Source organism: Sphaerodactylus townsendi, linkage group LG06 (assembly GCF_021028975.2).
Source record: "Sphaerodactylus townsendi isolate TG3544 linkage group LG06, MPM_Stown_v2.3, whole genome shotgun sequence".
Lineage (NCBI taxonomy): Eukaryota > Metazoa > Chordata > Lepidosauria > Squamata > Sphaerodactylidae > Sphaerodactylus > Sphaerodactylus townsendi.
In genome coordinates, this window is record NC_059430.1 from 102,783,897 (window position 1) to 102,855,276 (window position 71,380).

The following is a 71,380-nucleotide window of genomic DNA, read 5'->3' on the forward strand; positions in this document are numbered from 1 at the left end:
CCTCCCTTCACAACATTTGCAGTTACTGCTTCACTTTCTAGAGGTGGCAACAGTCCTGTGCCAACAATGTGCCAACAATGGTTTCTTCTTGCTGCCTCTGCCCGTGTCTGGGGTTGCTAAGCCACCTTCAAATCAGTGGCTAAGATCTCGCAATGTGCTATTTCAAGATCTGTTTCCTCCTTGGAGGTAAACATTTCTGTCACCTTTTTTTCATTTGCAGATTTTTGTGCAAGCTTGAAGGATGTCTTAGGTTTGTGGAAAAACCTCCCTTATTTGTACATGGCCCTAATCCGTGGATTTAATTATTCATATTTAGGGCTGTATTCAGAATGAAATGATATCAAGTGACATAAGTGTCCAGCATTCTAGCAATGTAATCCTATGCAGAGCAGCTCTAGACTATATCTGTTGAATTCAATGGTCTTAGACTGGAGTAAATTCACAGGATTGTACCATCTTTCTACTTGCTGATGGTTGCAGTAGAGAGGAATGACAGAGCAGTGCAAAAGGCTCCTAGCCAAGAAGTAACAGCAGCACTAAAGGTGTGAGCAGTGGCGTACGAGGTCCAAATGGCGCCAGGAGACAAAAAATCCTCCGGGTGCCCCCCCCCCCCCCCGAGTCTCCCACCTCTACTCACACAGGATGCTTTCCTCTCGATCAAAGCCTTACTCATTCTTCATTTCTTTCCTTTCCCCATAGGCTCTGAGGCTCGGCTTCAGGGAAGTTGCCTCTCGGGCAGCCTGTCTCCATGACTTTCTTAAAAGGGCAATGCTCCAAAGGTTGCTTAAGCCGAGCCTCAGAGCCTGTGGAAAAAGGAAAGGGTGGCGGTGGCGCAGCGGCAGGTGGGTGGGGGGATGGGCAGGAGCCTGCTGGGCGCCCCCACAGGCGTGCACCCGGCATCATGGATGGCCCCATGTCTCCATAGGTGGTACGCCACTGGGTGTGAGAAGGGTTATGGGAACACCGGTATGTCCTTGTTTCAATCAGTTAAGCAGTTAAGTGTAGACTGAATCTTTCCTCAACTGAATCTTGGAGAAAGCAGAGGCACCTGGCAGTACTTCCTTCATGGAGAAGAGGACTACGGTCGCAAGCAGGAACAGAATTGGATCAAGCCCCCTTGCGCCTCCAAAGCCAGCAAGGTGCCACAACCTTCAGAAGTTGCTCAGATCTTCATTCCCATTAATCTTTAGACCCTGCAGCAATGGGAACTCCACCAGGGCCCCATCCAGGAAGACAGCATCTTCTTGGAAACTGCAGCTGTGCACTCTTGCTGGCTGCTCGCCATGAAACCACAGGTTCTCATAGAGCTCTGGGCTGGGCGTCACGTCACCCAGAAGTGGCTGTGTGGAGTTGGAGCGCAAGTAGAGAGAGGACGGTGCCTCCTCCTGCCTGTGGTAGCTGTCCAAGAACACCCTGGCATACTGGACAGACTCTGAGCCATTCATGCGAGAAGCTGGCTTGGGGGTGCCAGATGGTAAAGCAGCATTGGCGTTAGAAGCATCCGACCACGGCCCATCTGACAGGGGCACGGGAGGGTCACTCTTCTCACTCTTCTCAGCGGAAAGGCATTTCTTCTTATCCTTTTCAAGCACTAAGATAGCAGGAATGATGATGGAACCAAGTTCCCCTAACCTGTTATCTAGGAGGGCCTCCTAGGGAGCAATTGGAAAGAAATGGAATGGTTAAAGCAAGCAGCCCAGAGCTTAACATGTAGCACAGAATTGCCTGCTAAGGTCACAGCATCTAAGCAGCATCTTGCCTGAGATCAGAGCTCAGGTTCCTTAGGCAGAGGTCCACGCCAGGTCTGATGGGGACTCCATCCCGTGTAAATAAGCCAAATTGTGCAGTGTTAGACTGCCTGGGAACGTGGAGGATTGGCACAACAGCTACTGGCAGACTTATATCCCATCTATTCAACTGGACGAGCACAGCAAGAATTTCACATTGCAGGCCCATTCTCATCTATCTTCCTTGTGGGTAGTTGTTGGACTTTTGTGTCTCACTGCAGAGTCTCACCTGTGAGCTGACTGGGGAGGGGAGTGGTTACAGGTAGGTAACATGACAGTGCACATCAGTGTGGGTTTTGCACACTTTCCCAGCAGAGGCACTGAACTGTAGGCAAGAAGAACACTGAAATGGCAGCCTATTGATTTGAAAGGGAGCAGTAGCAGGAGCTGCCATTTGTTGTGTGTATGTTTTGTTATCAAATCACAGTTGACTTATGGTGACCCCTGGTGGGGTTTTCAAGGCAAGGGCCATTGAGAGGTGGTTTGCCACTGCCTGCCTGGTATTTCTTGGAGGTCTCCATCCAACTACTCGCCAAGGTTGAGGCTGAGAGTGTGGGACTGGGCCAAAGTCAGCCAGCAAGTTTCAGTGGCAGATTGGGGATTCGAGCCAGGGTTTCCCAGATCCTACTCTGACACCTTAACCACAGAACCATGCTGGCTCTCAGGCCACCATCGTTACCTCTTGTAGAACTGCTGGAGCCCATTTGCCTAGACTGCTGTTGGCTGGATCAGGGACGCTGGGCCAGAACTGCATCTTCATCCTGTGGGTCACAGAGGAGAGAAACATGCTGAGACTTGGGAGGGGAGACGGGTATCTGGCCTCTCCACAAAGAGGGCAGCTAAAGCCAGCTCACACACTGACCTTGTGGGTTTGCCTCACCAGAAGCTCAAAAGCTCCTGGCTATCCCGATGTTCTGTGAAACTAAGGCAGCAGCCCTTCACATCCCACTCTCCTTGCACTTTATCCCTTCTCAACTGCTGGTCCTTCTCCTGCGCCCATCTGTATCTTCTGCCAGGTTATATCTTCCCACCTTGGTCCAAAGCATCTTCCTCTGGACCAGTTTTTGCAGCAAGCCAAAGCATGCTCATCCTGCTATTCTGTAGTCCTCCAAAAGTCTCACAGCATCCTGGTTGCCCAAAGATGATAACCACATGCATCCCATGAGGACCAGGACTAGCTCTGGGTGCTGTGGAAAACCCAGGCCTCTTTCTTTCCTCAGTGGCCTTCTTGCTGTTCCTGCTTGGTGGAATGTGCTGATGAATCCCAGCTGACTTATAGCAACCCTCATGGGTTTTTCAAGGCAAGAGACGAATAGACGTGGTTGGCCATTGCTTGCCTCTGCATAGCAACCCTAGATTTCCTTGGTGGACTCCTGTCTGAGTACTAACCAGGGCCACAACCTGCTTCGCTTCTGAAATTTGATGTAACCAAGTCAGCATCAACCAAGTCAGGGCTTTCCTGCCTAAGATGCACTATTTCAGCATTAACAAAAACTGAGTCCAGTAGCCAACTTTTCTTCTGCTGCACTGAAGTTCCTCCTGGCTCATCCAGAAGACTCATATTCTGGTCCTTGCCCCAGGTACTCTTGGCAGGCATCCTCTTTCTCTCTTAGCTCTATACAGCACAAAGCACTCAGATATTTAATCAAGTCTACCACCTAGCTCCTTCCCATTCTCACCTTTTGCTGTTCTCAAAACAGATAACCAGGACAATCAGCATGACCAAGAGCAGACCGATAAGCAGGTACGCAAATGAGAAGTCATCTGGAATGGAGAGCAGAGAATTAGCAGGCAGGAAGAGCTGGGCATTTTGAACTGAGCCAGCTAACACATGCATCCCTTCCATTTCTTGAATGTAGCATCAAATGGGACATGGGCAAATCAATTATCACAGGCAGAACTTTTATGTCTCCAGAAACTGAACCAATCAACTCAACCTTTTGAAGACTCCAAGATCCATCCATCCATCCATCCATCCATCCATCCATCCATCCATCCATCCATCCATCCATCCATCCATCCATCCATCCATCCATCCATCCATCCATCCATCCATCCATCCATCCATCCATCCATCCATCCATCCATCCATCCATCCATCCATCCATCCATCCATCCATCCATCCATCCTCTATCACCTACCTATCACCTACCTACCCACCTACCCACTTGACTTCCCCCGTATTTTATATTAGAACTGAATACTGCAGTGTTAACATTTTAAAAATTGAAATATACACACTCCCTCTCCTAAAGACTGGATTTATTTGCAGAGCACTGCTCTTCTTCTGCAAATCAGGCCTTTCTGTTTCAGACCTAAAAGTACTGGATGCCAGGAAAAACAAAAACAAACAAACAAACACTGGCAAGTTCTGGAAAGTCACGGATACTAAGGTCCAAGCTACATGCTGTGATTTTCAACATGGTGTATCAGAATTATCCAACCTAATTTTGAATGAGTCAGTCAGTCATGCATTAACTGAGAGTTCTCCACTGGGAACCCATTTCACAAGCACGTGGACCCCTGATTCGGATTTGGATTGTGGTGTGTGGGGAGGAAAGGGCTCCAGCCTTCCCTCCTGTGCTGATTTCCTGACCCAAAAATATCCCTGAGGGTGCTGTTTGTCTTGTTGAGGAGGGGGGTTGCAGAAGTAGCCCCTCAGTGCACATGCAGCACGTTTTCCTTGTGAACCATGGTTCTGATATGAATTGAGGCCCCACATACTTGGACAACGGGACTGGCTTATGACTGATTGAAAGCTAGCTAAGGAAGCCAGGCGCACTGCTCCAAAACACACAGCTTGAGCCTAGTTAATGGATCTCTCTCTTTTCGTGGCTTTCACCCCAAGCACCAGTTCCTCTTCCAGGGCTCTCCTTACCTGTTCCTTTGGTGTAGAGCATCAGGCTGGTTCCATTGGTGCTCCCAGCCACAGTGGAGGCCATGATGTGCACTTTGTACATAGTCATAGGCTTGAGATCTGTGATGGTGAATGAGTTCACAGAGGAGTTCACAACAGCACCTAGGAAGGAAGGCAGCCACTCTTAGCCAAGCCAGCATGGAAGGAAACAACAGGCCACAGGGGGAGCAAAGAAGGAGCTGGAGCCAGACTGCCAGTGGGAGGGGCTTGGCATCCAGCATCCAGTAGATGCATTGTTGAAGGCTTTCACAGCTGGCATCAATGGGGTGCTGTGTGGTTTCCGGGCTGTATGGCCGTGTTCTAGCAGCATTCTCTCCTGACGTTTCACCTGCATCTGTGGCTCATCAGATCCTCTGAAGATGCCAGCCACAGATGCTGGCGAAACGTCAGGAGAGAATGCTGCTAGAACACGGCCATACAGCCCGGAAACCACACAGCACCCCAATCCAGTAGAGGGTTTATTTCTCTCCTAAAGGTGGAGACAAACAAGGATTCAGGCGGCACTTGAACACACAACTTATGGACAGATGTCGGGAAAGAAAACATGGAACCTTCTGGAACCAGCAGAGAGGAGTAGCAGCAGAAGAGACTTGGCCAGGAAGAGCAGAGTGACCTGCTGGTGTTCATTTTGGAGGGCTTTTCTCAAAGCCACAGCTTTTAAAACAGTGTTATTTTAACAGGGGTTATCTCTTTTTCTCCTTGTAAGGCTGCTGAATCTGGAAGGTGGGGCTTAACAGGGGTTAACAGAGTTCATCTCTTGTTCCTCTTTGTCCTAAGAGGTGGGGTTTTTGTCCCTGAGGAGGTGGGGCTTTAATCTCCAGTCTCTAGGAACCAGCATGAGAGGAGCAGCAGCAGAAGAGACTTGGCACAGGAGAAGGAGCAGAGTGACCTAAGCTGGCGGTAACAAGCGCTGCTAATTTTAATTTCTAACTTTTTTTTTTCTAAATTAATAAGGACATATTTGACAGATAGTACGTGCAGATAGCTCCAGGGGCAGTGACTAAAAGCTTAATATCTAAATATCTAAACAAATCCAGATACATGAAGGCAGAAAGCCAGCAGGGGATGGGGGAGCTTTCCAGTGTTTTGCTCCTTGAGTGTCCCAAGGATGTATGATTATCTGCCACTAGGACAGAAGTCGTGGGTGTGCCCTCGCTGCAATGAGCTCTCCCTGGCACTCAAGGAACATTAATGCGTTCTCTTGAAGCCAAGAGTGGCAAAACCTGGAGAAGCTGAAAGAGGGAGGAGAGGGTGACAGACGAGGCTCAGGGGACCCTAGCAGCCGGGTCCCCACTCCCAAGGTGACATCTCTTCAGATGTCATGGAGAATGAAGACCTTGGGGATGGGAGGGGTGCCAGTCTGAGGTGGGGAAGATGCTCCCTTTAAGATGGGATCCCCTTCCTTAACTGGTTGATCAGCTATCCTCTAGCGACTGGAGGATAACTCCCCTTTGGGAGAAGTGGGGCTCCTTGTGGTGGGTGATTCGATCATTAGAAATGTAGAGAGTTGGGTTTGTGAGAGGCGTGATGACCGCATGGTGACTTGCCTGCCTGGTCGCGAAGGTTCACCCGGATGTCAACGCTTCGTCTAGATAGGCTTTTAGACAGTGCTGGGGTGGAGTCAGCAGTTGTAGGTCCACATTGGCACCAACGACATTGGGAAATGTACCCGGGAGGTTCTGTACGCTAAGAATTTAGGGCTGCTAGGGAAACAGGTTGAAGTCCAGGACCTCCAAGCGGTGGCATTCTCAGAAATGCTACCCGTTCCATGGCGCAAGAGGTGAGCTAGGCAATGCTGGAGATACAGGGTCTCAATGGAAGTGGATGAGAAGGTGGGTGTAAGGCAGAGGGTTTCTAGATTTGTCAGGAACTGGGGACCTTTTGGGACAAGGTAGGCCCTGTACAAATGGGATGGAGCTTCATCTTAACCAAAGAGGAACCAGGCTGCTGGCGCTTCCAACATGTAATTAAAAAAAGGTGGCAGAACTTAGCTTTTAAACTGGGATCACTGGGGGAAAGCCGACAGGAGCTGAGGTGACTTTGGTCTTCGGAATACAGTATCTATGGGGATGCAGACAGAGAGAGGAGGTTTTTCCTAAATCAACCACATACAAGTTTAGGGAACATAGCAATGTGCAGTATGTGACAAGGGATAAGATGTCTACAAAAAGACTTGAGGGTAAAAGCACATAGAAATCCCAGGTTAAGGAACCCAGGAGGACAGGGTATACAGGTGTCTCTATGCTAATAAGTAGAAGCATTCCTCGAACGTAAAATGGGGAGCTAGAGTACAGAGTTTTGAAGGAGGACTTTGATATAGTGGGCATTACATGAGACATGGTGGAATGAGGGAGAACCAGTGGGATGCTGTTCATACCAGGCTACAGGCTCTATAGGAAGGATGGGACAGGAAGCATTGGGAGTTGGAGTTGCCCTTTACATCCAAAGAGAAACGACATAGTATCACATAAAATAGACAATGCAAGGGGAGCTGGTTCCCCTACAGAATCACTATGGATATATCAATACCAGGTGTGAAGGACAGTTTAATATTAGGAATATATTATAAGTCCCCAGACCAAAGTGCACAAGAGGATTCTGAGATGGAAAAAAAAAAAAAAAAAAATTAGAGAGGCCAACAAAGAAACAAAATGCTATGTAGTGGTAATGGAGGTGATTTTAACTATCCCCATATAAACTGGAAAAATGCATGTTCAAGGTCATAGTATGGAGAGAGCATTCCTGGATATGCTAAATGACTGTGGCTTAGAAGCGGATGGATTTGTGGAACCAACCAGGGGAGAGGTGATCCTAGATCTAATTCTATATGGGACCCAGGACCTGGTGCAGGAGATCAGTGTTGTTGAGCCAATGGGGAACAAACCACAATGCTGTCAGATTCAGTATCTCAGCATGCAGTCTCAAGTGGCAACTACTAAGAAATGTAGTTACATTAAGCCTTCCAGAAAGGGAAATTTCTCAAAGATGATGGGGGGATAGTGCGCATGAGAGCTGAAAAGGAAAATCAAAGGAGAGTCAAAACTGTCCAGGATGCTTGGAGGTTATTTAAAAACACAGTAATAAAAGCTCAGCTGGAATGTGTTCCCTGGGTTAGAAAAGGCAGCACCCAGTCCAAAAGAAAGCCACCATATGGATTTAACAAGAGAGGTTGAGGAAATTATCAGAGAAAAGAAAATGTCTTTTAGAAAATGGAAGTCCAGTTTGGCTGATAGAAGAATATGAGAGGGGCACAAATGGTGTAAAGAGAAGCAAGTTAGCTGTAAGGGAGGCAAAAAAAGGATTATGAGGGCAGCATGGCTATGAACATCAAGACCAGCAACAAACAGTTCTTCAAGTACATCAATGGGAGGAAGCCAGCAAGAGAAGCGGTAGGCCCATTAGATGACAAAGGAGGAGACAAAGGGTGTGCTAAAAGATGTAGAGTGCAGAGAAGCTGAATGAATTCTTTGCATCTGTCTTCGCAAAGAGGGAGGTGAGGAACGATTCCTGCACCTGAACCAAGCTTCTTAGGAGGCGAATCAGAGGAACTAGCGAAGATAGTGGTAGACAAAGGGAAAGAAGTTCTGGCAGCCATTGATAAACTAAATGTTACCAAATCCCCTGGCCCAGATTGCATTCACCCAAGAGTTCTTAAAGAGCTCAAGCATGAAATTGCTGATCTTCTCAACTTTAATATGCAACTTATCCCTGAAATCAGGCTCCATCCCTGAGAGACTGGAAGATGGCCAATGTCACACCAATCTTTAAGAAAGGATCTAGGGGGGACCCGGGAAATTAGAGGCCAGTCAGTTTGACACATCTGTTCCCTGAGTAAATTAGTAGAATCTATCATTAAAAGATAACATTATATAAGACATGTAGAAAAGCAAGACCTGCTGAGAAAGAGTCAGCATGGCTTTTACAGAGAGCAAATCCTGTCTTACAAGAGCTTACTAGAGTTCTTTGAGGGTGTAAAACAGGCATGTGGACGAGGGTGAACCCGGTGGACATTGTCTACTTGGATTTCCAAAAGGCTTTTGACAAAGTTCCTCACCAGAGACTGTTGAGAAAACTCAGCAATGAAGGGAATAAGAGGGGAAGTCCTCCCTATGGATTAAAAACTGGTTGAGAAACAGGAAACAAAGGAGTGGAGTGTAAATGGGAAGTTCTGTGTGGAGATGCTCCGGGAGTGGTGTCCCCCAAGGATCCCGTTTGGGACCAGTGCTCTTTAACCTATTCATAAATGACCACAAAGGAGGGGTGCAGGTAGCAGTGGTGGCCAGAGTTTGCAGATGATACCAAATTATGTAGGGTGGGTGAGAGACTTCACAAAGGGATTGCTTGAGCTCCATGAGGATATGATAAATTAGGTGAGTGGGCTCAGAGAGGCCATGAAGTACAGTTCAATGTAGCAAAATGTAAAGTGATGCACATAGGGGCAAAAAATCCAAACTTCACATACACGCTACAGGGGTCAGTGCTATCAGTCACAGACCAGGAAAGGGATTTAGGAGTCTTAGTGGATAGTTCCATGGGAATGTCAACTCAATGCATGGCAGCTGTGAAAAAGGCAAACTCTATGCACAGGGATCATTAGAAAGAGGAATTGATAATAAAACTGCAAAGATTGTCATGCCCTTATATAAAGCAGTGGAGTGCGACCCCACTTACAGGTACTGTGTCCAGTTCTGGTCACTTGCATCTCAAAAAGGATATTGAGGGAGATAGAAAAAGGGCAGAGAGAAAGGGCAACAAGGATGATTAGGGGACTAGAGCACCTTCCATTATGAGGAGAGAACTGCAGCGTTTGGGACTCTTTAGTTTGGAGAGGATGCGGCTGAGGGGGGATATGATTGAAGTCTACAAAATTATGCATGGGGTAGAAAATGTTGACAGAGAGACATTTTTCTCTCTTTCTCACAATACTAGAACCAGGGGACATTCATTGAAAATGCTGGGGGGAAGAAGTGGGACTAATAAAAGGAAACACTTCTTCATAGCGTGTGATTGAATTGTTTGGAATATGCACTACACTTGGGGGGGGGTGGTGATGGCCACTAACCTGGATAGCTTTAAAAGGGGCTTGGACAGATTTATGGAGGAGAAGTTGATTTATGGCTACCAATCTTGATCCTCTTTGATCTGAGATTGCAAATGCCTTAACAGACCAAGGTGATAAAAGGGTGTGGCCATGAAGGCCATTGCGTTCACATCCTACATGTGAGCTCCCAAAGGCACCTGGTGGGCCACTGCGAGTAGCAGAGAGCTGGACTAGATGGACTTTGGTCTGATCCAGCTGGCTTGTTCTTATGTTCTTATGTTCTTATGGAACTTTGGTTTTATATACGAAAACAGCAGCAAGAATATTACATGCACAGAAATGGAAAACTCCAACTATTCCTACAATTGAAGAATAGTGGGTGAAGATAACTAAGTTAACTGCTATTAAAAGAAAATAACTTTAAGAGTTTGGATTTATACCCTGTTTTTCTCAGCTGTAAGGCGTGTCAAAGTGGCTTACAAGCTCCTTGCTTTCCTCTCCCCACACCTTGTGAGGTAGATGGGGCTGAGAGAGTTCCGAGAGAACTGAGACTAGCCAAAAGATCACCAGTAGGTGTCATGTGTAGGAACAGGGAAACAAATTCAGTTCACCAGATAAGAATCAGCCACTCATGTGGAGGAGTGGGAAGATCAAACCTGGTTCTCCAGATTAGAGTTCACTGCTCTAAACCACTACAACATGTTGACTTTGAAGGTTAAGGATTGTTAAATTAAAGACCCAACTGAGAAAAGTAAGACTGTTTATTAGTAATTATGCTAAAGATTTAATTTCATTGTGAAGCTTAATGGCCAAGTGGAGGATTTTAGGGTAAATATTACCTGCAGAAGAAACTGGAAGTTTCTGTGAACACTTTACAATTTGGTGATTTTCTGTCTTTGTGTATGCTTTTGACTTTAATTTTGAAGTAGAAATAATTTTTTTGGGGAAAAGAACATATAACACACAAGAAGCTGCCTTATACTGAGTGAGGCCATCATCAGCCATCAAGGTCAGCTGTGTCTACACAGACCAGGGGTGGTTCTCCAGGGTCTCAGGCCGAGGTCTTTTGCATCACCTACTGCCAGCTCCTTTAAACTAGAGATGCCAGGGATTGAACCGGGCACATTCAGCATGCAAAGCAAGGGCTCTTATAACTGAGTGACAGCCCTTCCCTTGTCCGGGCCACGGAGAGAAGCTATGGCAAGATCAGTACACGGGAAGGTCCAAGGGAAAGGAGAACCAGGAACTGGGAAGAAGAGAGAAAGGGGAAGCCTTAATGGACTAACTAACTGACTCCAGAACTGGAGCTCAGGTACTTGTTGACCTGTCCTGAGGCATTTATGCTATGGGGCCCTGAAGGGTTCCATCTTGCTCCCCAGACTGTTTAACTTCTATATGAAATTGCTGGAGGGATTTGGAGCGAGGTGGCATGAATATGGGGATGCAACCAGCTGGAGGACAGATTAAACTTCCTGTGTGCTGAAGTTCTGACCCAAATACATCCCTCAAAACCTGGAATTCGAGTTCCCATCATGGAACCTCAGGTGCATCTTTGGAGCAGCTGGATATCTTCCACAGGGACTCTGTTATGTGCAGATTGGCCCTTGGATTCCAGACCTTAGAGTCCAGACCTTGCTATGGATGAGGCTGAGTAATTTGGTAGAAAACAGAAGTAGCAACATGTTTGAGAGCTATGCAAAAACCAGTAGGGTGTAGTAGTTAGAACAGTGACCTTTGTTCTGGGAGACTTGGGTTTAAATCTCTACTCAGTTATGAATCCTGCTGGGTGACCTTGACTAGTCAACTTAACCTACTCCACAGTAGGATCAAACTACTTCTCCTGCTAGGAGGATCAAATGGAGAAGCATGCTGTTGTTATCTCCTGGGGGGAAGGGCAGGATGAACTGATACGGATCGACAGAGGGACTGAACTGTAGATGGGACTCACTGCTCATATCATCATTGGGGCTGATCCAGAAGATTGTGTAGCTGGTGATGAAGCCGTTGCGCAGTTCCAAAGGGATGGGATCCCAGAGAAGCTGAGCGGTTGTCTTGCTGATAGCCCCTGGGTGAAGTTGGGGACTCTCAGAAGGAGCTGTAGGAAGAGAGGATTGTTAATAGCAGACCACAGGACTGCGGGAAGTGCAGCTTCAGTGAGGCTTGGCAAGGCAAAGACTTACCTGCAGAACCTGTTCTTAGGTCCACAGCTTAGGAAATGTGGTGATGTCTGAGCATGTGCAGAGTGTTTGCTGGGTAACCACAAGTGGATGTGGCATCCAGGAAAGGTTATCCCCATATAAAAATTAGGCAGCGGGACTCAAAAGCAACATGAAGGAGAGTCTTTTCCCCCCTAAATATCTCTATTTCCAACTTCAGTGTCAGTAGGGTCATGGAGTGAATCTAATGGATCCATTTTGTTGACAGAGGTACTTCCTCTGGTTCAAGGAGCCTTCAGAAGATGCAGTAGGCTCAAGCAGATCTCTTTGCCCCAAGGGAGAGGGGTTACTGTTAGTGGATTTTTTTTTGCCATCAAACCACATCTAACTCATAGCAATCCTGGTGGGGGTTTTTAAGACAAGAGACATTCCGAGGTGGGTAGCCTTTGCCTGCCTGCCTCCGTGTCACAACCCTGGCATTCCAAGGAGGCCTCCCATCCAAATCCTTGCCAACCTCGACCCTGCTTAGCTTCTGAGATCTGACAAGGTCAGGCTAGCCTGGGCTATCCAGGTCAGGGTGTCAGTGGAATAAATCTATTGGATCTAATCGTGGACTTGTAAACAAATAGAAACAATGAACTCTCTCCAAGGCAAATGTCACCCTCCCAACAAAAAGCTTGTTTGAATGATAGTTGTATGCATCTATATCTCATCCATCTCCTGCGTGGCATGGCATCAGCATACCTTTCTGCCTGGTGTACGCTTCTGTACTCTGGGGCATTCCCACTCCATCCTCGTAGAGGGGGTAGATGGAAATAAGGTACCGCTGGTAAGGCTCAATGTTTTCTGGAAGAGACAAGGGAAAAGTTGTCTGGAGGATGTAGACCTGGAGTCAGAAGGGAAGGAAAAGCCCACAAGGAAGAGGTGGTCTTAAGAAGGCAGAGACACTACAGCAGAAAGGGGCCAGAAGTCTTTAAGTTAACCCATTTGGCCTCTAAGTCCAAGTCATATGTGAATTAACATGCTCTTTAGACGTGGTCTGGTTTATTGGACCGTGTTCAGCTTTGGGAAGTGGATAATCAGTCTTGTGAAAATAGCAGTTTCTGGTATTAACATTGGAATCCACAAAACTGCAGCTTAGGCAAGGTACCTCTCTTGCGTTTGGGTACAACAACAGCAGGATTCTGTTTTGTCAAATACTTATAAAAATCTGGTGGTTTATTAAAGGCAAGATCCCCCCCTCCCCCCCACATTGGTCTGTGTGAACATTTGAAAATGGACCAACTTCCCCTACATGTTCACATCCATCAAATTTAACAACTCACTTCATTCTTTGATTAGAGTCTGTCTAAGTGCATGTCTGCCATGTGGGGAAAAAGAAGTACAGTCAGAAGCGTCACATTTTCAGTGACCAAAATAGAAACACTTTAAAAAGAAACCAAGAGCCAAAGCCGACACATTCAGGGGCAAGAGCCACAGGTGCTCTCCGTGTGTCTGGGCCATTCAGGTAGATGGAATGTGGGTGCCAGTCTCCTTCTCACAACACGAAGTGGACTCAGGCCTGAGGTGTTGAACTCTCCTCTCTTTGCTTTCTGCTGCTCTTTCCCAGTAGGCCTTTTCCTTCCCACTTGGCTCTTATAGCACAACGAAGAAAACCACTTGAAGACATGGAGTGGAACTGGAATAGGAGGGCAAGGGGGAAGGAGAGCCAGCATGGTGTAGTGGTTAACAGCAGATGGATTCTAATCTGGAGAACCGGGTTTGATTCCCCACTCCTCCACCTGAGTGGCAGAGGCTTATCTGGTGAACCCAGATGTGTTTCCACACTCCTACATTCCTGCTAAGGTGGCGTTGGAGGCTGGAGGTTCATAGATTCATTCAAAACCCCTCTCAACCCCACCTACTCCACAAAGGTTGTTGTAGGGAGAGGAAGAGTAAGAAACTTATACGTCACAAAGTCTACTTACAGGAGAAGGTAGAGTGATATAAATCCAAAACTCTTCTTCTTTTCCCCCCAGCACCCCCATCCTGATGTACAAATCAATTCCCTGCATTAAACATGGCTGTCGTCATACTTCTGGACCTTAGAGAAGCTATTATGCTTATGGAAGTGGCAACTATTGTTTAGGGGGTAGCTTTGGCCATAAAATCAGCACTGTCTTTTCCCCAGATGCAGAGTTGCTCTTGGCCTCTGAAACAAGAAGAGCTGGTTTTTATACCCCGCTTTTATCTACTGAATGAAGTGGCTTACAATCATGTTCCCTTCTCCTCCTCATAATAAACATCTTGTGCGGGAGATGGGGCTGAGAGAGTTCTGAGAGAACTGTGACTAACCCAAGCTCATCCAGCAGGTTTAATGCAGAGGTGTGGGGAAACAAACCTGGTTTACCAGATTAGAGTCTGCTGCTCATGTGGAGGAGCAAAGAATCAAACCCAGATCTCCACATTAGAGTTCACCACTCTTAACCACTACACTGACTTTCAAACAGAGACACTCCCCACCCCCCACTCATGCCCTCACCCACCTTGGACCAGGACTTGTTTCTCCTCTCCATTTCGCAGTTTTGTCCAGCTAGTCTCAGAATCATCCAAGGAATTCACAGAGGTCAGCCTCTGCCACTCAATGATGTAGCTGGTGGTTGGTTCTCCTAGAGGATCCCAGCTCACACAGATGCTGTTTTCCCCAAGAGGAGAGGTTTGGATCCTGGGCACAGAAATACCTGAAATGATATTGGCAGACTATTAGATGGAAGCCCCAGGAGGCAGCAAAGCAGGCTTGCTTAGAAGAATTAGAAGCAGAAGAAGGAGAAGAAGGAGGAGGAGAAGAATAAGAGTTTAGATTTATATCCTCCCTCTCTCTCCTGTAAGGAGACTAAAATCTCCTTCCCCCCACCAACAAACATCCTGTGAGATGGGTGGGGCTGAGAGAGTTCCAAAGAACAGTCACCCAGCTGGCATGTGTTGGAGTGCACAAGCTAATCTAATTCACAAGAGAAGCCTCCACAGCTCAAGCGGCAGAGCAGGGAATCAAACCTGGTTCCCCAGGTTAGAGTGCACCTGCTCTTAACAACTATACCATGCTGGCTCCCAAGGGTGGAATCAAAGAACCTGGGAAGTCTGACTCCATAACAGCTATACCAGGACCAGCACTTCCTTGAAACAGCACTGTCCTCCACCCACTTAGTCTGTGGACTGGAAAATAATTTCATCATAAGTGTGTGAAATCCCAAACCTGGGACATGTTTTGTATGGATCCAGCTCCCATACTTTAAACTGGTGGGGTCTGCATGACCAGCTTTTACCGCATGGCCCAGTAAACATGCCTAATTTGTTTCCTGGACATGGCAAAGAATCCCACTGTTGCCACAAAGTAGCCAGGCCCAGGAATCTTGCTTGCCCAGCCCCTGACAGCTAATCGAGATGCCCTGGTAACGAACACGATTGCATTTTGAGACAGTGACCTCAGTGCAAGAGATGTTTAACTATCTCAAGGGGATTGCTAAGGTGCTGCCTCTAAACCGAGTTAAGGTGCTGCCTCTAAACCTACCTTTCTTCTGAAATGAGATCTTGGTAGGCGGGGATGTGCCTCTTGCATTGTAAGCCATGAGATAAATTCTCTGTGCTCCGATTGGCAAGGAGAAATTGCAGCGCAATTCTGTGGTGTTGCAGAGAGTGGACAGTTGACCACTGAGTTGCCTGGGGTCGAGGGTGGCCCAATAACCCAGGATTTTGCCCTTGGCCTCCTTTGGCTTCATAGGCTGTGCAAAGACATTGCAAGACAGACCAAAAAAGACTGTGTGAGAGAAGCGCTGTCCCTGAATGGTGAAAGTAGTTTACTGAGAGGACATTTGAGTCCCATTGAAAACACCATGAGCTGCTGATTTATTAGAAGTCAGTGACAATACCAGAAACGGGCCGGCTTGTGGATGGTCTATATTATATTAGAGACTCTAAGGCTCATTCTGCACATGCAAAATAATGCACTTTCAAACTGCTTTTAGTGCTCTTTGAAGCTGTGCGGAATAGCAAAATTCACTTGCAAACAGTCGTGAAAGTGGTTTGAAAACGTATTATTTTGCGTGTGCGGAAGGGGCCTAAGTTACAGTTAGCTGAATAGTCCAGACTGTATACATCGATTTATAGATCTGGTTCTTGGAATTTGATACCAGTCTAAGAGAATTGTTGATTTTGGAATTTGTATGATGCTCATACATTGAGTTCTACTATACATTTTGGCAGTTTAGTAGTGGTTTTGTAAAAGTGTGAACGTATTTAGTCAATTTCACTGCTAGCAGTGTTTGTACAATCGTGTTTACTGTTCCAGATTTAGTTGTACAATCCCCCCGCCCCCATGCTTTTTGTGTTTTGATAACCTACAGGTGGAGCCTGGAGATCTCTCCAAATAAATAGTTGCACTGGTGTGGTACTATACTGCACTGAAGTCCCTCCCTTCCCTGCTTTCTACAGACCCCAAATCTGCAGAAAATTCCCAACCCAGAGTTGGCAACCCTAGAAAAGAGTGTTAATTGGCTATGAATGATTAAAACATTGCCCCTGAAGAATCCAAAAGAATGGACTAGCAGCGCAGATCTACAACTGTACCACTTTCACTAAGTTCTACCAGTGCCGTGAGGGATGCTGGCCATTTGGCTAGGACAGGGGTAGGGAACCTGCGGCTCTCCAGATGTTCAGGAACTACAATTCCCATCAGCCTCTGTCAGCATGGCCAATTGGCCATGCTGGTAGGGGCTGATGGGAATTGTAGTTCCTGACCATCTGGAGAGCCGCAGGTTCCCTACCCCTGGGCTAGGAGGTTAGAGACTCCCAGATCTTTCCCATAAATGCCAGAATCCATGGTTCTCAGAGTTCCTTGGGTAAGGAAGTGAGACTGAATAATAGACAAATTTAAGTCTGCAGAGTCAGGGCTGGGAATTCCCTACATACTGTGTGTTGAAAAGAAAACGGGTTATACACCAGGTTATACTGTTATCTGATGAGGGGAGCTTCGACGGATGAAAGCTTACACCCTAGAAATCGTTTTGGTCTTTAAGGTACTACTGAACTTGAATCTTGCTCAGAGCACACAAGGGAAATCCAAATTCTACTCCCAGAAGGGGCGTGGTTTGCAACCGAAATAAATTATTCAAAAGTGCAAACACTGGTTTCATTTGCCTGATCTTCCCCTTTTGTTGTCAGTAGAAGGAGAAGTCTTGTTGCCTGCATCTTACTGAGAATACTATATTCCCACCCCTTTTTGTACACCATTTCCAATCTTCCCCAAAAGGCTACGAAGCTGCTTTGACAAAACTGCTTTTGTTTAAAAAGAAAAGCGCTGTCAAAATTGTGGAGCACAGCACGGCTGTTTATCCGGCCCTTGAACATGGACCATAAAAAATTGTGAGATAAATCCAAGGAATGGGGGTTTCCTTGCCATGGAGGCATTTGCAAAGTATGGAGCTGGAGGGTGGGGGGGGGCTTACCTTCCACAGCAGTTGCACCTGTGTTCCCTGTCCATCCTCCCCGGGCTTCATCTTCCACCAGACATCAAGTTCCCCTGAAGGCACTGGAGGAGAAAGGGGTTTTTGGTGACTGTCCTGGCCAGAATGGCAGGCTTCAGCCTCAAAAATGGTTCCAGTCATAGTTTCTTTAGGGAAAAGCTACCCCAACTTTGAAAAACAAGACTATGTTCTAGGATTGCCAGATGTCTCTTGGCCACCAGCATGGGAGGGGTGGGTGGGTTAGGGCAGTGGTGAGATTCAAATAATTTAACAACTGGTTGTTTAACAAGCACCATTTTAACAACCAGTTCTACCGAAGTGGTGCGAACCTGCTGAATCCCACCACTGGGTTAGGGTTGCTAGATCCAGATTGGCAAACTCCTGGAGATCTGTGGGTGGAGCCTGGGGAGGTCAGGGACCTCAGTGGGGTACAATGCCACAGAGTCCACCCTCCAAAGTACCCATTTTCTCCACAGGAACTGATCTCAGTAGTCTAGAAATGAATGGTAATTCCAGAGAATCCCTAGGTCCCATCTGGACGCTGGCATCCCTACTATGTTCTGATGTCTGAAACAATTGCCAGGGTGGGGTGGGGGATGGGAGTTCTACTGTTCCTTCCAGTGCTGGTTGCCCACATCTGTATAGCCTCAGGATAGCGTGATCTTGTCAGATGTCAGAAGCTAAGTGGGGTCGGCCTTGGCTAGTATTTGGATGGGAAATCTCCAAGAAACACCACGGGGGTAGGCAGTGGCAGACCACCTGTGAATGCCTTTTGCCTTGAAAACCCTATGGGGTCGCCATAAGTCATTGTGATTTGTTAGCACACAAAAAAGTGCTGGTCCGTGAAAATATAACCCACTGACAGGAGTAATTGCATATTTGGGTTTGTCCCATGTTCCCTTTGCTACTAGGCTTTAGAGCCATGCCTACCATGCCCACTGTCCTCATGAGTGGTAAAGGTCTTTGTAGGACTCCAGTTGCTCATATATCTGGCTCCAAGTTTCTGGCAGCGCATCTGGACTTGATAGGAGATGCCAAAGAGGAAGCCACAGTGCTGTACTTGCCTGGTGGAGCCACCAACATTCTGCACCTGGTGGCAGAACACAAAAAAACCAGTCCATCTGCAATATAGCTTGCCTATTGCCACTGCTTCCAAAGGCCCTTGGATAGTTTTTCCCAGGTTCTGATGTCACTGGAGGGGTACCCGGGAGCCTGGGCAACAGTGTGCTAATCCAGGATCACATTTGCTGGTCCACGTGAGCTCCAAACCAAGTTGGGGAATGGCAGCCATCCAGGACAAATTAACCTGGTTTATAGTTGTATGAGTCCAGACCTGGAAGGCCCAGGCTAGTCTGATCTCATCAGATCTCAGAAACTAAGCAGGGTCAGCCCTGGTTAGTGCTTGGATGGGAGACCACCAAGGAAGTCCAGGGTTGCTATGCAGGGGAAGGCCAGGGCAAAGCATCACTATTCGCCTATTGTCTTGAAAACCCTACGGGGTCACCATAAATCAGTGGCAACTTGACGACACTTTCTACCACCACCGTGTTATGATCATAGGCTAGTGGTGGGACTTGCTTTCACTGCGCCAGCAAGAAGCAGGAGCATAGACCAGCAATGAAAGTGTGCAGCTGAACGGATCCCAGCTTGCAAATTGCCAGGGAATGGTTTGGGAAGGAGGTTGGACAGTGCAAGTACTGGGGGAAGAGTGCATGGGTGGGAGTAGAGGGCAGTCCGGGCAACTGTGAAGATGACGGCACAGAAAAGCCTGCCCTATAGGGATGCAAAGAGGCACTTGAAATAAAATCCAGGCAAAACCAATGAGATTCTAAGATGCCACTCACCAGTGTCCATTCCTGGTCACCAGCCTTGCGGTAGCGCAGGTCACATGACTGCTTCATGTACTCCTGGTCTTTGGCTGCATCCCAGGCCACAGACACACAGTGCAACTCCTCAGCGACAGACTGGATGGACTGGACAGACTGGACAGTTGGTGGATCCAGCTTGACTGGAATGACAAGTGAACGGCAAAGTCTAAATGAAGCCTTTTCAGCCATGTTGTAGAGAAGATGAGCCCCCCCCCCAACCCCTGCAGAGCCTCATTGGGGGGCCTGAATCTCTCCTGGGCTTCAGCTAGTGCTCCATCCATGTTCTTCTGCTTCATGCAGTGATTATTGTAGGTATCAGCTGCCTTTTACTGCATTATCCTGTACCTTGTGATCCACTTTCTCCATTGTTTAGAGTATACCTTGCCTTTGAAAGTTGGTGGTTAGGTCCGTTTTCTATTCTGCGGTAGCCCTGACTAGGCTGAGCTTGTCAGAGCTTGGAGGTTAAGCCAAGTCAACCATGGTTAGCCCTTGGATGAGAGACCAACAAGGAAGACCAGGGTTGCTATGTAGAAGCAGGTAGTGGCAAACCACCTCTGCTCATCTCTTGCCTTGACAGCCCCATGGTCTTGAGGTTGCCATGAGTCAATTGTGACGTGACAACACGCCATTATTATTAGTCCTATGCCATTCTGTCTGATTACATTGTGTTCTATCCTGCAATCTGCCTTGTGTCTCAGTGAGAAAGGAGGACTATAAAACAAATAAATAAATGAACGAATAAAATGCAAAGTTGTCAGGTCCCAGTGCCATGTAGCCCAATACTCAGACTGGCAGCAGCTGAGTTCTCTCCTAGATGGCTGCTTAGGACAGAGTTCTCTCTGACTACACACAAAGTGTGTGTTCCTCCACAGAAATGTTACCACTTTTTCCGGAATCCAAGTTAATAATAGCAAATCGGACAAAGGCTGATAATTACTCAAGTCTAGTGTGTCCTCTGTACATTAGCCTGAATGGCCCAGGCTAGGCAGAACTCAGAAGCTAAGCAAGATTGGCCATGGTTAATACTTCAACGGGAGATCACCAATGAAGCAAAGAGTCACTATGCAGGCAACGGCAAACCATCTCTGTTCTTCTCTTGCTTTGGAAACCCTACGGTTTCCATGATGGCAGCAACTTGATGGCTCTTTCCATCACTAATGGGTCCAGGGATTTTTTTTCCAGAACAGACCTTACACTGTCTCTTTTAAGACCAAAGGCAGCAGATCCTTAAACAATGAGCCATTTTTTAAACCATCCAATGAGATATTCCATTCCAGATCTCTAACCAAGAGGGACAGGAATCCAATATGAGTCTCCCGGTATTCTGCCTCCATCCTCAGATGGCCTTAAATGAGGTTGGTGAATGGAAAAGCACCCATAACAGAAAATGAATGGAAACCTCCGAACATGTAGAATCCTGGTGGTTAAAACGGAGTCCAAATTGGAATGGACACAATCAACTCAGTCTGCAAAGCCTTTTGCAAACAAGTCATCATATTCCCCTGACACACCTGCTGTTAAATCCTGGGGATGCAGATGTAAGAAGCCTCCTTTGGCTAGAGCAGCATAGCTAGATGACACAGTATAAAAATGGCAGTGGTAAGCAAATTCATTTTTGGGGCCTCCATGCAGTAGTTTTTACTTAGTACAAACAGCTTATCTGGAGAGGCAGAATATAAATCTTTGAAATAAAAACAAAGAAATTGGATTTGGCTCAATTCCGCCCCCCTGCCCACCCACCCACACTGTTGCTCTCACTATTGTTCCCGATTCCCCCTGTCCCTCAGTTTCCCAGAGAACAAGGACACTGAGCATCTGTGTGTTTGGTTTGGGGTGCTAGGGACACTTGTGCCAATGACTCATAGATTCTTCCAGTTCCAAAGGCCAACCAATCCGTCGTTCGTTTCTAAGCCAAATCTGATGAAGGGAGCCTTGAATCTCAAAAGCCCAGACATTTTGTTGGTCTTTAAGGTGCTACTGGACTCAAACCTTGCCTACTGCAGACTGACAAGGCTACCCACCTGAAGCCAAATCCAACATAATTCCTAATTGGGAGTACTGTTAAAATGCTGAACCGAGAGAATCTGCATTCTATTTTTGTCATGGGGATATTAAGGTCTTTTAAAAGTCGCTTGGCATTTTCCCCTCTCCACAATTCATTTCCGCTCTCTTGCAAATTAAATTAAAATCCTGCGTTTCTTCTCATACGAACCCTATCTGGGTAAACCACTCCCACATACCTAAGTCCATTGGGTCTGCACAAAGGATCTCTGATTGTACAACTCCCAGGCCGTTGTGCATTGTCACCCAGAAAGCCATAGGTTGGTAAAGGTGGAGATTTTGGCGAGGAATGGTGCAAGAATTCTGGTTTGCCTCTGGGATGCAGTCTGGGATGGGATCCTGGAGGACAGCACATCCACTTTGACTCCTGCACAACCAAGAGAATAGGCAGTCAGTGGGGCCGGGCCATTATAGCCTCAGCCTTCTAGCATTTGTGAACCTCTGCTCTCCATACTAAGCAACACAGAAGATACTGCATTCCACAGAATTGTAGTATGTGCTGCTGACTGCTGGAGGAGCCTATTGTGTGAGTTTTCTCACTCTGTTGGCCCTCTCCAGGAAAGAAAGCGATGATTGGGTGGGAAAGAACCCTGTGCGATTCCATGATACTAACTGCAGAACCTCTGGGCCTATAACCTTTAAGAATGCAGAGTGTACATGGCATGCAAATTCCACTGTGCTGTATGCATTCTGCATTCTCACAGGTTATGAGCCCTGAATCACGCAGTGAATGTCATGACTAAATAAAGATTTAAATCTGGATCTCTCAAGTCACTATATAGCCAGTATCCCATGCTGAGTCTGGGATAGGAAAACAACACAGGAAGAGTTAGGCTTCCTAGCCTTGCTACCATATCAATGTGGTGATGATCTCCAGATACATAGAGATACAAATAGTTTGCCCTCAGTGTGGGGTAAAAGCAGGTTGTATGTGAAAGGGTGAAAAAAGTGAGGAGGAAAGGGTGAGAAAGGCCACCTACCTCATGCCACTTTGCTCCTTGAAGTACATTTAATGTATTTAAATAATGCACATACTGCCTTCCAACTGAAATGTTGTCAAAATGGTGTTGAGACACCAGTGGCCACATTCAGCAAAACGAAATAAAATAAATTTCACAGAACTACACATAACTTGACATTCCACCCTTTAAACTAACCATTACAGGAAATGAAAAGGAGGAAAACCTTCCACACCTGTGCCCCAGTGTATGCAAAGGGGTGGCAGACCTTCAAGTGGGATCCTTGCATGAACCCTGCATGCCCAGAAATGGCACCGCACTCTTGCTAGTGCCCAAGGACATTTTAATATTTATGTCTACCCTGCTGCACTGCCTGCATGTTAGTAACTATATGTTAAAAATTCTGGTTAGAGAAACCCAAATTGAACTTGCTTTCAATCATGCAGCAGGCAGTTACCTCCAGGGAAAGTAATGCTTAAAATTTCTATGAGCCTGAGTTGGCTCAGGATAATGACATGGGCGGAGGAGGCACACCTACCCCCCCCCACCCTTCAATGCTGTTTCCCAGAGAGAAAGCAGCTGCAGGAGGGAGTAATTTGCCCCACTTTGGAGCTGCATGCCCAATACTCAATGCATGCACTTGACTCACTGAAATTTGAAACAAATTAGGGAGAAAGGCTAAGCAGGTCTACTCAGAAGTCTGTCCCATATGGTTCAGTGGTGCTTACTCCTAGGAAAATTGCCTTGGGATCACAGCCTTAGTGTGCATACATGTGCAGCAACAGTTGAAGTGGGCCTGCAAAGTGAAAATGTATACCCACATAGATTTATTCAGAATAGATGCTGGGAAACGGTCCAAGCGTTTAGTTTTTACACAAGAGGTTCTGCAAAATAGCCCAGACTGTCCCACACATTTCATTTGGCAACTACCTTTCCCGCAATTCCCTCTCTTTACCTGGAGGCCTTCAGAGTAGTATGGACTTGGAGGAGGCTGTCTTCTCCAGGGTCCCACTGGCACTTCACATTCCTGGTGGTGTCATTCATGATACAGGTGAGGTTTTGGGGTTGCGATGGAGGATCTGAACAAAGATCACATGGGACAAAAGCAGAAAGTGAGGGGTAGAGCCTGAGTTCCTTCTCTAGACCTCTAACTGGTCCAAGTCAGGGCTATACCAGGGGATTTACTTTGAAGACCAAGCTTAGAAACCCACAATGGGTGACACGTAAAGGGAAACAATACCTTTGGATATGAGCACAGTGCATCTCTTACAGAGACAAAGAGAGATAGAAATCAGTGTGGTGTAGTGTAGTGGCTTCAGTGTCAGATTAGCATCTGAGAGGTCAATTCCCCACTTCAAAAATGAAAGTAGATACAAACCAGTTTGGTAAGATTCGGGACCTTTTGAACATGGTCTCATGGTCCCCACTGCAGCTTCAGCCCCCTTGTTCCCAGAAACGCAGCAGCCATGCAGGAGTCCCCACTGTTGGCAGATCAAACGCGCGATCTGCTCCGGGGCTATCCTGATTGGCTGCTGTGTTGTGCTGGGGCGGGAATTTTTTTACTTTCAAACTGACAGATCCACGTCTGCACAAGAATGCACAGAACGACTCTACGCGGAGACGAAGAAACAGGCGATTAAAACAAAGCCCTGTTTCTGCGCACCTCCATGTCCTTGGATCCACGTGGATACGACGTGTAGCACTGCTTTGTACTGCCTTCTACTCAGTCAATCAGTCAAAACCGGCCCCATGTTGCTTTGTATCCACGAGGATCTCTGGTCCACGAAATAAAAAAAGGGGCTGATTGGATGGGAGGCTCCACGTCACTTGCAAGGGCGGGTAGCTTGAATCTGGATTCACCCCCCCCCCCTTCCCCACCGCTCCAGATTGCCCACGAGTTTTTCGAAAAGGTCTACTTCCTTCCAGGTTCTAAAATAGCCTGTGCTGGGGGCGCACGGGGGAGCGCCAGAAACGGGATGAATGCGCTTTCGGCACTGATGAAGTGGGGAGTTCTGCAGGAAACCTGGATATTTGGAGTGACGAGCACGCATCTAATTGTGAGTGGGGAATCGACCAGTGACTCAGGTTCGAGTCTCTACGCTGCCATGGAATTTTGCTGGGTGACCTTGGGCCAGTCATACACTATCAGCCTAGCCAGGATAAAATGAATAATGTTAGTCAATTTGAGACCCCATAGGGGAGAAAAACAGAGTATCCATAAAAGTGATTAAGTATTAACTTTCTAAGCCACAGCTTGGCTTAACTGCAGGAATTCTCTGCTTCTGCCCACCCTCAACATAACAAAGACCATGGTGACTAGCTGGGTATATCTAATGCCCACTGGTTTTATTCTCAGGTGGTGCGGACATGAGTAAAATAGAGCATGGAATGTAGGTGGGGAAACTTGTGAAAGAAACAGAAAACAATAAAAGCAGGAGTTGGGGTTTAGAAATCATTAAATGCATATCAGGAGATTTAAATTTCTTGATCATCTTGATTACTTGAGGAACCCAAGAAGCTCATGGTGTTCACAGCCAAACTGGAGGCACCTGTTGCGAATCCTGCCCAGGTTCCGTTCAGCTCTTTCAGGACAGAATGCTCCCTAGAGCAATGGGATCAATGTCCCTGCTTTCTCTGTTCCTCTGGGAAGAGCAGCTTGGCTCATTTGCTAAAGACATCTGACACTGTTTGCTCGGTGGGTGCCTTTTTGAGGCTACTCTCCAATCTCCTTTATGCTTGCTCCCTTAAAGCAATGAAAATTCCCAAGTCCTAGCACAAGAGCAGACCAATGCTTACATCCAGCGTGGATCTGTTTCAGGTTCAAAAGGTGCGGTTTCTCATCCTTCAACACGCAGCAGCCCAGGCTGACCGTAGTCCTGTTGAGAGGGCCGATGGTGATGTTTGAAAATTCCATCGCACCACCAGGGCTGTACTGGACACCTTGGAGAAGCTCGCCATCCAGTTTCCACATCATCTGGATTTCTCCATCCTTGCGAAAGGGGCAGTGGTTCCTCCAGATGGTGCAAGAAGCCGTAACCGTTGATCCCCAGAGAACAATGGGTGAGTCCACTGCCAGGTTGCTACATCCGAGGGCTCCTGCTGTGGAAGCCAAGAAGATCACAAGTCACATCTCGAGGCTGGGAGAGCAGATCTACATTCAGAGATCCACTCTTGGGCTTGTTGACTTAGCCTGAATGCCTCCCCCGCCCCACCATGCCCCTGGTCCTCCCCAAATCTTAGGGCACACAAATCCACATTGCGTGGTGGACATGCAGTTGAAGCCCTTGGCAGCTTCTCTTTCAGATGCTAGTATCACCCTAAAGACCAACAATCTGCCCGGAGCCTGGCTTCTGCCAGGAAAGGTGCATAATATAAATCAAACAAAATAATACAAAAGATTTCCAGGATATGAGCTTTGACTCTTGAAAGTTACCCTGGAAATCTTGTTGGTCTTTAAGGTCCTACTGGACTTGAATCTGGTTGTTCTACTTCAGACCAACACAGCTACCCACCCGAAACAATCTTTTAGGTCCCACAGAGTGTGTGGGTAACGACAAAATAGCTTCTGCTGCAGACAGTCCTGCAGTGGTGCCCCAAATCTGTCATTAGAGGTAATCTTACAGCCCATCTGGGCCCAACTTGAGTAGGCACAGCAGACTACGTACCTCCAGGAATCAGAAGGAAGATGATGCAATATTCCAGATGTCTCCTTGGGAATTTATTTCTTGTTGCCATGATTTTATTTGGGACGTCTTGAGTTACTTGGTATTTACACAGAGGCACCATGACATTTTCCTTTCCTGCAATTCACACAATGACATTTTCTGAATCAACTGGTGACAGAGAAGAGCCGTTCTGTTGTGGCAATGAATCCATCCAGTACTAAACCCAGCTCTGAAGACAAAAATAGAGTTGACCTAATAATGTTCGCAAATTGCCTAATCCTTTTTTATTGAATACAGCATCCATTAGGAAGATGTAAAGAAGAGTAATTAATATTCCTCGACAGGATGGGGCAAAATTGAAAGGAGGCACCTCAGGATAATGGTGAATCATCTCCAAGGCTAGCAAACTCCGTTTGTCAACATCAGGCGATAACTAATCTAGACAAACCAGTTAGGCCAGACATGGCCATTTTTTCTGGAGGCACCACGACAGAAGCCCTCTGCAGGCCTGGTACCTTCAGGCAGGATAAAAATGCCTGCTTGCATGCATTCTCTGTAAGATGGCTGGGGCAGTTAGCTATGCTCAGGGGGTAGGAGAGGCAGCCTAAGAGCCAGAGGCACAACTTGCCATGTTCTATTCCTTCTCACTTTGTCCGTGGCAAAGACACACAGACAGGTGAAACGAGAGAAGGATCAGGTCTCTCTTCTCTAAAAGTAATTCTGATTATGGTGGGTTTTCTGGGCTGTGTGGCCATGATCTGGTAGATCTTGTTCCTAACGTTTCGCCTGCATCATCTAGACACAGTGTGACTTCTCTCTGTGATACACCTCTGAAGATGCCAGCCACAGATGCACGCGAAACGTTAGGAACAATATCTACCAAACCATGGCCACACAGCCCGGAAAACCCACCACAACCAGTTAATTCTGATTAGTCAGGCATGCCGTGCTATGGTGGGATTTGGAGAATGCTTTTTACACAAATGAGCAAGGAGGTGAAGTCTGCATTTTCCTGTCCCTTCTCTCCCTGTGTGATGTGTTTAAATCCCCCCCCGCCCCCCACAAATAAGCTCGCCTGCTCCTCAATAAGAACTGGTAGGCAGGGCTGGGAAGCCAAAAGCTTAAATGAAAAAGGTGCAAGGGCTTAACTCTCGTATCGTCTGTCCAATTAATCTATTCCTGCCAACAAGTATTGAACAGCATACAATTACGGTTATGGTCTTTCCACTTTCCTCATTGGTGATAAATGCCCAGGCATTGTCATAGATGAGAGAGTCCCGGAGACTTCTGGGGTCTTTCTCATATTTGTTTTTTGCAAACTATGCTAGCAGAGTGCATTAGAAGCAAATTAAGCCTCTTGGATCAGACAGCAAGATTATGGACCAGAGTCCAAAAGGGCCACTATTTTTGGTCTTCAGTTTCAGCTCATGCCAACCAATTTAATTTCTCTCTCTCTCAGTGTGGTTAGGCTTAAGGATTTGACCAATAAAGTCATACTATTAAAGGAAAAGAAAGCTCTCTCTTTCTCTCTCTGCCTTTCCCCAAATTCAGACCACAAATGTTTTTTCCAAGCATCTTCACTAATGAAAGATCAAGAATGGTCTTTTCTGGCAAGGAGCTCTTTTGGGTTTGACCTAAAAAGTTTTTTTTTTAATCTTAAAAAATTAGCTATAGAATCCAACTCAGACGGAGGACTAAAATGATAGGTAACATTGACAAATATCAGTTCTGCCCCCATCCTGTTATCCTGGTAGATGTCCCTCCCTTGAGCTGTTGTTCGCCCCAGAAAGGGGGAGGGCAATAATATAAGCGCTTGTTTTCCTTACATAATAGCAGCCCAGCAAGGTATGTGTACATGTGGATTTGTCTCTTGAAAATGGTGCAGAAGGCAGGGCTGAAACAATTTGCCCCCCCTACACCCTCAGTGGCTGTTTCGGTGGTTGAAAAATGAGCAAGTTGTCGTTTGAACCTTTCGTGAAACCCATATTCAACAATCAAGATGGTTCAAATTGATGACATGTCTGGGATAGAGAGATGAAAACATTAGACCCACACTTCCTATTTGAGAGTGAAGTAACAATCCATTTGCCTCAGAATTGCCAACAATTCTAGGGCCTCATTCAACACCAAAAGACTTGGAGAGTACAAAAATATGTGCACAGTTTAGCAGCTTGCCTGCCTGGACATCAGCTCAGAGACGCATGAGCTTGTGTCCCACTCTACAATCACAAAACAAAATCAGGAGGTCTAGGATCTTCCTCCCCACAACTCACCTCAACTCAGTATCGGCTGATGCCATGAGAACCTCCACACAGACAACTAGAGGCAAATCCATGTGCTCCCCAGTTCTGCTCCCCCTGATTTGTTCCTCAAAATGAAAAGCAAAGGTCACCCACGCAGAAGGAGCCGTTGGTTTCTCCGTTGCATGCTCTCTCTCTTTCTCCCTCTGTTACTGAGAACAAGGTGATTGCAAAAGCCTTCTCCAGAGGCGTTTATCGGACCAACTGTGCTTCGCAGGAAGCTCTGTGGCTGGCACACTTGCCTTGCAGCACTGTGCAAGATAGATGCCCATTGCCTCAACTTCCCTAACCCACACTGTTTTATAAGGGCCTTACCCACTCCCGGCAGTGGGGCAATCCTCACCTTTGCTGTTACACGCTGGGATTCTGAGAAGAGAAAGAGCTAAACAGATGATCTTTAGAGGAGAGGGAGGAACGAAGGGCTAGGCTGAACCATGGAGCAAATCATACCGAGATTTAGAAGTGAAAAGAAATTATTAAATTTTTCAGCAAGCTTACAATTATCACAAGCAAATTAACAAAAACAAAATCTGAGAGAAAAAAAGAAAAAAACCATCAGTAAAAAAAAGGAAAAAAAGAAAGGAAAAAAACACAATTTCCTACATACTTATCTTAAAATGAGAATGACTTCCTTCAAGAGTTATAATTTACTTAAATAAATATTATAGTTTGGTTACATATAATTACAGATCCTAAAGATTATTAATCTTAAATGTTAGTCCACTTGCTTGAATATTAATATACTTGTATAATTATTTAACCACTAATGCTTTAATTTAGACATTTTTCTTTTCATATTCTCTAGTGACTTCATTAGAATATTCCAGTTTCAAATATTCAGTATTGCAAACCGAACATAAAATATTAATATTCTTGTTATCTTTTCAAATAAACAATTAATGGGTCCCAAATGTTTACAATTTTTTAAAATTATGATTCTTAATTACTGTTGATAATGGCCCTTTCCCCACTTACCTTAAGCCCCGCGCTACTCTCCTCAAGTAGCGCGGGGTCCCGGGGCACTCCCCACTACAGGGGCGGTGACAGCGCAGCCGCCCCGATGCTGCCACTCACGCGCCCCCTCAGTGCGCGGCATCCCTGGCGCTCTTCAAAACGGCGCCTTTTGATGACCCCACACAGAGCGCAGGGTCGTGGGGACGCCCAGGCGCGCTCCAGAGATGCCGCGCGCTGGGAGCAGCACGCAGCAAAGGGCCCACAACGGTAAGTGGGGAAAGGGCCAATTTGTCCATTGCTCAGAGTTTTAGAACTTCTTGCTGGGGATCTGGAACAGTTGTCACATGGCTGACATATTTAAACATTGATTATGGAAAATCTCGACAAAGACACTCCATTTAATGGAGCCCCCTAGACAAGCAGTTGAAATGTCTGTGGGCTTTGCCTCACATTTCCTCAATCATTGTTGCTATGATGTCCTTGAATGTTCACAAACATCTCAGCTGCTCAGGAGAGAGTTGGCTATAGAATGCTGAGCAGCAATTCAGCTTCTACTACGGAAGTGCAAAGTTTGGGAATACCTGGGGGGGGGCGGGAGGGGAGGGAGAGTGAGAGAGTGAGAGAGAGAGAGAGAGAGAGAGACCAGGAGGTATTTATCATCATTAAACCATAAAACCCAATATATTACTCATTTTAAAATCTAGGCATAATTGCTGAAAAGATTTAAAAGCAGTTGATGATTTCTGCTGAAGCTTCAGGGTTAGCAATTTAACATTTGTGATTATTTTAAATTAAGTATAATTTAAAGAGCGGGGTGTTTACTTCACTGAAACGGGTGCTGTTGTGAAAGCATGCATATTGCACAATACCACACGCCCGTTCTGACACTTGGAATGGCATCACATCCTGAACAACAGGGTTGTTTACTATGGGTTTAGGTTTTATGGAGCGCTTACTGAAAGCCAGGAAAGTCGCTATGAGGCCTGGACTATAAAGATAGGCTACTTGTCTTCATTGCCTTCTTCTCCAAACCTGCCAGCCGTCTCACAGGGGATATTATTTTATCTAGGTGTAACTAATGTCATTTTCACTTTTTAAATTTCTATTTAAAGATTTAGAATTTAGGGTCTATGGAACAAATAGTCATAGATAAGGTTGCCAGGTCTGGTTTGGGAAATAACTGATGATTTGGGGGGTGACACCTGGGGGAGGTGGAGTTTGGGGAGGAGAGGGACCTTAGCAGAATATAATGGCATAGAGTCCACCTTCCATACCAGCCATATTCCCAGGGGAACCAATCTTGGTCATTTGGAGACCAACTGTAACAGCCGGAGATCTCCATAAGTCACCTAGAGGTTCACAATCCTTGTCACAGAGCATGGGCAGTTAGTAGAGTTGCTCACAGCTGCGAGAGCCCCCTCAGTCAGTCTGGCATGCTTCAGGAGCGAGAAGGGCTAAAATGCTAATTCATTTTCAGGCCCAAGCCAGAGAGGAAGAAAGCATTTGAAACAGCAGCAGAAAGAGCCATAAGAAGCAGATCTGTACTTCTATAAGTTAACATTTTGGATTTTAGCTTTTCCTGGCATTACTGAACTCCGTTTTCTAGTTTTTGCTTTTGTTCTAAAGAGCCGCTCTCTACAAATGTTGCTATGACCATAGCCAGTTTTACCTCTAGTTGTATTGTTGGGTTTATGATAAATGTTTGCTATTTTGAAACTCATAACACCTTTAATGTTTTTTTTAAAGCAACTTCATAGTTGTTTGCCAAGCCACAAGGGTGCTATCATTTACTGATTTGAACCCCTCCCTCTTTCTAGATAAGGTAATTAAAGTCTTCCACAACAAAACCCCGATCTATTTCAGACCTATCTCCTCAAATCTATCTATATCCCAGGACTGTGTGAATTTTCTGTGTGTTTGTGCAACCCATGCCATTTTAGTATTTTTTTGGTTTTGTTGGATCTTAGGGCCCAGGGGATAAAAGCTCATTGAGCATGTGCAGTTGGTAAGCTTGCTTGCTTATTACCAACCTGGCTACAAGGAGCCCCACCCTCCCCTCAGCAGTGAGTCCTTGAGGTCACAGCAGGAGAAGGAAGGCCTACAGCTTAATTGAGGGAATGACTTATTTTTTTTACAGGCCCAAATTGAGGGAAGACCTGCAGCAGCTACATCAGATGCAGAAGGCCAGATGGGAGAAAGAAGACCTGCTTTATGAATAGTTTGGACTTTATTGCTATTCTTTCATTACTGGACACGGTTAGTGGTGATATTTATTCTAAAGGTGCTTTTTTTCTTAAAAACAGCACTAAGAGATTTCAATACAATTAGGTTATTACTGTGTATATATACTCACTATATATTCACTATTATTTATTTTTAAATGATAGAAAGTTGTGTTAAGATTAAAAGTTTGTTAATTTGTTCAAACAATTTCATATTGGTTTGTTAAGCCACAGGGTGCTGTCATATATTATTTCCTAAGTCTCCAATGGAGATTGATGTGGCCAAGGATAAGTAGGTTACATTTGCATTTACCATTTGTGTGCCTTTACATTTATTATTTTCACTTTTCCAAATAAAATAGTTAAACTTTTACTTCTGACTCCTGTGGATTTCTAAAAAGAAAAATCTATCGTAAACAAAGGTGGTAAAGATCTCGTCATTGCTCCCTCTTACAAAGCAAAGTCTGTCACGCTAATTGCTCACTCTAAAAGGTACAGACCCTTCCATTTCGGGTAACATTGAGGAGAAGGCCCAGACTCAATAGTATTTGCTCTGGAAGATAAGCTTATAGCTTTGCTTTTTAAAATTTTAAATTATAAGGTTTGGTCTCTTCCACCTGGGGGCAATTCCACGATTCCCTGTTGTTACAAAGACATTTGCAGTAGCAACAGAGCCCCCTCCTCTGATGGAGAAGAAAGGTTTGATTGGTACACAAGACAAGTACCAAAAGGTCAGTAGCTGATGACCTCTAAGGAAGGGCTGGCCAATAGCAGGTGGTTAGTCTGGCAGAACTGCATCCTCTAGCCCTTCCCTGGGTGGAACTAGCATTGGCACACAGACAAGCAGCAGCCAGGACCGCAGCTTTAATGACAACAACTCACACCCACCTCTCAAGGGGTTTTCAAGGCAAGAAATGAGCAGAGGTGGTTTGCTTTTCTTTGCATAGCAAAGCTAGTCTTTATTGGCAGTCTCACATCCAAGTACTAAATATGGTTGACACTGCATAGTTTGGAAGCTCTCACAAGCTCAGGCTAGGCTACTGCTAAGCTGAATTTCCCAGGACTCTTACTTTTTCCACAGGGATTTATGTTCCTCCTGTGTCAGTCAACGTACAAGGTTCCAGATCATAAGTCCTTCCATGCCTTCAGGTGAAATATGCTCAGAGGAGCATGTAATTCTATTGGGCAAGTAACTAACACATGCAGTCAACATGGAATGGTGATTAAAGCGAGACTGGGGAGACATGGGATCTAATCTTCATGAAGGTTTACATAAATATTGCTAAACCTAAGCTGCAGAATAGCTCATACCTAAGGAACTTACAAGCAGGTATTTACGATACTGGTAGCATGCTGAATTGTTCCTGGAAGCTCTGTCAGCAGAAGGAAAGAACATGGCCTTTGGGATGGAGTCATCATACAGGACTACCTTCTTCTATACAGTCCAACCTATTTCAGCTCAAAATTTATTCTCTGTTCCCCCGCTTGCAGAGCTGAGTTGAGTGGGGACTAAGACAGGCCTTTTTCAGTGGTGGCACCTCACTCTTGAATCTAGGCTTGCTAACCTCCAGGTAGGGCCTGGAGATCTTCAGGAATTATAACTCGTCTCCAATTCTCCACAGATCAGTTCCCTGGGAGAAAATTGCTCAATGGTATATCTTGCTGAGGTCTTCTCCTTCCCAAAGCCCATTGTCCCCAAGCTCATGCCCAAATGTTCAAGAATTTTCCATGCTGGAGTTGTCAACCCATCTGGTGCTTACTTTTGTTTCCATCTTAAGTCAAAATATTCCTTTGTACCCATGCTTCAATTCCACCTTTTTAGTGATGGTTTCAATGGGCTATGTCCCACTGGAGTCCTGTTTTATGACTACTATTTTGTACTGGAATTGTTTGACTGATGTTCTTAATGCAGAGATAGTATCTTTCATTCTATTTTTATACTGTTTTATGTTGATTTTACGTCCTTAGTCAATATATTTCTAGTTTTCATGCCAGTTTTTAGTATTTGATAGATTCTTGTTTTATGCAGTTGTCATGATTTTTTAACATTGTTTTTATTTTGTTAGCTGCCTGGAGCAGATCTCTGCACGATTTGGAAGCATTTCAGCCAAAACTACAGGCAGTGCAGTGCAGGAGACACAACAGCATCTGTGCGAATTCAAGGAAGGCGGGATAGCCAGGGTCCAATCCAGGAGTGTCCAAAGCTCTTAAGGGGGAACAATTCCTGAACAGAAGCCCTCAGGAACCTGTCCTACTTTCTGGCATCAAAAGGATCCTTTAAAAAGACATGCCTGTTTTGATGGCCCAGTGTTTAGAAGTGGGAGGCAGTGCTTATCAGATTATATCTGCCTATAAGCATTTCCTGACAACATCCAGGCCAAAGCTCCAAACATGCAACATAGGCCAGCGTGAGGTAAGTTCCCTCCAGTTCTGTTTAGGAAGAGCATGTCCCTTTAAATGCATTCAGGGGCTACAAGCACACCCCCACTCAGGCCATAGAAGGGCCAGATTCATACAACCAAGGATCTGGATTTCTGTTTCAGGACAGAGCCTCTCTCCTTCACTCTTGCTGGCAATAGACCCTCTGTGGGCATTAGGATCCACTTGGCCACTACATCATAAATAACATTTCATCCCCTCTCTGCTGTGGGATTCCCTGGGTGACCTTGAGCCAGTCACAGTCAGCTTAACCTACCTTACAGGGTTGTTGCGAGGATAACATGGAGGTCAAGAAAATGAAGTAATCCACTTTGGGTCTCCATAAATGAAGTAAACAAACAAACACTTCAGAAGAGATGCCTGCTTCAGACTGGCCAGGTGGAATTTGGAATGGACCTGTATATGATTAGTTCAGGGCATTCTAAATATTGGCATGGATCAGGGAACAGCACTGTCAAAAGCCTATGGGTCGAATCTCCACTGGCGATTAATCCTGTGATCCAGGTTTCAGGACGAACTTCCCACAGCAACACCATTCATGCTGGTTCTGGTGCTCTCTCGCCCACTTATCACGTGTTTTCCTAGGACCTGCATGATTGAGCACCTTTCCAGAAAACACCTGTCCAATCCAGATTGGTGGGGAAGATCGGGGATTGGATCCAGATTTGTATTTTGCGCCGTAGGGAGTGACGTGGGGAATTCCAGCCAATGAGAGCGCGGTGGGTGGTGCATGAAGCGCGCACAGCCTTTTTTTTCATGCTGCCGGGGGACGCGAAAACAGCAGCATGACAACACAGGCACGTTAAAACATGGGCACGCGGGTTCAAAATGTCTGTGCCAATGTGCCAATGCGTTCACGAAACTGTTCCATAAAGCAAGACGGCGGCATGATAGCCTATCAGGAAAAAGCTGCTTGGCCAAGATTATTGAGTGTGCGTGCTAATGTACCAAGTATTCTCGCACAAAACTTTTTTTAAAAAAAAGGTCCCGCCCCAACACTGCCCGAAAGCCAATCAGATGGACCCGCCGAGCCGATTGGGTATCCATGGGGATTGCTGCATTGTTTGAATCCGTGATGGGCACAGATGTCTTCACTAGCAACATGCTGCAGTGGGGATGGTGAAACCTTGATGAAAAGGTGCTGATTCTTTTGAAACCTGGATGTATCCAGATTAATTTCTCAGTGGGGATTTGGCCTATGTCTCCACACTCCCACCCAGTTTCCCCATAAAGGTTCTTTGCTGTGTTGACAGAGCCGATTCTTTTATGAGCTGAGGAGCTTTTATTGCATTTTACAGCCCATGTTGAAGCCCAATTATTATTAAATAATGTTTTATTATGGAGTCCTTAACATTATTCTTATAAACACTAATAAAGTTTCAATAAAAACGTCACAGTGAAGTATTGATTTACAACCCACTAAAAAAGCACAAACCAGCTTGCAAAAACGAGCTTTCAGAGGCGCTAAACAGGCACAGAAACTGATCTAGCAACCTTAGGCAGATGAAGATCACAGGAAAAGGGAAATGGAGCTGAACAAACTGCAGATTTCCGAGCGCACATTTCAAAATGGTACCGAGGGAGAGTGGCCCTTGTGTAGGATGTCCTTGCTTGCATTAGTGGTGCTCGGCAGGTGGTTGCTCCTCGTTGCAGGGAGTGCTGTCCCTGAATCTGCCCAACATGGACATCTATGCTTGACGGGGCAGCTTCTAGAGCCAGAGGCCCCTTCCGCACATGTAGAATAATGCACTTTCAGTCCACTTTCACAATTGCTTGGAAGTGGATTTTGCTATTCCGCACAGGTGCAAAGTGGATTGAAAGTGCATTATTCTGCACATGCAGAAGGGGCTAGAGCTACGGGGTGAGCAGAGGCTTAGCAAATGGGAGAAACTGCTCTGCTGCCCAGCCAAGGGCAAAATGCCAGGCCTTGTACTGCCTGCCAGTCTCAGGGGATGAGGCTACCAGTTCCCTTCAGTTCAGTGGCTGAAGAAACTGCAGCAGGACAGAGAAAAGCATCATCTTTAATGTTCCCAAATAGGGTTGCCAATGTCTATGTCAGGTCTGAACAGCTCCCAGAATTACAACTGATCTCCAGAACAAAGCGATCAGTTTTCCTGGAGCAAAGGGCTGTTTTGGAAGGTGCACCCCAGCATCTTGCTGAAGTCTTTCCTCTCCCCAAACTCCATCTTCCCTAGGCTCCACCCCCAAAATCTCCCAACCTGGAGCTGGCAACCCTATTCCCAGTTCAAACCTCTGCCCAACTCACACATTATAATCACCTTGTCTTCGTTGGGGGACAACATGAGTCCTCGCATCAGCCGCTGAATGGGAGTTTTGTGCCTCCCAGACTTGCATATGCCCTTTATTTTTCACAACCATAAGATGTAATTATGTTTCTCACATGCTGTCTAAACTTTTCAGTGGAACCAGTAATAGTGCCATGGGGCAGACTGAGAAAGCAAAAACAGTGCAGTGAGGAGACATGCCATGAAGAGAATAAAAGTAAAGTTTCCCCTTCAGTCATGTTCAACCCCGGGGTACCACTGCAAGCAGTGATTTCATAGGCAAGCCGTTTTTGTGGGGTAGATTGCTTTCCCCGGCTATTCTTTACCCCCTAGTTATGAGCTAGGTACTTATTTACTGACCAAGGAATGGATGGATGGCTGAGTTGACCATGAGCCAGCTGCCAGGATATCTGAGCCACCGGGGGCTCGAACTCCTGACCATGTGAGTGGCAGAGCAAGCACTTAACCACCACGCCACACGGCTCCTATGAAGAGAATAGCACACTGGAATTCCCCATTCCAGTTCATATGACCATCCTTCTGTCATTTGTGAACAAACGAAGACTTCATCGTGTGCAGCATGGCCCAGGTGAAACTTTGATGCTGTGCAGGAGACACAGGAACAGCATCCTAAATTTCTTCCTTGTGGAAAACAAGCCAGGGAAGGCTGCCAGTTCCAGCAAAGGGAAGGGAAGGGTGTTCTTTTCTCCCCTCTCCAGATGCTGGTTTGCTCAAAATCACTTTTCTCAAGATGCTTTTTTTGTTTCCTCAGCAGGGCAAAAAGAAATGGAAAACAAATGTGAACTCTTTGCCTTTTATGCACACACAACTTACCCCCCCAGCTGTTTGCATGGGGATTTGCCTCCTGAGAAGTGTTCCTAGCTGAGCAGCCATTTTGCCTGCCCGTCACTGTCTCCTCCGCCCCGTCCCCCCATCCCTGTCACTTGTCTTCGGTGTAGTATTAGCCTGCTAGATCTTGTCAATTTCACTCTCTCTGTCGCTCCTGCAATAGACCTTCAACTGAAAATTTAAAAATGAAAGAAAGCCCTTTGGGGATAGGCGGCCTATAAGTTTAATTAAATAAATAAATAAATAAATAAATAAATAAATAAATAAATTTTGATCCGTCTGAAATGGTGGCCCGAAGAGTGGGTGGAACTGATGTTGTGTGGGAGGGGAAGGTGGCCAGGACCACGAAAACCCAAAGGAAGTTGAACACATGCTGATCTCCTATATACATGGCCACCTCATGCAGACAGGAAAATCCCAGGGACCAGGTAGGAAGGCTGCTTGAATATATAATTAATGCGGATCATCCTCAGCTCAGTCAAAACATTTGAGCTGGCATAGGCTAAGGAGGACAAGCTAAGCAGGGTACCAGACATTATGGGAATGGCTGCAAAATGTGGGAGAAGAATAAAACCACAGAATAATCTTGCAGACTAGAGGAAAAGACCACAAATCAGTAATATGTGAAACTCTGCTTATTATTTGTTACGAGCTTTAATGAAGCAATGCCTCTTAATTGTAGCATCAAATATGATTAGAACATGCCAAGCTGTGTTCTACTATATATCCAAACCAGAATGTGCCCTCCACCTCCCATCCCTAGTTAAGAAATGACTCATATATACAATATGTTATGAAGTGATAGGAAGCAAGTATGTTTGGGAAGGGCTGGCAAATGAATAAGATTGATCAAAGAGTGCAAAAGAGAGAACCAAGCAGAAGTCAAGATATGGTTTCATAGTTTAGGCCCCTTCGGCACGTGCAGAATAATGCATTTTCAATCCACTTTGCCGCTGTATTTTGCTGTGTGAAATAGCAAAATCCACTTCCAAGCAATTGTGAAAGTGGACTGAAAGTGCATTATTCTGCATGTGCGGAAGGGGCCTTAGAATGGAAGTCATCCACAACTTGAGCTCAGAAAATACAGAGAATGACTTATAAAAAGTCCATAAATTTGAGAAGACTGGACCCATAGCAAAGCTGTGTCAGACTGTGTTGACATGATCTGTGATGGTGTTCAGTTGTGTTTTATTTTGGCCTGACCAGCAAAGCTGTAGAATTCTATAAGACTTATTAGTAGGCTTGATTGCTACTTAAGAATTGGTAGTTGAAGGACAGGCACTGGTGGAAAGCGCTGTCAACTGACTTAAGGCAACCCCGTTGGGGTTTTGAGGCAAGAGACGTTTTGAGGCAAGATATATTCAGAGGTGGTTTGCCTCTACATAGCAACCCTGAACTTCCTTGATGGTCTCCCACCCAAATACTAAACAGGGTTCACCTGTTAGCAAGATCTGAAGAGAATGGGCTAACCTGCACCATCCAGATCAGGGCAGGGAGCTAGATTTATTGTTGGAATATCTGCTTTGACATATGTGTGCATCACAAACTATAGAGAGTGCCGATGTTCTGACTGAGGTGTGCTCCACCACTGGCAAGACATCCCCAGTGATGAAGGTGAGCATCAGAAGCATATTGAATGGGAAGCTGGGTAGGAGAATGCTTGCCCTGAAAGACAACTCTTGAAGGTGAAGTTTGGCCAGGGCAGTCAAGAGGCTTCAGGCAAATGCCTCTTGAGACGCCTTGTGCTCTCTGGAAGATGGTGTAAACATTCTCAGAAAGACAGGATGATTCATTTCCCATCACAGTATCACTTTGCAAGGCATGGGGGTTAAAGGCACGTCCAAGAGGTAGGAGCGTTTGCTGATGTAAAGTTCTCCACTTTGAGAAAGCACATTTTAGTAATAAGGTGTAAACCAAGCACATCCTTCACTGAACTTTGTAACTATGCAAGCTTTATATTAAAACCCATCAGACTTTAGGATGCTTTAAGCAACTTATCTTTCCACAATGTTACAGCAAAGTTACTGCCCAATCCCTTAACCCAGTGGTTCTCAACCTTCCTAATGCCACGACCCTTTAATACAGTTCCTCATGTTGTGGTGACCCCCAACCCTAACATTTATCCATTTTACAGATGGAGAACACTGATGGAGAGTCTTAGGCGACCCCTGTGAAAGGGTCGTTGGACCCCCAAAGGGGTCCCGACACCCTGGTTGAAAACCACTGCTTAACCAGAAGAGACAGGAATGGAACGTGGGACCTTCTGTGTTCCAAGCAAATGCTCTACCACTGAGCCACATCTCCCACCAAGGATGACTGTGTGACCTTTCCCCTCTTACACCAACCTTGCTAAAGACTTTTCTTTACCTTCTGTGCATCTTGACTCACTAGGGCCATACTATGTTACCTTATATAATTGCCTAACATTGTGACAAAGAATTCTCAGCCAATGGGCATACAGGAGACTCTTTTGTGCATACATTGGCTGAGGGTGTGCGGTCGTGCCAGGACGTCCTCCTGCTGGGTCTCCCACCCACCTCCCCATTCCCCCAGCCATCCTCCCCCTACCCCACACACAAACCTTGGCCTGGTGGAGAAGCAACGCCAGGGTGCCTTCCTACTAGGCCTCCTGCCTGCCTCCCATTCCCCCATCCCAAGCAACACCTTCCAACTCTCCCTCATCCCAAGCCTCACATTTCAACCCTCCCCAACCTCAAGCCGCACCTTTCCAATGTTTCCCACCGCAAGCCTCATCTTTCCACCCTCCCCCACCCCAATACTCACTTCCAACCCTCTCCCCACCATGGCCCTCACCTTTCTCCCCTCCTCTACCCCAAGCCACCCTGTCTGAACTCCTCCAATCTTCACCTTCCTGCCTCTCCCACCCACAAGCCACAGGCTCAGGATTCAGAACCAGGTAGGTGGGAAGAGTCACACCAGAAGGGGGGGGGGGAGCTGCTACTGCCCCAGTAAAGCCCACTGCAGGGGAAAATGCTTCCTCCCCCACCCTTTACTAGGGCCCATTGCATCTCCTTGCAATGGGCTTTGATGCTAGTGTGATATATTTGGCCACGGTTCAAGTGACACAACGGGGCACAAAACAGCAACCCCCCCCCCGCCATTTCAGCTTGAAAAAACATCTTAGTGGTGGGGGGGGGGGGAAGGCTGCACTGACATGGTCCAAACTGGGCTATGCAGTGCTTGAGAAGTAAATTCCCTGAAGCCGCTTTTGTGACTGTGGGGAAAGTGAGCCAGGTTGATGAAATCCTGACGCAACTCATGGCCGAACATAATGTACAGTTTGGCCCTAATTCCATCTCTTGCCTTGGATTCTGGAGGAGATTATAGGAGTAAACTACCTATAACAGTTTCGTTCCCCCTTTCCCCCCTTCTTGAACCTGTACTTCTAGGACAGTGGCATCTCAAACACCTTCATGCCAGGTTTGGGGACCATTACAGAAACAAAACCCAGAGCCCTGGCATTTTGTGTTCATGTACTGACATTTACACACATGTGCCCTGGGCTGCTCTTTCTCTCAGAAACAGAGTGTTTGGAAATCCAGGAATATTGGAGAGTGGGGGTAGGTGGGCAGGGAGCATGAAAAGCAAAGGATAGGAGGGGCAGAGCTTACTAACTGCTTTTAAAAATGTCATCCCACAAGTAAGGACATGGGCTCTTGTTATCAGGAACTTGTATCAGAAAGTTAGGATTGTCCTTGGTGAAGTGGAAGTATCGGAGCATACGTGATTATATCTGAAAAGCAACAGGACCAGGTATCTTAAAAAATGACATGCAATGGTTGGAATAAATCAGTAGGTGCCAGTAAATCAAAATTTGGATAGAAAACGTCCACCTTCAAAAGATGATATTGGATGGTAACGTATTGATTTCACTCAAAAATATGGGAAACTGCCTGCCCCTCTGCACTGTCCAGGAGTCATTTCCACAGCTAGAGCAAGACTATTGAAAGGCTCCTCGGAAATTACAGTTTCAGGCCACCTCTGGTCTAAATCAAGTGGGGCTTGCCTAAGAAAATCCCTCTCATCTCCTCCACTAGTCCTTATCTATCCATTTTTGAATTCCCGACTCTGGCTTGATAAATCACTATCATCGTTTTCAGTCCATACGGAAGTTCTGTTAGGGTGTCTTTTGTCAGAACTGGGGTTGTCCTTTCCAGGCTGGGAAGTTCCTGCAGAATTTTTTTTTTGAGGGGGCTGGACAGGGGAAGGCAGAGTCTGGAGAGAGGATAGACCAGGGGTCTGCAACCTGCAGCTCTCCAGATGTTCATGGACTGCAATTCCCATCAGCCCCTGCCAATGCTGGCAAGGGCTGATGGGAATTGCAGTCCATGAACATCTGGAGAGCAGCAGGTTGCAGACCCCTGGGATAGACCTTATCAAGGTATGTTGTAGGGTTGCCAGCTCCAGGTTGGAAAATGCCAGGAGATTTTGGGGATGGAGCCTGAGGAGGGTGGGTTTGGGGAGGGACTTCACTGGGGGTGTAATGCCACAGAGTCCACTTTCCAAAGCAACTATTTTCTCCAGGTGAACTGATTTCTGTTGCCTGGAAAGCAATTGTAATAGCGGGATATCTCCAGTCCCCACCTGGAGGTTGGCAACCCCAGTATAACACCATAGATTCAATTCCCCCCCCCCCACACACATACCCAAAGCAGCCATTTTCTTGCTGCGAACTGATCTCTATATTCTGGAGAGCCCTTCTGAGTGTGCCCGTGTGGGTGCATTTGCTCTTCAGCGCACCAAAGCACCAGCCAGCTTAGGCACATAAATTTTGAAAATTTAATAATATAATTGCGGGGAAATAATGTTTTATTGATATATCTTTAACCAAATGGGAGGGGGGAATCCATTTTTGGCTGTGGAGGAGCCAGTTGAGAAGAGCATGCCCTCCCCCCGCCCCCGGGCACACTTGTACGCAACCTGGGAGGTGGGGGGCTTGTACAGTGAATTGCAATAGGAATAGGACAGCGATAGACCTGTCCCGATTTTCTTTTGTGACACTTTGTGTATTTGTACCTCAGCCTCCAGGATCTTTCTCTGCTAATATCAAACAATATGCCAGTGACTGGGCAGAGATGAGTCAGCGCTGTAATTACCCGCCTGGGCTTAGAAAGGTGATGCAATTTCTCACAGCTTCTTTGTTACAGGAAATAGAGGGGTGGGCTCCCCCCCCCTTTGTAACTATAGTGATTGAGGGTTGGATTTTTTTTCTGTGGGTAGAAGCTTCACTGCAGCAGCCAGAAGCCAGTGGTGGCCTCTCCTTCTTCTTTGGTTTCACTCTCAAAGAGGCAGGCAAACTCAGTGGTATTTGGACAACTAGGATGGGTCTTCCTGAAGGATGATGTTTTCCGTTATGGGGCAGACTTCTCAGCCTTGGCCCTGCTTCCTCATCTACAGTAAACCAGGGGTGTCCAGCTCTGGAGCCAAGTATTTTCATGGACTACAATTCCCATCAGTCCCTGCCAGCATGGGACTGATGGAAATTGTAGTCCATGAGCATCTGAGGCGCCAGCGTTGGACACCCCTGATCTAAACCATTCTGCTCTGTAGCATCTCTTGAACACAGAGCCATTGGGGACACATCTGCCCGTAGAAAACATCCTGGGGCAGATATATATTTTGTGGGATGGGTTGATCCTTGTTTTAAATAAAGCTGAAAATAGTTATTGCGGTCTATTTGAATTTCTTAAAACTAAACAATGCAAAAACAGTACAGCACAAGCTATTTCACAATTTAAAGCATCACTGCACGTACAGTTCCTACCGTAATAACTTAAACCAACCACCCGCCCTCAATGCAAATCCAGTGTGAGGCAACAATTGGAGTAAGTTACAGAACATGAAAGCAGAAGCAGGATAAACAGAACAGCCACATGGTAAAAGTTTGGGTTGAAAACGACAACCCTGAACGATTAAAGTCCGGTCAAATCAAACTATATTGATCTGGTGCTTGAAAGATAATGAAAGATAATATATGTAAAGATGAGGCAAAGAACAGAACCATAACTGGGGAACAGTAATGAAAGTTAACAGGGCTAAATTAGTGCAGTTCTCCACTTCCCTTGGAGAAAATGCAGGGTAGCCAACTCCAGTGGGTTTTCAAGGCAGGAGATGTTCAGAGGTGGTTTCCATTGCCTTCCTCTGCATAGCAACCCTGGACCTCCTTGGTGGTCTCCCGTCCAAGGATAACTGGCCATGTGTAAATGTGGGGGGAGGTGTGGTGTGAGGAGGGCATGTCTAATCTGTGGTTTCTAAGGAAACATTTTGTCCACATGAATTTGCTGCCAGAACTCACATGGACTGTTTATTCCGCAATGACGGGAAAACCTTACTTCCCTTTTCTTATCTTCCTGCTCACACTGACAATAAACACGGTTGCCACACACATAGAAGTAGCTGCAGAGCATCACCACTCCTGGCTTCTCTTCTGTCAGTCAGTGCCTTTTATTAGCATAAAGCAACAACATAGTGTAAAATTATCTTCTGCTTTTTTGCCAGCTTCTGGCTCACTGTCCCATCTTTGTTCAGCAAGAGGAGAGCCCTGCCTGCTGGCAAGCTGAGAACTGTTGCATATCCTTTGTTGCTCAGCAAAGGACAAGAGAGACCCCCACACTTCTGCAAGAGTCTATTGCATACCCTGCAGCTGTGGAAAGGTCTACATAGGAACCACAAAACGCAGCATTCAGACTCGTATTAAGGAGCACGAAAGACACTGTAGGCTTAACCATCCTGAAAAATCTGCAGTCGTAGAACATGCTCTAAACAAAACTGGACATAACATTTTATTTGAAAACACTGAAATTCTGGACAACTCGAAAGGTTATTATGTTACTATGTCAGACTACACAGGGAGGCCATTGAAATCCACAAACACCAAGAAAAGTTCAACAAGAAGGAAGAGATGCTGAGAATTAACAAAACTTGGCTATCAGTACTTACAAACATCAGAATCAAAGGCCAAGGGCATGCCGGATTCATGGACAATGGACTCCACCCAGACACAGGGTTTGCATTCACTAAGACTGTTGCGGCTGCTGCAGGGAATACAAATGTGAATCACTCCCCGGACTGAAAAACCCGACCCGCATTACAATGCAGTCAACCACACCTTTGTATAGCAAGTTCCACCCCAACACTTACTGATTGGTTCCCCACCCTGGGACATGGACAATATATATATACCCCACTAAACATTCCCTTCTCATTGGACACAGTGTGTAACAGCCTTCCCTCTGTGACACACCTCTGAAAATGCCAGCCACAGATGCAGGTGAAACATTAGGAACAAGATCTACCAGACCACGGCCACAAAGCCTGGAAAACCCACAACAACCTGTTGCATATCCTTTTAATTCTTAGAAACTGGGGATGTAGAATTGGGGGCTGTGGAGGGCAGGGGTGGTCCTCATAGTTGTCTTCCAGACCCTAAATTTTCAACTTGAATTAAAAAGAATTTGGCCTTTTTACTTACAGCAATGCAAGGGGAAATATACTGGCAGAATTTTACCAAGGCATTTAGTAAGAAGCAGATGCCCTGCCTTCTAGTATTTTGGCCAATTAATGCAAGGGCATTGGGATGATTGGCAAGAACCTGGCGCTTATTTTTAAATTGTATTTGCATTCATTACTCTCTAACTTGGATGGTCCTGGCTAGTCTGCTCTTGTCACAATTTGGCTGATAAGCAGGGTTGGCCATGGTTAGTTCTTGGATGGGAGACTACAAGGAAGTCCAGGGTTGCTAGGCAGAAGCGGGCAAAGGCAAACCACCTCTGTTTATCTCTTTCCTTTAAAACCTTTTGGGGTTGCCACAGGCTGGCTGCAACTTGCTGGTTCTTTCCACCACCAGCAGCATTATTTTAAAAATTAATTAGGGTTGCCAACTCAGGTTTGGAAATTCCTAGAGATTTTGGCAGTGGAGCCTCAAGAGGGCATAGTTCAAAGAGCAGAGCAAATTCAGCAGGGATGTGATGCCACAGAGTCCATCCTCCAAAGCAGCCATTTTCTTCAGGAAAACTGGAAGTTAGTTGCAATCCCAGGAGATTGCCAGATCCTACCTGAGGGCTGGCAACCCTCCCACCAGCTGACCTAGCTTCTGGTCAGCTGACCCAGGGAACAAAGGCTGCTCCCCTTCCACATCTGCAAAGCTTCTGCCCTGATTGGTCTAAGCCACAGGTGTCAAACTCACGGCCCTTCAGATGTTATGGACTACAGTTCCCATCATTCCCTGCCAGATGCTGGCAGGGGATGATGGAAACTATAGTCCATAACATCTGGAGGGCTGCGAGTTTGATACCTATGGTCTAAGCAGTTCATCTTCTGCCAAGTATGCCTGGCCATAGGCAGTGCCAGCCAGCCAGCCAGCCCCTCCCTCCCTCCCTCCCTCCCTCCCTCCATTCCCAGTAATTACTATTTTGGCACCCTCATCCTTTGCCTAACTGAATGATATTCACTGCCTCTGTCTTCCTGCCTATTAGCTGCTCCTTTGACAACTTTATTTCTCTTGGGTGGGCTTCTGGCTCCCAACTGGCTAGCGACTCCCTCCCTCCTGACAGCAAGACCCAGTCCAGATACTACTTACAAAGCAGGGCCCAAGTGAGCCCAGACAGTGAGTGTTGATCAGATAGATTACTCAACAACAATTATTTTCTTTTTAAAAAACTTCTGAAAGTTATTATTCGTGCAGATATATTCTGTGAGAGTCTCTTATCTGCTCATTGTGCAATTATTCCAAATAAATCTTCCTAATCCAGTCTTTCCGTAGAGACAAAATGTGTTGGGGAGAGTGTTCTTGGAACAGAATTAACTACTGTTCCTCTAAAGGCATCACCAAATAATATCCCATAGAAATATAATGCTGTTCTAGGACACACTGCATGCAAAAGACTATCGGGCCAATCTCTGGAAAGCATCTTCAGTTTAAAAAATCTCAGGTCACAGATGCTGGGGAAGATCTTCCCCGACTGAAGACCCTAGAGAAATGGCTGCTAGCCGGATGCAGCAATGATATGCCTTCAGGTGCGGCAGCGCCATCTGTTCAGGGTCTTTGCAGAATCCAGCCCAAGGCATGAGGCTTGGAGCCAGCCAGAAAACAAGATATAGAAAATCAGGTCAGAATACAAAGGAAAGCAAGCTCCCGAAGCCCTGTCTGCGTGTTACAGTGCACGCACGAGCCATCTGTGAAAACTGTACACTTGACTTTTCTTTGTACATCTGTTCGGTAATCCTCATGTTACATTCAACACATGTACACTTGAAATGGTGATACAAACCCCACATTTACTCAGTTTTTGGTCCCTGGTTTAATTTGTAAAATGAACACATGATGGATTGTTGGGGTGTGGGGGAGGGGTTTGCACACAAAAGATGTATGCACACTCAGGCAGGATGTATGTGCATCATTGTCATATTGTGGAAGAAACTTTCTCATAGCCTAAGTTCAGGCATGTTAAGTGTGCACTGCTGGGTCTCCTGGGCTGGATGAAGATGTTGTGGAGGAGGATTGGTTTTTATGGCCTTTTCTCTACCTCTGTGGAGTCTCTACCTAAGTGGCTCTACCTGTGGAGTTCTCTACCTAAGTGGCTAACAATAATGTTCCCTTCTCCTCCGCACAACAGGTACTTTGTGAGGTAGGTGAAGCTGAGTTTGGGAAGAACAGTGATCAGCCCAAGGTCGCCCAGCAAGCCTCATGGGGAGGAGTGGGGAATCCAACCTGGTTCTCCAGATTAAAGTCTGCTGTTCTTAACCACTGCCCCCTGCTGGCTGTCAAGGAATGTGCTATGTTGAAGGGGTAACCCAGTGGGGAGTATACTAGAAAGAAATGTTTCTTTCATGGCTCTGTTTCCTTCACGGCTCTGACCCATGCCTGGTGGAATGCTCTCCCTCCAGCTGTCCGGGCCCTGCAGGACCTTGGTGAGTTCCGCAGGGCCTGTAAGACGGAGCTGTTCCACCGGGCCTTTGGTGGGGCTGGCAGCGGTTCTACCACCCCCCACTGAGGCTCCAGATCTCCATTTTAGCTGGGCCTGTTTCCATCTTGGGCCCAGCCTTTTCCCCTCCCTTCCTGGCCTTTAGATCGGGTGCCTGTTTTAACAACTCTTGTTGTTCATAATTTGTATTCATTTTTAAAGTAACTGCTGCTATTGAAATTGTTTTAGTGGGGTTAAGTTATATTTGTATATTTATGTGCTGTTATTGAGGACAGCTGTATTGTGAGCCGCCTCGAGCCCTTTGGGGGTGAGGTGGCCTATAAATCTAACAAACAAACAAATAAATAAATATAACTATAAATAGCATGTAAGCTGATTATTGAGAATGTTAGCAGAGAGTTTGGCCAGAATGGAAAATGTTACATTTCGGTTTGAGTTGTGCATGCCCATCTCTCTGTGTATAAAATGTTGTTAAGTTACAACCAGCATCGCAACCCCAGCATGGGCTTGAACCTGGTTAGTGCTTGGATGGCAAACCACCAAGAAAATCCAGGGTTGCTAAGTAGAGGCAGGCAATGGCAAACCACACCTGTTCATCTCTTGCCTTGAAAACCCTACCAGCTTGTCATAAATCTGCTGCTGCTTGATGGCACTTAACACACACAGATTGAGTAGTCTAGAAAAAGCCACTGGCGTGGGGCGAGGTGCTTGCCCCATACTGGGCCACTACATGTACTGAATGTGGCACATGGAACCCCAGCGCATACAAACAGCTTCCCCTTCATGGCAACTATTTCAGCTCAAGATTAGAGCAGAATCACATTAATGTGACCTTGAGGTCAACCCCTATGTGGAGTGTATGCTCCAAATCACTTTTCATAATAATGCAGCCCACAAACTTTTGCAGCCTGATCCCCTTCCAAAGAACAAAGAAAGAGCATCTCAACCTTTTTCTAAAAAACAACAACAAAACTTGTTTTAGTCTGAGCAGGGCAACCGTGAAATGGATTCTCCAGAGGTTCAGTGTTATGTTGTGTTTTTCCCATCTAGCTCCATGAGGCATACCAGTTGGCCTGCTTTGGGTGCCTCATAACAAGTTTCCCAGGCTGCTCCTGAAAATAAAACGTCTGTAGCCCAGGGCGGGCCTCTGAGAACATATTCTTCAGAGGTTCGGTGAACAGCAGATTAATCCCATCGAATCCTATATGGAGCATACCTGGGACCCAGCTTTGCAAAGCTGCTCTGGAATAAATAGCTGACAGGTTTCTTTAAATGTTTGCTGCAGCAGTGCACCCTTTCCATCTTGCCACATGAGTGACTGTCAATCAGGCCATTTGGAGTTCTAAAGAATTGGGCATTTCAGGCTGTTCTTGCGGTTAAAACCAGCTGTGATAGAGAGGGGCAAACTGAAGCACACCAAGCTCAGCACTCTCCTTTCCAAACTACAACCTCATGAATTTGTGAGGTGAGAGAAACATGTCTCATGACCAGGCCAAATGGAATGCTTTGGCTTCTAGGATCTGCAATGCCTACAGAAGAGTCGGGAACAGAGAAAAGGATCTTTAATCTTTTGAGCCTGCAGGCACATTTGGAATTTAGGCACAGTGTGGTGGGCAGACCCACAAATTACTGTCATAAAATGCTATAAAATCACAGCCACAGGTTACCTTTAAGCACACGAGGATCCTTACACTGCTGTCAAAGTAGCTTTAAAAAAAATCTGGGTCAGGGCTTCCCAATTGCTGACGACAGGAGTATACCGGCACTGCCATTACTTGGGCAACTTTTGGGGCTGATGCCTCATCGATTAAAATCTGCATGAATTTTGCATATTAATAAAAGAATAGTTCTGAAGCAAAAAATTCTCAGGAAAGGAAAGGAAAAGATTCTTTCTCTTTTTAGACAATGGACCTGTGTTTCAGGAATGGCTACTGGCTTGGGGTCAGACATCCACCTGCAATGATTCAGTACATGCCAATTCAGCTAACTATCAGCCCCATCCAGAGTCCTCGTGGTATAGTGGCTAAGAGCAGGTGGATTCTAATCTGGAGATCCGGGTTTGATTCCTCACTCCTCCACCTGAGTGGCAGAGGCTTATCTGGTGAACCAGATGTGTTTCCGCACTCCTACATTCCTGCTGGGTGACCTTGGGCTAGTCACAGTTCTTGGGAACTCTCTCGGCCCCACCTACCTCAGAGAGGAGAGGAAAGGAACTTGTAAGCCACCTTGAGTCTTCTTACAGAAGACAAAGGTGGGGTATAAATCCAAACTCATCTCTCTTCTTCATCCAGAGGCCCTGCTTCCTCCAAAGGGCTTTCCCATGACAAGGGAAGCCCAAAAAAGTAAAAGAAAAAAACACCTGAGAATCCCTGATAGGGGAGAATGGAAATCCGCCACCAAAAACGTTTCATATCTCAATTCCCATCTCCACCAGTGCATGGGGGCTGGGCAGGCAGTGCAGGCTGACTTCGGTTGGCTCGACCCCTGGCCTGCCAGCAGAACAACCCTGGCCACGCCAGCACAGCATTTTGTGCTGGAGGAACCTGGGATGAACAGTGGCTTCCAGGTTGGGTGCCATGGAGGTGCGTGGCACTTGGCTGCCTGGATAACTCCCGTCGGTGCATTTGCCCCTTGCACCACTAGGGTGGGCACCCCGGCCGGCAAAGGGCTGTGGTAGCTCCAGAGGGGAATTCCCCCCTTGTGCTGCAGTTCGCTGGTTTGTAAACAGACAGCTGATTTTTCTTTTCTTTAAAAAAACCCAGTTTATTTTTGCTGCATAATTGCTCCACTCAGCAGGTATTGGTTTAAACAGACAATTATATGAATAAATCATAAATAAATGCTGTATTTTAATTAAATCCTACTCTGTGGTGTTCATCTAAGAAGTCCATCCAAAGGGCGGGGGCGCAAATCCATCACTGGAGGTGGCATGGGACTATGCTGGGATATTTGTCCTCCCTGGGGCACTTGCTCCAGTGGGAAAATGGATCTTCTGGTGGGCTCCTGTGCCCTTGCTGCCTATGTTGGCATGTGGGGGTATTCTGGAGGTGTGGAGCTGATGTTAGTCAGACCTATATAGACCTTTGGGGCCCTATGGGAGGAAGAGAAGGAACAGGGATCAGCCAGCCAGTGGGGAAATGAAAGTTAGTATTCAGTTGGTTGATCCGCTCCAGTCACACAGATGTTCTTAAGAAAAATCCAGGTGCTTTCAGAGTTCTGTGAGCTACTGCCCAACAGAACCTTCCAGTGAAGTCCCAGCCCCAATGCTTCAACTGAGGCCAATTTAAACAAGCCCTTTCATGAAGGTCTGGGGACTCCGTGAACTCCACTCTCTGAATGGAGAGGTAAAAAGACAGAGTATGAGGCCACGCACTGTACTGGTGTCTCCTCCTCCCCTTTAGCACAGGGGACGGCCTGTGGTGTTCAGGTGGACTGAAGCGAACCTCCACATTCAGAAGCAGTGTACCTCTGAAGACCAGCGACAGGAGGCAACATCAGGGGAAGGCATCAATATCTATGCCTGTTGTTGGCCCTTCAGAGAAATTGATCAGCCACAGTGTGAGACAGGATGCTGGACTAGAAGGACCACCGGTTTGATCCAGCAGAGCTCTTATGTTTTATGCAGGCGGGTGGGGACTCGGAGACCCTCTGGCTCACTACCGAGAAGGTCCAGAATCAGGCATGCTCTAACGGGACGGAGGTCTCAGCCACCTAAACCCCTTTCTCATGCATCTTGGTAACCGTGAGATTAAAACTGGATGGAGCAAAAGCCTCGTCTGGGGAAGCCTTGAGAAGCCACCTGCACAAGCCAGTTACTCTTGGTTGTCCTTTCCACCTTTGGCCACTAGGTGCTGCTGCTCCCCCACTTTTGCCGGGCGTCTCTGTGGAGAAGAGGATTGCTTGCAGCAGTCCGGGGAAGGAGGATGTGCAAACTCAGCCTCTCTGCTCAGGTAAACCCCGACTTCCCAATCCGGCGCTTGCTTCCAAAGCGCAAGGGCCAGGGAGGAGGCGGTGGAAGGAAGTGCCCTTCCCAGCCACAGAAGATCCCGTCTCAGAGAAGGAAGGGCTGGCCGTAAGCAAATCTTTCGTGACTCTGTCCAGCAGCTGAAAAAGGGGACCCCAGCCGGAAGCCTTGCTTTATCTCAACTCTGCTTTGTGCCTGCTTTATCTCGACTCTGGATTCCTTTGGGTACCTTTGAAGCAGGGGTCTGCAACCTGCGGCTCTCCAGATGTCCATGGAATACAAATCCCATCAGCCCCTGCCAGGACATCTGGAGAGCCACAGGTTGCAGACCCCTGCCAGTGAAGCCTGCTCGCCCAGCAGCCGAGGCTGTAGCCAGATGGGTGTGTGTGTGTGTGGGGTGTGTGTGCGGTGCCCATTCCTTTCCAAAACTGGCTGCTAACTTGTGACATAACAGCTGCCACTTCAAGAATGAAAGATTCTTTTCTAGGAAAGGAAAACAGGGGGATAAAAATAATCAGAGGCCGGGGGAGATGGGCAAAGCCTCCTAAAGCAGCCCTGGCTCTTTTCGGCTGGTTTGCAAGCGGCTCCTGCTCCATGCCAGGGGAGGGGCTTGCTCAGACTATTCCTTGCCTGTCCTCCTCCTCCTCCCACTGCCTTCAGCCTGACACCCACCGTGTTTGCCTGGAAATCAGTTCTACAGTGTTCAGTGGGGCTTACTTTTGGGCAAGGGTGCCTTTAGTGGATTTTTCTCAGAAAACCCTTCTGGTGAAGCAAGAAAAATTAGCACCTGGCTCATTCTGAATGCAAACTAGAAAATGATCACGTCGAAGTTAGGAGGAGAAGGGTTAGCTCTACCCTAACATTTGAGCCTGGCAGAGCTTGAATGCTGGCTGTGAATAAGCAGAAGTTGGTCACCACTCCCACTTCTAATCTTTCTGTGCTTCCAATTCCTCTCTGTTTACATGTCAATCTTCTCAGGTTTGCGCTGGATTTCAAGTGGATTTTTCATGTCCACCTGTGTGTGCGTGTGTGTGCGTGTATTGGGGAGGGGGGGACAGACAAAAATTAAAATGTGTGTGAGTGTGTAAAGTGTCTCATGGCAAACCAGTAGGGTTGTCAAGGCAAGATACTAAAAGAAGTGGTTTGCCATTGCCTTCCTCTGCATAGCCACCATGGTATTCCAAGAGGGTCGTCCATCCAAGTACTAGCCAGGGTCTACCCTGCTTAGCTTCTGAATTCTGATGAGCTCAGGCTAGTCTGGGCCATCCAGGTCAGGGCAAAAATTAAAATAGAAGTTATTATTCCCCTTGTTTGTTTTTGGCACTGTCACTTCATAGTTGCTTGCTGAAACGTTAATAGACACTTCTACTGGCCATGTGAAAGTTTCTTTGAAGTCCTGCCTGGTAAGGCTGGGGTGTAGCCTGCCTTTCACCTATGTGAGGTTTCAGTTCAAACTGACCTTTTCGGTCTTTTATAGAAGCTGTGCTGCTGATATATTCTGTGACATCACAGAAGCTGTGCCAATGGGAAGAGAAGAAGGTTTGCAGGCCTGTTTTTAGCCTCATGTGATATTCTTAGCAAAAGGCAAACCCACTTGATTTGAGCCAAAGGAACAGTGTGGACAAATGTAACCAGGAAAACGTGGTCACAAATTGATACTACTGGGAAACAGCTGCTCTGAAGCTGACCACAAGGAGGGGATGTACTCAAGAATCTGTTTGGAAGGAACTTCCAGTGGTGCCCTTCCAGCTGCTTCTATCTCCAAGGCATTAAAAGAGACTGACTCACTACAAGGGAAGTTGGAGGTTGGATGGGGTTTCAGCTGTATGGAAATGCTGAGAAAGTAAACAACACAGCTTCATTAAGCCTTGGCTATCTCATTAAGAAGTGGTTATGGCACTAATGTGCTCATTTCTGTGCAGCTGGTTGGTAACCAGTGGGGAGAGGAACCAATTCTCCATGGTAGGTCTATGGCTTAAATCCTCCTCCCCAGCCCCATATCACCCATCATACCAGTCAACCACAAGAGGTTTGCTGGTCCTGATGGAAGAAAAAGGAGATCAGCAGAAAGCAAATACAGCCTTTAAGGTTTGCACTGAGACATCACAACAGATCACATTTGCAAATTATTATTCTTATTTTGTGCAACAAATCCTCTGGTTACTTTTCCCTACGCAAGAAACTAGTCTAGGTTGGTGCATGAACCGTGGTCTGTCTGCTTTATGTTATCACTTCTACAGCTTCCAGCAAAGAATACATCCTGTGAATACCACTTGCTGATCAGCAGTGCAGTATACTGCTCTTTGGCAAATGTGGTTTATAAACAGAAACTGCCTGACAAACCACATTTAGTATAAACTGTGGTTAACAAGCCAGCTTCAGACCCTAATTGCTAATTTGGCAGCAACCTACAAATTCTACTTTGCTGCGGCAACCATATTGTTTTTATTATTTACAACATTTATATGCTTCCTTTTTGCCCAATCAGGACCATGGTAGCCAGACATCTCTTTTGATCTATAAACAGAGGTTTGGGTCATGCAATCTGAATGCAGGTGGAGTAAGGAAGTTTCGCTTTTATTTCTTGGTAGAATGGTGATACCTACTGAGCATTTCAGGGAAATGAAGAAGTTCGATCTCAGCGAGGCAGAACTGTAGGAAATGGTTTCAGAAACCATGAAAGGCTTTGGAAGCCGGAGCAGGAGCCAAGACGCTACGGAGACAGAATATTAGTCCATTTTAGCAAATAACCAGATCCAGGTTTCATCCACAGGGTCAGTTCAAGTTATCTTGGCACCCTAGCTTCCCCTGTTCCATTGGTTCTCAAACAGTATGATATGGATTCATAGAAATAACTCTTGTTTCCTGGAAGATTTAATTTCTTCAACATTAAATATATAATGATTGCTTATACATGGAACACTTACCTCAGGGCTCTTCTCTACGCAGTGGGCTTGTAGTGGGCTCTCCTCACATTTCTCTCTTCACACATGAGGAGGCACTCACACTGCCATAGAGCTTTTCTACAGAGAACTCTCCTGGGCCTGGTTCCCTTACCTCTGCCTATCAAGTAATCCTTAAAGGCACATATCTCATTACAGATCTCAAGATTCCTGACTTTACCCATTAAGCTGCACTTTTATTGATATTACTGTTCAAAAAATAATCCCCCTCAAATGAAAGAAGCAAAGCAATTTCCTGGACCACAGACTTCTAAAAAAAGGGGACTATCCTAGAGCTGATATTTTCTCCCCCTTCCCTACTCTTCATGCTGTTGCTGCTGCCACTACCAGAAGACAAAGAGGTTTGATATTTCCAAGCACTCTCTGTTATTATTATATTGATATCTTGATATATCAATGTGAGAATTAGAGGTCAGTATGTTTTGGCTAAATCCATGTAAGTGAGCTTCTTTTCTGTGACTTGAAGCGGCTGGCAACATAAAAGGGGAGGCGAGGGGGAAGGTGTGGATGGCAGTGCGAGGGAGTGGGAAAGCTGGCCGGGGTGGAGGGAAAATGTCTGGGCCAAAGCTGTGCTCACTGGCAAATCTGTCCTACTCTGGCAGCGAAGAAAATTAAAATAGTACTAGAAATGGCCTTGCTTGCTGTGGAAAAAATGGGAAGTGAAAGCGGGGCTGGAGGAAATATGTCCATACAAGAAATCTTGCCACAACAGTCATTAGCACCCATCATTCAGCAGACACCTTCTGCATAATTAGCCAATGTTTATTCGTCTGAATGAATATGGCAGAATGTGTTTTAATGAATGCTGCAACTGCTATCCTTCCTTATAAAACATGCAGTAGTTTCGTGGCATCTCAAAGACAAACAGATTTGCTATCATATGAACAAAAAGAATCCTGAATTAGAACACAACCGGCTATGTTTATGCAATTGCGTAAAACTTGGGGTAAAATGATTCTCCCGGAAGCCCTTTGCTTCAGGCTTAGTCATCATTTAGCACTTTTTTTTTCAGAAGGGAGACTCTGATGGATCTTGGTGGTGGAAAATGCCATCAAGTCACAGCCAACATACGGCATACATTGTGGGGTTTCTAAGACAAGCGATTAACAGAGGTGGTTTGCCATTGCCTGCCTCGCTGTGTAGCATTCCTAGACTTCTTTGATGATTTCCCATACTACTACTAACTAGGGCAGTGATGGTGAACCTTTTCAAGACCGAGTGCCCAAATTGCAATCCAAAACACACTTATTTATCGCAAAATGCCAACACGGAAATTTAACCTGAATACTGAGGTTTTAGTTTAGAAAAAACAGTTAGCTCCAAGGTGCATGTTACTTGGGAGCAAGCTTGGTGGTAGTCGGTGGCTTTGCTTTGAAGCAACCATGCAACTCTTCCAACGGGTGAATCACAACTTTAGGAGGGTTTACTCAGAAACAAGCCCCATTGCCAACAACCGAGCTTACTCGCAGTTGAAGGATCATGCTTTAGTTCTTCGCATGAAAATCAGTGGGGTTTAACAGCACTTAACAGGGTTACCTACACTGTTTCCCCAAAACTAGGTCTCAGGTTTAATGCTAATAATTGAGCCCAGCCGCCCAGGCCAGCCTAGATGTGGGGGGAGGGGGCAACTCTGTTTGCACGTGCCCTCAGAGAGGGCTCTGAGTGCCACATCTGGCACCTGTGCCATAGGTTTGCCACCACTGAACTAGAGCCAAACCTGCTTAGTTTCTGAGATCTGAGGAGAACAGGCTAGCCTGGGCCATCTAGGTCAGGGCCTTTCAAAGATTACTCCCTCCTCCCATAGCCATAGAGGAGTCATCTGCAATTGCCAAACAGGCAGTTCCATAGAAGCAAGGTGTGAGAGGACAGCTCTGCCTTCTCAGGGTGTATTCCCAGTAGCCAGGGGTGCGATTTGAGTGCAGAAATCTACCCTTGCTCTTCCAAGTTGGGCCTCTGAATCAGGGAGTAGGCTTGTACTCCATCCTTTCCTTTTAAGAATTAAGTTATAGGACTGCCCTATTATTATTATTTTCTGAGAAATTAAACATGCTCAGGAAATGAACGAAGGGCCTTATTACCAAAGGTGAAGACAAACAAATAACCAGTGCTTGCAGATAAAGTGTTAGGTCAATTCTGCACAGTTCAAACATCCCAGGTTGAGCAAGGGAAATATCCCGGTTTGGCCAAGAAGTTTGCACAGTTTGCAGTTCGTGGTCCTGAAGTGAGTTTGTCCCGCGATATTTCCCTCATCCCAGGTTTTTCAAAAAACGTTAAAATTGCAATCTTTTCCCAAAATCCCATGTTGAATCGGAACGCCATGGGAGCAAAACCTATTTATTTTTCCCACCCCACCGCCTGATCTCCCCAGCTTACATCATGCCAGTTTCATTTCTGCTGAGTTGAAGGCTGCCCTTTTTCCAAGCAAGTTTTCTGCCCTTTGACAACTCTTCCTGGAGCGAGCCCATGCGGGATAGCATGGTTCTCGCCCTTTCCTGCTCTCTCTCGCCAAATGCTACTCGCTTGCCGAGCCACAGCCTGGAGACCCCAGTCCTGCAGCTCAGAGGCGGAGCTACAAGGGAGATGGGGAAGGGTGCACTGGTCGCGTGCCTAGAGGGGCAGCAAAAAAATCAGGTTTTTTAAATTGTTTGTGTTTTTCAGTTTTTGGCTTGCAGGGGGCGCAGTTTTTAGGCTCTCAGCACCAAAATTTCAGGGAGTTTTGGGGGGGACTCTCCTGATTATACCACCCACATTAGGTGAGGTTTGGTTCAGGGGGTCCAAAGTTATGGACTTCCAAAGGTGGTGTCCCATCCCCCATTGTTTCCAATGGGAGCTAATAGGAGATGGGGGCTACACCTTTGAGAATCCATAACTTTGGACCCCCTGAACCAAACTTCACCAAACCTGGCTGGCATCATCAGGATAGTCTCCTAAAGATACCCTGAAAATTTGATGCTGCTAGCCTAAAAACTGCACCCCCTGCAGGCCAAAAACAAAAAAAAACACAAACGAACATGGGGGGGGGGTGGTGGCAGCAAAATTCAGATTTTGCACCAGACTCCATTTTCCTAGCTATGCCTCTGCTGTAGCTCCAGGCTCACATTACCAACGGGATCCTGGGAGGGGCTGGGAAGCTCTTCTGGGATCCAGGCAAGCGAGCCCATGCAGGAAAGCACAAGAGCTCGCCCTCTTCCTACGTGCTCTTGCCATGCGCCACTCGCTAGCTGAGCCACAACCCAGAGAGCCCAGCCCCGCAACTCCAGGTTCACATTCCCAATGGGGTCATGGGGGGAGGGGCAAGGAAGCGCCAGCCTGGCAGGATGCTTTCATCCCACGAGAGCCCCAAAGACCAGTCAGATGTTATTTGGTGGTGTGTGTGTGTGTGTGTGTGTGTGAATGTCTCAGTCTGTGGTTTCTTGCACACCTTTGAATGTGGATGGGACATAGTGCTCTGACCAGTATTGGTCAAAAGTTTTTACTTTGTATAGCACAACGTGCTTGCTGTGTTGTTCACTGACTCCTTTCCAAAGCTAGAGAAAAGGGGTGTGTGTGTGTGTGTCCTGCTTGGTTTTCCTGCAGTTGCTGTGGATCTGCCAATCGGGAGTGTTGCCTTTTGGGGGGGGGGGGCAGTGTCAATCAGAATGCAGCACACCAGGGATGTTTGAGCATGCATGCTGCATCTGTGTTGTAAAAACAAAAAAAGCCACGCTCGTGTGAAAGAAATCTGAGTATTTCCTCCCGGTCTTAATTCCTTCATGGAAATGGGCACCCGCGCCAAGGGAGAAACTGGGATAAAATAGACCCGGAGTTTTAAATACCAAGTGCATCCCAGTATTATTATGTTGTGCGGAATCAACCTTAAAAAAATTAAATCTCAGTATGAGCTTAGGCTAGTGTGAAATGCTAAAAACAACAAAAGGTTCTTTTGTTGTATCTAGGACAGGAAAGCAAAATTGTGACAGGTGATGAAAAGAGGACAGAACTCCTTACTTCCTACTTTTCCTCAGTCTTCTCTTGAGAGGGAAGTGATGCTCAACAGGACAAAAACAGACCATGTGAGGAGGGAAGGGAGTTGCATCCTATGATTGACATAGTATACAAACACTTTCTTTAAATGAAACCAACAAGTCCTCAGGGTCAGATGAACTGCATCCAAGGGTACTAAAAGAACTCACGGATGTAATTTCTGAGCCTCTGTCCATTATTTTTGAGAATTCTTGGAGAACAGGTGAGGTGCTGGAAGATTGGATACTGGCAATGTTAACCCCATTTCAATAAGGGGAAAAAGGAAGATCCGGGTAACTACCGAACAAGTAGTCTGTCTTGTAGCATGGAGGAAGGATGGCTGTGATTGCTTAAGAGCCGGCACAGGTTTCTCAAGAACAAATAATGTCAGACTAACCTGATCTCTTTTTTTGAGAGTGCTACTGCCTTGCTGGATAAAGGGAATGCGGCAGTCATAGTTTATCTTGATTTCAGTAATGCTTTTGATGAGGTTCCGCATAATATTCTTGTTGACAAGCTGGTAAAATGTGGTTTGGATGCTGTTACTGTCAGGTGGATCTATAACTGGTTGACAGATCACACCGAAAGAGTGCTTGTTAATGGTTCCTCATCCTCTTGCAGAGGAGAGACAAGTGGAGTGCCTCAGGGATCTGTCCTGGGTCCTGTGTTGTTCAACATCTTTATAACTGATTGAGTGAAGGATTAGAGGGGATGCTTATTAAATTTTCAAATGCTACTAAATTAGGAGGGTTAGCAAATAGGAGAGAAGACAGAGTCAGGATACAGAATGAATGTGACAGGCTGGAAAACTGGGGTAAAACAAAATGAATCTCAGCAGAGATGAATGTAAAGTTCTGCATCTAGGCACGAAAAATCATACGAAGGAGAGTTGTCTTGGTAGCAATATGTACAAAAAGGATAAGGGACTTAGTAGATCATGCATGAGACAGCAGTATGATGCAGTATCTGAAAAGACCCGCGTTGTGCTGTATCAACAAAAGTATTGTGTCCAGATCATGTGATGATAATGGTATTGCTTTACTCTGCTTAGATCTCACCATGTATTGTGTTCAGTTTTGGGTACCACAATTTAAGAGACAATGGGTCGCTCCCCACTTACCTCTTCGTGTGCAACATCCATAATCCCACAGCGCCCGAAAAGCCTCCATGACTTATGACCACAGGAGACTATTTGCTCCCCCACTCATTTGCCATTGTTAAGAATTGCTAGCGGGCAGCCAAAGCGGGAGTTCTACGGTTGGGAATAGAGGCAATGAAGCGTTTTTTCATTGGCTGGCACAGGTGTCGCGTCATGGAGGGAGGGCGGGCCTCCATTTTTTCATTTAGCTTCTCGGGGCAGAGGTCGTTTTTGATAGCAGGCTTCCCCGGATGATCTCACCGCACGATCATCAGAAAGCAGCTGGAAGCTTTGGAAGCATTTGTTTAGAGGCGTCTACTGCACACTGCTGGCGTCAGCATAAAATAAAAGTGAAAATCAGTTCTTGCCACCGCCACCGAGCTGCATAAATCGTCTGGTCTACGGTCTGCAGCACCTTTCGCTGTGTGGAGTCGCAGAAAACTAAATTAAACAGCTGTGAATTTGCAGCAATAGGCAGAACAAAGGGAACAATATCGTCATTCGTCACGATTTGTGCACCGCGTCTCAAGCGTCTTCCATAGCTGGCTTCATTCCGCGCACTAGCGGTGACGCCCTCCCCAAACAAAGATGGAGGATTCTTTCCCCTGATTGGCCGGCTATAAGCTCTACGCCCCAGCGGAAATCAACCAGCCTACGATCATCTTCCGGGTTCCCACCACCCCAGCATGGCGAGGGGTTTGGAAAAAATGTTGCTGTTTTTTTGAAGAGCCAGATTTGACGCTGGCGCCAGGGAGGAGGAAGGAAAGCGGACGAATTTCTGCGCCCGGCCGCGCAGTGAACGCTGGGGATGTGGGGAACGTCCTGGCTCCCCGCGTCTGAACAAGAGAAAACCCCGCGGCTAATGGTGAGTGGGGAGCGACCCATAGTCAAGTTGGAACATGCCCGAGGAAGGCAATAAAGATGGTGAGGAGTCTGGAGACCAGGTCCTATGAGGAAAGATGGAAGGAGATGGGTATGTTTAGCCTGGAGGGGAGATGACTGAGAGGTGATATGATAGCTATCTTCAAGTACTTGAAGAAGGAGAAGGAGATGGAGGAGAAGAAGGAGGGAAGGAGGTAGAGGACGAGTTTGGATTTATACCGTGCTTTTCTCCCCTGTAAGTAGACTCAAGGCAGCTTACACACCCCTTTGCCTGTAACAGACACCTTGTGAGGTAGGTGGGAGTGAGAGAGTTCTGAGAGAACTGTGACTAGCCCAAGGTCACCCAATAGGCTTCATTGATAGGATTAGGGAAACAAATCCAGTTCACCAGATAAAGTCCACCGTGAAGGAATGGGGAATCAACCCCAGTTTGCCTGATCAGAGTCCAATGCTATTGACCATTACACCGGGCTGGCTGGCTGTCATATAGAGGATGGTGCAGATTTGTTTTCAGTGCCCCTGGAAGGTCAGACCAAAAGCAACGGGTTGTAATTAAATGAAATGCATCTTCAGCTAAATATTAGGAAGAACTTCCTGACAGAGCAGGGCCTCAGTGGAACAGAATATGGTGGGCTCTCCTCCTTTGGAGGTTTTTAAGCAGAGGCTAGATGGCCATCTGACAGCAATGCTGATTCTGTGAACTTTGGCAAATCACAAGAGGGAGAGCAGGAAGGATTATGTTAGTGCTTGGCTCTTGTGGCCCTTCCTTAACTGTCCAGGGTAATGCCAATTGGGGTCAGCAAAGCAATTTTTTTCCAGGCCAGATTGGCCAGGAATCCTGGAGGGTTTTTAATAATAATAATAATAATAATAATAATAATAATAATAATAATAATAATAATAATAATAATAATAATAATAATAATATCTTCTGGATATGGAGCAGGGGTCCCTGGAAGTGTGGAAGAATGTGTTGTGAATTTCCTGCATGTGCAGGAGGTTGGATTAGATGACCCTGGAGGTATCTTCTGACTCTACGATTCTATATGGAGTTCCTGGTCCCTTGGATCAGCTCTATATACACTTAACAGGCAGAGGAAGCTTTGCTTTGCATGCATATGTGCAAGGGGAAGAGAAGGCAGAACTGAGGAAGAGTTGATCTCCCTGGGATTTTTCCACCTCACCCAAGGGCTTCCCAGGGTAAGTAGCTGAGATTCTGGAGAGGATTTGCTAAGAGTAGACTTTGTACATTTCAAAGCCCTTCCTTGTGAACAGGATTCAGTTACCAAAGGGAAGCAAGAATTGAAAGGGGGTTCTAAGGTGCAGACAGTACAGTCTTCCCGGCACATTCTCCTCCTGCACCGTAGCAAATTGGGTGTGCAGCTGGGAAATTTGGTCGGGGGGGGGCCTGGAGACATTCCAAAATTACAACAGATCCCCAGCTGGCAGAGATCAGTTGCCTTGGAGAAAAGTACTGTTTTGGAGAGTGGCCTCTATTGCATTATACCACCCCCAAATCTCCCAGCCAGCAGGTTAGCAACCCAACTGGGAAGGAGCCTCCAGCCAAGCCCCAAGGCAGAGGGAGGTGCCTTCAGGCAGCAAACTGCATCCAGGAGCACCCCTACAAGAAGGTTTCAGGAGACAGATTCTGGGTATCAAAAACAGACAAGTCTGATCATCCCAAAAACCGAAAACTAGGGCCGAGTTTCAGCCAAGGTGACCCAGCGTAGATGCTGCATGCAGGGACAAAGTGGAACTGTGAAGGGTCATCCCCATTCTTGGCAATCTTCTATGTGTACCATTGACTCTTCTGCACTTCCAATTCACTTCAAAGGGGAGTGAACAAGAGAACTGACCACCCTGTGGATGTGTGACTCACATTCACCATGGGGAATGTGCATAGGGTGGAAGTGGGATTGCCAGCTCTGGGTTGGGAAATTCCTGGAGATTTGGCAGTAGTGGTGGGGAGTCCTGGAGAAGGTAGAGTTTGAGGAGTGGAAGGACCTCAGTGGAATGTAATGCATTCAGACCCAGCTTGATGTAGTGATTAAGAGCAGGTGAATTCTAATCTGGTGAACCGTGTTTGATTCCCCACTTCTCCACCTGAGTGGCAGAGGCTTATCTGGTGAACCAGATGTGTTTCCGCACTCCTACATTCCTGCTGGGTGACCCTGAGCTAGTCACAGTTCTTCAGAACTCTCTCAGCCCCACCTACCTCACAAGGTATCTGTTGTGGGGAGAGGAAGGGAAAGGAGCTTGGAAGCCACCTTGAGTCTCCTTACAGGAGAGAAAGGCTCATTCCGCACATGCAGAATAATGCACTTTCAAACTGCTTTCAGTGCTCTTTGAAGCTGTGCGGAATGGCAAAATCCACTTGCAAACAGTTGTGAAAGTGGTTTGAAAACGCAGTATTTTGCGTGTGTGGAAGGGGCCAAAGGTGGGTTATAAATCCAAACCCTCCTCCTCCTCCTTCTTTTTCAAACCACCATTTTCTGGGGAACAAATCTCTGTAGTCTGGAGATCAGTTGTAATGGGAGATCTCCATGGCCTACCCCAGTGGTGGTGCACCTATGGCACTCCAGATGTTCATGGACTACAATTCCCATCAACCCCTGCCAGAATGACCGCCATGCTGGCAGGGGCTGATGGGAATTGTAGTCCATGAACATCTGGAGTGCCATAGGTTCACCACCACTGGCCTACCTGGAGCGTGGTGGTCCTAGGTGGGCAGTGGGGAGAGCTATTGCCTTTCCTGGTACCAGAACCTCTTCCATATTCAGCAGTGCTTGGCTGGAGCTGCTCCTCTCTCGTGCTCTTTCTCTCTCTCCCAGCACAATCCAAATCATGCCATGCGTTTTGACGGCAGACAAAGTAACAATGTACCAGGTGCGCCCCTGTTATCAGTCTAAAGTGAGGTGTCACCAGCAATTTCTCCTACCTGCCGCATAATGAAAGCTGGCAGGCTGCTGAGGCAGGCACTTTGGCGATGTTATCGCAAATGAGAAATTGCAGGGAAGGCTCCGCAGGGAGGGGGGAAGGGGGCTCACACCTGGAGGTGCCATGTGCTTAACCCTTTCTAACCAGCTGAGTGGCTCTTTTGGGGCACTCCTGGGGAAGATTTAGAGGGGATCACACTTCAATAACTGAGGCTACCTTTCTGAGAAGCCAAAAATAGCAGTGACTACCTTTTCAACCTTGGCTTCTGACCATGGCCTTTAATTATGCAACGGTCAGAGGTCTGCAGCCAAATGTCTGAATATAGTCGAGCTCGCAAGGTAGGCCCTTTTCCTCGCTGACAGCACAGGTAGATAAATGGAGTCGTATGAGCAGGATAAAAAAGTAATGGCTCTGCTCGTGTTTTCACATTTGCATTGTCTCCAGCGTGGTATGCAAGCTAACAGCAGACCCGTAGAAACAAAACATGTTGCTGTCGCGCCATTGCATGGAGGCGTGACTTTTTAAAAACTTACCTCCCTCCGCTGCATAGCTACGCTGGCAGGCAGGCAGGGATCCCCATAGTCATGCTGATGTCCCATAATGGCACGAAAAGTCCCTGTGACCCTGCATGGCTACACAGCTGCAAGGTGAGGACTTTAAAAAAAAGGGGAAGCGCCACTGATTAAAGCGCCTCCTGGGCAGCCGTTCGCTCACGAGCAGCTGCAACCCAGGTTCAAACGAAAGAATCGCTGATAGCGCAATTCTTAAAAAAAAACTGGTTCGGGGGACTTAAGGTGGGGCAGCCTCACTTTAGGGGCAGGAACAGTGGTGGGATTCAGCAGGTTTGCACCACTTCAGCAGAACCGGTTGTTAAAATGGTGCTTGTAAACAACCAGTTGTTAAATTATTTGAATCCCACCACTGCGCAGGATCCGTGTGAAGTCCCCCCCAACTGTGTTTTTTTACTGTCCCTATGCCAGGTTTAATGGCCCGTGTGGAAGGAGCCATAGTATTTGTTAAGAAAAAATGCTTCCCCCCCCTCCCAGCATCTACATTTTATCCCACTCTTCCTCCAAGGAACTTGGAGACTGACATGATTCCATGCCCCATTTTATCATTACTGCAACCCTATAAGTTAGGTTAGGCCAGGGGTAGGGAACCTTTAACACTCAAAGAGCCATTTGGACCCGTTTTCCACGGGAAAAGAGAACACTTGGAGCCGCAAATAATTTTTGACATTTAAAATAAAGATAACACTATATTGGGTATTTGGGACACCTTTTATCGCTCTATTCTGAGAAAGGCGCGTGGATGCACCAGCCCTGCTGCCTGCAGGGAACGAGCAAGGATAACCCGTCGGCTTGGCCTCGCCGCAAACCACCAGGAAACCGCCCGCCATACAGCTCCAGCGATGACGCTTACCGCGGCGCAGCCCAATACCGACCCCAGGCAGTTGGTTTGCCTGCCCTGCTGCATGCAGGGCAGGCAAGGATGTGTGCGACGGCAGCTCGGCTAGACGCGGTGCAAGGAGCAGGAAAGAGCCGCATCGCGACTCTCGGTAATTACAGGATTTCCCCTACCCCGGGGTTAGGCTGAGAGACAGTGACCAGCTCACATGAGTTTTGTGTTTGTGTGGGGATTGGGACTCAGGCCTCTGAGACATCCTTGTGTTGATGTGCCCCCAAATTCTCTGGTCTCTTATTTTTGCTGTATCTTTCGACCTTGGCTTTGCGCTTTTAAGAGCAAGCTAACCTGTTGTTATCAGTTGGTGATGCTTTTCTTCACAGGGAGATAGGAAAAAAGCTCAGCCATTTTTCACTGCTTTTTACACATCTCTTTGGAGGTTAAAAGCACAGCTGGTAAAACCATATGGATACCTTGTTCCTTCCCTACCCACAGGACATACCTGGCCCTGCAGGCCCTGTACCTTTACTCCGACAGACTGCCCTTTCCTCTCTCACTGCTTTTTTTGGACATGGTGCTGTGCTGATAGAAAATGATGTGTGGAAAGTGTTGTTAATCACAACCAACTTATGCAAGGCAAGAGGCAATCAGAAGTGGTCTGCCGTTGCCTGTCTCTGCTTAGCTACCTAAGACTTCCCTAGTAGTCTCTCATTCAAGTACTAACCAGGGATAACACTGCTCACCTTTCAAGATCTTATGTCATCAGGGCCTTTTTCCTCATTGCATGGCCATCTTGGAGGTCCATCTCTGGTAACTGCGGCCTGACATGAGCTGCAAGGATGGTGGCCACCAAGAAGACGAAACAGTCCCTAGAGCAGGGGTGGCCAACCTATGGCGCTCCAGATGTTAATGGACTACAATTCCCATCAGCCCAATTGTCCATGCTGGCAGGGGCTGATGGAAATTGTATTCCATGAACATCTGGAGCGCCGCAGGTTGCAGACCCCTGCCCTAGAGTCTATCAACTCCGAGCTTTAGTTTGTTATGAAAAGTGGTAAATATGTGCTAGGGTACAAGAAGACTCTGAAAATGATCGGGCAGGGCAAAGCCAAGTGGGTCATTCCTGCCATCAACTGTCTCACTGTTACATTGGCCAAAATTGGTGTGCTCCACTACAGCAGCAACTACACTGAATCGGGTAAAGCTTGAGGAAAGTACTATAGTATGTTCACTGGCCATAATGGACCCAGGTGATTCTGACATCATTGGAAGCATGCCAGGACAAACCAGTGAGAAGCAAAATTGTAAACTTTCATTTTTTGTGTAATAAAAACTGGTTACAATTTTTTTTTAAAAAAAGAATCTTATGAGATCAGTCTAGACGGGGTTATCCAGGTCAGTGCAATATCAAGGATAGGTTAAAAATATTATATAAATATTATTTTTTTTCCATTCAAGGAAGGAATAAAACAAGATTGACAAAAGGGGGCATGTCAAGAAAGAGACATCTCAAATGACCCTTCAGTCTCCAGGCCTTCTGTTTCACTCTGTAGCAGCATTTGGGGCCTACTGTCAAAAGATTGCTTTCCTGCCTACAAAAATAACCTTTTGCTTATTTTCTCAGATACTGCACTTTCAGCGACAGGCTATGCCTACGGTTCTAGTAACTGGCTTGTTTGGAGTTTGTGGTCGCTGCATTTTATACTCTTGACTATGAATGGATTTTTTAAATTGTTGGTTTTAAGGGGAGACCACCTCAGAAACCTTTGGTTGAGAGCTGGTATGCATCTTTTAGAATGTAAATGAATAAATGGGACCGTTAGAACTTTTTAAAGCCTCTTTTTTGCAAAAGTCTCAGGTGGGACAAATCAATGGGCTAAGCACAGTGGCACTCATGCAGGCTAATTCCTTTAAACTGGAGTAGGAGAGGAAAAGTAGTAGTGGCTTTGGAAAACCAAAATTTCCCTCCTTAAAATGTATGGGGCATCTGTCTTTGATGAGCAAACATGAGCAGGGGTTGAAGGGAGAGACCCCTTCTCCACTTCCCATGTAGCCTGACCTCACTCGTGGTTCATCATTAGTGAACGCATCTGTTTACCATGGATAGACTGACAGAGATCCATGATTGTCATTTTCATTTTGAGTCTGACTAAGTAGGTCGAAACATGAAGGACAGAATTGGCAAGGCAGGTCAGGGTAGAGTTGACATCTCTGGGTTTTGAGATACCTGGAAAGTTTGGGAGCGGAGCCTGGGGAGGGGAGGTTTTGAGGAGAAGGCGGGCTTCAGCAGGGTATAATGCCAAAGAGCCCACCTTCCAAAGCAGCCATTTTCAAGGGAACTGGTGTATGTAGTCTGGAGATCACTTGTAATTCTGGGAGACCTCCAGGCACCACCTGGAGACTAGCAACCCTAAATCAGGGTTGAAAATAATCTTTGCCAAGACAGAGCGAGAAACCCAAATTGGCAGGCTGCAGATCACTAGCAAAATGCCCAAGAAGAGTTTGGATTTATATCCCCCCTTTCTCTCCTGTAGGAGACTCAAAGGGGCTGACAATCTCCTTGCCCTTCCCCCCTCACAACAAACACCCTGTCAGGTAGGTGGGGCTGAGAGAGCTCCGAGAAGCTGTGACTAGCCCAAGGTCACCCAGCTGGCATGTGTGGGATTGTACAGGCTAATCTGAATTCCCCAGATAAGCCTCCACAGCTCAGGCGGCAGAGCGGGGAATCAAACCCGGTTCCTCCAGATTAGATACACGAGCTCTTAACCTCCTACGCCACTGCTGCTCCAAGAGAGATGCCTTCCCCTGACAGCCAATTGGAAGTCTAGTCTGGGAGGCGCTGAGAAAGGTCAGAGAGGAGAAGGCTGCTTTCATTGAACCCCTCCTCAGAATGACCACTTGGAACAGGTCCTGGCCTGGCACTGCTCCCCTGCTCTTGGAGAGAAGGACTCCCAGAAGCCTTTTCCACACTTCTTTTGCAAAGCAATGGACCTCCATCAAAGGCACTTAGACATGGGTTCCACACTGGTCCTCCTATGGCTTGTGTGGAGGCAAAGGGGATCCCTTTTGGAATGCAACCTCCCATCTGTACCTGCAAATTGTGAGCAGTTCCAGGAAACCAGGCAGCAAGTGCCAGGAGGGCGATTATTTTTATCCTGCTCAGATAAACATCTCCAGACGCAATAGCAAAGTGCCAGCATTTTATTGGGCTGGCGAAAAAAAATACCTGGCGATTATTAACTCCTCATCAACGGGTGCAAAAAGGAAAGCTGTTAGCTTTGTAAGAGCACCAGGCAGGCTCCCACTCCAGACGCCAGAGCAGAAATATCGGCCTGCTCCAAAGAAGCCCCTGCAAGGCATACCCTGCGCCCCATCCCTGCAAACTTAGGACTGTCCCTGGCACTTTTGGTTCTGTTTAAAACAACCTTTTGGGCTCAGACAGAAATTCTAACCCAGAGAACTGGTCAGGAATCGCTCCATTCTTTCCTGGAATGTGTGAGTCCCTTTCTCCCCCTCCCCTGCATATGCTTTGTGGTTCAGACTCAGAGCCCCAATGTCTTCTATTTCTTTGTCACACTGTGTACCCACTGAGCTATTTTGATGGAGAGGGAAGGTGGGATGGCATAGCCCGATCTCATCAGAACTTGGAAGCTACGTAGGGGCTGCACTGGGATGGGAGACCACCAACAAAGGCTCTGTGGGGAAGCCAATGGCAACCCCCCCACCCCCACTGCTTCTCACTTGCCTTGAAAGTCCCTTGCTGGGGCAACCCAAGTTGGTAGTGACTCAGTAGCAATTGTATGTTTAGGGTCAAGGTCACTGACAGGATCTCATAAAAATCCTCCCCCCCCCCCCTCACTTTCAGAAGGACAGTTGCAAGATACCGGATGAGAAATGCTGCTCATGTGCCCTAGTCAGGGACATCGTGCCTGACCACCCAGGGCAACTAATGGCTCACTGGAGTTTAGAACATAAGAACTAGCCTGCTGGATCAGACCAGAGTCCATCTAGTCCAGCACTCTGCTACTCGCAGTGGCCCACCAGGTGCCTTTGGGAGCTCACATGCAGGAGGTGAAAGCAATTTGTACTGTTTGTACTGCAGTTTGTACTGTAGGCTCTCCCGCCCCCAGCAGCACCTAAAGGTTGGGTTTGTGTTTTTGTTGTTTGGATTCATAAGGAATTATCCAAGATGACTCAGGGTCTGCAGCAGGACAGAGAAGCTGCTTTGAGATTCCTTAAGGTAGAGAAAAGCAGCATATAAAAACTCCTCCTCCTCTCCAATTGTGTGGAGATGGCTTATAAACAGGGCTGGGTGTCAGCTGCAATTCTGCACGAAGGCAGAAAAGTTACAGAGGCCGATTGTGCACAGCGAGGTTCCTGCGATGTCAAAGAGAATTGGCCATAGAGTCTTTATTGGCCGTAGAGGCATTATGCACTGCCCTGTTTGCAGTGGGGCAGGCATTACCCATTGGCTGGCTTTTTGCTTGTGATTTGGGGAGTGGGGGGAATGGTGGGGGGATGTTTCGTGGGTATGCACTTTAATTTTTAATATAACAAAATCTTTAATGTTTATCTTTAATCTTAACTACATATATTGATATAAAAAAGGCAAACTATTGAAGAAAAGCCTTGAATACGGCATCTGTACACTTTCCCTAAACGCTGATTGTCTTTTATGGTGGGAAGTGAGGGGGGAGTTATGGCTGCGTGCAAACCGCAGAAGCACAAGATGAACCACTGTTTGCTAAGCTTCCAAGGTTCATGATCATCCTTCCCCTGATGTGGGAAGAAAAGAATGCTTTTTGCACCAGCCTGGTCTTCTCATGGTGTGGAGATTGCTTATAAGAGCCAGCGTGGTGCAGTGGTTAAGAGAAGGTGGATTCTAATCTGGAGAATTGGGTTTGATTCCCCACTCCACCTGAGTGACAGAGGCTTATCTGGTGAACCAGATGTGTTTCCACACTCCTACATTCCTGCTGGGTGACCTTGGGCTAGCTCAAGGGTCGGGAACCTGCGGCTCTCCAGATGTTCAGGAACTACAATTCCCATCAGCCTCTGTCCTAGCATGAGCCAGTGGCCATGTGCTGGTAGAGAGCTGATGAGGGGAGAACCAACAGACTCCTAGTATCGGCTGGAGTTCCCCACCTAGACCCCAACTCAAGCTCGCGCTCTTTCCCGCTTTTGGTGCTGCTCCTGGCATGGCCCCTTCCTCCCCTCTCTGGGGCTTTTCCACAGATCTATCCCTCTCTCTCTTGTTTCTCTCTCCTCCTCTCTCCTAGTCACCCACGCTCTCGTTTCCACCCTCCACTTTCCCCAGCTTCTTCCTTCTCCTCGGAACCTCGGCCGCCCCACCCCGCCTTAAATCCTGCCCCAGTGCCTTCTGGGGTGCTTCTCCCCTCGTCCTGCAATGAGGCCGGGCCGGTGAGAGGTGTTGCCGCTGTGAGTCGCTCGGCGGCCTGCCCCCGCAGCGCTCTGCTCGTTGTCCCTCAGGCCAAGGCTGGGCACATTGCCGCTGCCGCTGGGGCTCGGGGCTGCCCCTCCCCTCAGGGCAGAATCCTGAGAAAAAAGCAGCGCCCGGCTCAGGCCAGGATGCTGGCTGTACGCTCCCCGTTCATGCGGGAGCGTGGGTGTCCGGGGCTGCCCGGAGGCTCCTCCCCAGACTTTGACAGGGTCCTGGGTATTAGATTGTTTTTTTTCCAAAGGCCCATTAGGCAGGGACCTTCTCTTCTTCATCATGTACTTGCACAGGGAGGCGAAAGGGTAAAGCTTTGGAAAAGTTGTTCCCAGCTCTGTATTAAATTTCAAATTTACACCACTAATTATTTGGAGTCCATGGTGTTACCCATATGTAGCAGAATGATCCATCCCAGCAGAGCTGAGAAAGTACCTTTTTTTAAAAATGCTAATTTATAGATGAGGAGGTACAGAAATGGACTGGGACTTGGAAATTGTGTGATTTCCAAGATTTAAATTCCAAATGTCACCACGGCAACACCTCTCGGCCCGGCCTCACTTGCCTACAGGGATGAGGGGCATACCCCAGCAGGCACTGGGGCAGGATTTAAGGCGGCGTGGGGCGGCCAGAACTTAGAAGGTTCTCGAGGGAGAAGGAAGAAGCTAAGGAGAAAGTGGAGGGTGGAAGAAGGAGAGCGGCTGGGTGACTAGGAGAGAGGAGGAGAGAGAAACAAGAGAGAGAGGGGTAGATCTGTGGAAAAGCCCCAGAGGGGGGAGGAATAACAGGGAAGGCGGTTGAATGTAGTAGAGAAGGGGGGCGGGGGAGCTGAAAAGATAACTTGCTGAAGCTAGGAGGTAGGAAAATATTGCGAGAGACAGAACAAGGGGAGAGAGGAGGAAACAGAATGGGGAAAAAGGTCACAATCAAGAGGGGAAAGTTTGAAGCAGGACCCTGACGAGGAAGAGGAGAACTTGAGGAAGGAGGAGAGTTGCCCTTTATGCCACAAAGCGTTGCATTTTCTAAAGGTAAAGAAACCAATACTCAGTGTTTTCTTCATTTTAAATGCCAAAAAGTATTTGCGGCTCCATGAGTTTTCTTTTCCGTGGAAAATGGGTCCAAATGGCTCTTTGAGTATTAAAGGTTCCCTACCCCTGGGCTAGCTAGTCACAGTTCTCCCTGACCTCTCTCAGCCCCACCTACCTCACGTGTCTGTTGGGGGGAGAGGAAGGGAAAGGAGCTTGTAAGCCACCTTGAGTCTCCTTACTGGAGAGAAAGGTGGGGTATAAATCCAATCTCTCTCTCTCAGCTCTTAGAGGCTAAGCAGGGTTGTTCTGATTAATACCTTGGTGGGAGACCATCAAAGAAGACTTGGGTTGCTATACAGAGGCAGACACCTTCATCTCTTGCCTGGAAAACCTTATGGTAGGGGTCTTCAACCTGCTGCTCTCGAGATGTTCATGGACTACAATTCCTATCAGCCCCTGCCAGCATGGCCAATTGGGAATTGTAGTCCATGAACATCTGGAGAGCTGCAGGTTGCAGACCCTTGCCTTATGGGGTCACCATAAATCAGGTGTGACTTGATGGCACTTTCTGCCACAGTGCAAATGAATGCAATTAGTGAAGGTCAGCTGGAGATCCGGCTCTCGAACTGTGGATCTCCTTTTGTGCAGAATCCGCACAATCCTG

At 46.8% G+C, this 71,380-nt stretch overlaps 1 protein-coding gene and 1 long non-coding RNA gene across 2 annotated transcripts; one reads left to right on the forward strand and one right to left on the reverse strand.

Annotated features, from left to right (window-relative positions):
* Nucleotides 1-960: 960 nt before the first annotated feature.
* On the reverse strand, nt 961-28,324 carry CSF3R (colony stimulating factor 3 receptor). Its single transcript, XM_048501008.1, has 16 exons — nt 28,227-28,324; nt 25,954-26,088; nt 25,085-25,384; nt 23,244-23,367; nt 21,509-21,696; nt 19,245-19,408; nt 18,331-18,490; nt 17,383-17,465; nt 15,450-15,660; nt 14,428-14,622; nt 12,647-12,748; nt 11,695-11,841; nt 4,667-4,807; nt 3,467-3,551; nt 2,467-2,548; nt 961-1,652 (listed from the first exon to the last, which is right to left on the reverse strand). Exons 2-16 carry the CDS (start codon nt 26,072-26,074, stop codon nt 1,152-1,154), a joined length of 2,604 nt encoding a protein of 867 aa, XP_048356965.1. The 5' UTR covers nt 26,075-26,088; nt 28,227-28,324; the 3' UTR covers nt 961-1,151.
* Nucleotides 28,325-65,017: 36,693 nt separating this feature from the next.
* Nucleotides 65,018-65,331, forward strand: LOC125435891. Its single transcript, XR_007244936.1, has 2 exons — nt 65,018-65,116; nt 65,252-65,331. It is a non-coding gene; the product is annotated as an uncharacterized LOC125435891 (long non-coding RNA).
* The last annotated feature ends 6,049 nt before the right edge of the window (nt 65,332-71,380 follow it).

Excerpts from the sequence above, each read along its gene's own strand:
- CSF3R (XM_048501008.1), bottom strand. The coding sequence starts at position 26,074 with ATGGTGCCTCTGTGTAAATACCAAGTAACTCAAGACGTCCCAAATAAA. Across the intron at positions 25,385-25,953 it reads CTTCCTTCTGATTCCTGGAG|GAGCCCTCGGATGTAGCAAC; the intron begins GTACGTAGTCTG and ends CTTCCACAGCAG. Across the intron at positions 4,808-11,694 it reads CCCCAATGATGATATGAGCA|GTGCTGTTGTGAACTCCTCT; the intron begins GTGAGTCCCATC and ends CTTCCTTCCTAG.